This window comes from Pimephales promelas, chromosome 2 (assembly GCF_988280905.1).
Source record: "Pimephales promelas chromosome 2, fPimPro1.hap1.1, whole genome shotgun sequence".
Classification (NCBI taxonomy): Eukaryota; Metazoa; Chordata; class Actinopteri; order Cypriniformes; family Leuciscidae; genus Pimephales; species Pimephales promelas.
The window spans coordinates 30,885,847-30,946,794 of record NC_142770.1 but is presented as its reverse complement, the minus strand read 5'-3'; the positions used below and the strand labels follow the sequence as shown (position 1 = coordinate 30,946,794).

The 60,948-nt window shown below is 43.5% G+C and overlaps 3 protein-coding genes and 1 pseudogene across 3 annotated transcripts; 3 read left to right on the top strand and 1 right to left on the bottom strand.

The window, feature by feature from the left end:
* The first annotated feature begins 703 nt into the window (after positions 1–703).
* LOC120470112 (NLR family CARD domain-containing protein 3-like) lies at positions 704–33,442 on the top strand. The gene is made up of 4 exons (XM_089118647.1): positions 704–2,591; positions 5,422–5,592; positions 32,672–32,845; positions 33,278–33,442. The coding sequence occupies exons 1-4, from the start codon at positions 769–771 to the stop codon at positions 33,405–33,407; spliced, it is 2,298 nt and encodes a 765-aa protein (XP_088974773.1). The 5' UTR covers positions 704–768; the 3' UTR covers positions 33,408–33,442.
* Positions 20,539–21,382, bottom strand: LOC148997172 (uncharacterized; annotated as a pseudogene).
* A 12,455-nt stretch (positions 33,443–45,897) lies between the features above and the next one.
* On the top strand, positions 45,898–47,959 carry LOC148997171 (ribonuclease inhibitor-like). Its single transcript, XM_089119525.1, has 2 exons — positions 45,898–46,069; positions 47,830–47,959. Exons 1-2 carry the CDS (start codon positions 45,912–45,914, stop codon positions 47,957–47,959), a joined length of 288 nt encoding a protein of 95 aa, XP_088975651.1. The 5' UTR covers positions 45,898–45,911.
* A 98-nt stretch (positions 47,960–48,057) lies between these two features.
* LOC120492450 (ribonuclease inhibitor-like) lies at positions 48,058–53,838 on the top strand. The gene is made up of 3 exons (XM_089118648.1): positions 48,058–48,227; positions 48,464–48,625; positions 51,178–53,838. The coding sequence occupies exons 1-3, from the start codon at positions 48,070–48,072 to the stop codon at positions 51,182–51,184; spliced, it is 327 nt and encodes a 108-aa protein (XP_088974774.1). The 5' UTR covers positions 48,058–48,069; the 3' UTR covers positions 51,185–53,838.
* Positions 53,839–60,948: the final 7,110 nt, after the last annotated feature.

Below are 60,948 nucleotides of genomic sequence, written 5' to 3'. Positions count from 1 at the left end.
AATGAACAAAATCGGAAGGTAAAGTAATTATTTATGTTCCCTGTAAATTATTTTTCACTGCATTATGATTTCTTCTTAATGTTCGGGGAATTTGCCTGTTAAAAGTATAACATTTAAAAGCCCCTGAAATGACTAGAAAAAAGGTTAGTTAATTTTGATGAACGAGATTGATCAATAGAGTCAGTAAAATGATCCGAACTTTCCATCACGGGCGCGACATGTGGCGTGGCAGTATCGACGATGCCATTTTTTATTTCAATTTTTGAGATTGTGAATTAATTTTGATTGATTTCGATTTAATATCGAAATCGTGACACCCCTATTATTGAATAAATTGTGGTTACCAAACGTAGATGTACAATTTAGTTTAAATTGTGTTATTCTGTCTTTTCTATTACTTTTGTTTGTAGGATCTTGAGAGCAAAATAATCACATTTCTGAAGAATGAACTGGAGAAGTTAAAGAAAATATTACAAGATGAGAACACAAAACACTTTGTGAAGGACTTTAATGAGAACAGATCCAGTATCAGAGAAGCAGCTCTTGATCTCACACTACATTACCTGAGAGAGATGAAGCAAGATGAAGCTGCTGATGCTCTAGAAGGCAAGAGACTCGTCATCATCTGTCTGATTGTCTCTTATAAATGTAGGAGAGAAAATGAAGACTAAAACTATCTATTTTCTGTTCCTGTGTTTAGGTGAGCTGTTCTTCATTCCTCAGCTGAAATCTGGCCTAAAGAAGAAGTATCAATGTGTGTTTGAAGGAATGTCGAAGCAAGGTGACTCCACACTCCTGAATAACATCTACACAGATCTCTACATCACTCAGGGTGGCAGTGAACAGGTCAATACTGAACATGAGGTCAGACAGATTGAAGTTGCTTCCAGACGTCATGAAGCACAAGAGATACAGGTTAAATGCACACATTTGTTTGAAGCGCCTGAACAAGACGAGGAGATCCGAACTGTACTGACAAAAGGAGTCGCTGGCATCGGGAAATCAGTCTCTGTGCAAAAGTTTGTTCTGGACTGGGCTGAAGGAAAAGAAAATCAAGATATCAGCTTCATATTTCCTCTTCCATTCAGAGAGATGAACTTAAAGGAGAAAGAAAAACTAAGTTTGATGGACCTTATAACTCAGTTTTTCCCAGAGACAAAAGGACTGAACCTTACAAGAAGGAATCAGTTCAAAGTGCTGTTCATCCTTGATGGACTGGACGAATGTCGCCTTCCTCTGAAGTTTGACTGTAATGAGACGTGGCGTGATGTATCGTCACCAGCCTCTCTGGATGTTCTCCTAACGAACCTCATGAAGGGAAATCTGCTTCCTTCTGCTCTCGTCTGGATCACCAGCAGACCAGCAGCTGCCAGTAAGATTCCTCCTGACTGTATCGACCGGCTGACAGAGATACGAGGATTCAGCGACGCACAAAAGCAAGAGTACTTCAAAAAAAGATTCAAGGATGATATTCAAGCCAACACAATCATAGATCATGTTAAACAATCAAAGAGTCTCTTTATCATGTGCCACATCCCAGTCTTCTGCTGGATTTCAGCCACTGTTCTCCAGAACATTCTGGAGGAGAAGAGAAATAATGATGTGAGAAACACTGATGAGATCTCTAAAACACTGCAGGAATCAAACACTGAAGACACTCCCAAGACTCTGACACAAATGTACACACACTTTCTCCGCTTTCAGATCCAGCAGAGCCGCCGGAAATATGATGGAGAATACACACCAGATGTTTCCTGGGATAAAGACACCATCCTTTCACTGGGGAAACTGGCATTTCATCAGCTGGAAAGAAACAACCTGATCTTCTATGACACAGACCTGGAAGCCTGTGGTCTTGACGTCTATAAGGCATCAGTGTACTCAGGCATGTGTACCCAGATCTTTAAGGAGGAAACAGGGATCGTTCTTGGTACCATGTACTGCTTTGTTCACTTGAGCATTCAAGAGTTTATTGCAGCCCTTTATGCACATCTGTTTCTAGACATCAACAAGACAAGTGTGTTTGATCATGAGTCTACAGAACAGGAAAACAGAAATGAAACCATGATTGATTTCCTCAAGACTGCAGTGGACAAGGCGCTGGAGAGTGACAATGGACACCTGGACCTTTTCCTTCGTTTCATCCTCGGTCTGTCACTCCAGTCCAATCGACGACTCTTACGAGGTCTGTTGACACAGCGAGACGGCACTGACCGGAGCAACGAGGAGATAGTTCAACGACTCTTACGAGGTCTGTTGACACAGCGAGACGACACTGACCGGAGCAACAAGGAAATAGTTCAGTACATTAAAAAGAAATTAGCAGATAATCTTCCTGCAGAGAGATCCATCAATCTGTTCTACTGTCTGAATGAACTGAACGACCAAACTCTGGTGAACGAGATTCAGACCCACCTTAGCAAAGGAAGTCTCTCATCTGGTCACCTTTCACCTGCCCAGTGGTCTGCTTTAGTCTTTGTGTTGTTGACATCAGAGGAAGAGCTGGAGGAGTTTGAGCTTCAGAAATTCAAGAAATCAGACGAGTGTCTCATTAGATTATTGGCAGTCATTAAAGCCTCCAGAAGAGCTCTGTAAGTCTTTATATATTTTGTCATGTTTTACTCTCATCTGAAAAATGCATTTATCCCTATAAACATGAAGCTATACCTTTAAAGCTGTTTGTGTGTGTGTGTGTGTGTGTGTGTGTGTGTGTGTGTGTGTGTGTGTGTGTGTGTGTGTGTGTGTGTGTGTGTGTGTGTGTGTGTGTGTGTGTGTGTGTGGAGACAGTTTATCACAACTTAATACAAAATATAAAATACCATATAAAATTGTTTGGATGTTTGTTTTGTATCATATGATACACCAGACTTGTATGACTCGTATATAATTATATATGCTATCACCTACTTATACTTGAGGAAGAAAAAAAATCCATATTTTATTTATATTACCCAAACTGGGGGAAAATAATGTAATTTGATACTAAAATAAAATACCTATATATCTCCACATCATATACTAGTTGTCCCTCAGTTTCTCCCAGTAATTATATATTTAAATGCTTATTTCTATGAGTACTTCTGTAGTTTAAAGGGTTAGTTCGGTATTTTACACTTAAAGCCCTGTTTTAAGATAGTTTCTGATGAAATAGAACGGTTAAGATTGAAATTTGGTCAAATGCTGCTGTGTCGAGAATTTTAGGTTTGTGTGTTAGCACCCTCCACCTACACAATGGTTGTCTATGTGCGCTGGAACAATCATTCATAAAACGCATTAAACTTTAGTTTACTAAGACATGAAACTCATCGAGGGGTCTGGGGTGTTCACTGATATGCTCACACAAAAATCACTGCAAAAGATGCTTTCCAACAGGTTTTATTGTAGTTTTTGCAAAAACAGTATTGCAGTAGACATACAATTTAAAAGAAAAGAAACACAACAAATTAAATGTATTTTGCTATTACATTATATCTTCATACAAAAATAAAAACTTTTGCAACTAAAAAGTGCAAAATGCCAAGCTTTGGCCCGCTTTCAGATACATTTAATTCAAGTTTAAAATAAAACTTAAAAAAACAGCTTTCATATTTAGCTTTAAAGTGCTCTAGTCAGATCAAACAATCATGCTAAATGAAGAACTTAACCACCAGTCAACCTGGTACTTCATACTCTTGTGGTGCGCGCACAGTCTTCACTCGGACGCACTCTTTAATCTATCGCCGTTGTGGAAACTCTTTATTCTTTCCAATGAAATCACAAAATAAAATGCACACAAAGGTGACCCTGCTTGATATAGACCAGGTGTGCCCAACCCTGCTCCTGCCAATCGACTGTCCTACACAGTAGGCGTTTCTCAATACCAAGTACGCAGACTTCGGACTTGCGTCCTTGGTAGTTCAGACTTGCCAAGTTCGACTCAGGAGAACGAACTCCCGAGGATGCGAGGACGCAAGTCCGGTTCTTCTGCAAAAAATGGAACAGAGCGTACTTGATCGCGTCACTCAGCACACTCTGGCTACTCCGGTTATCTCTTTATATAGCCTATATTTTAGGCAACAATAAAACGAAATTTGCTACAACTCTGCATCTTTTCGTCAACAATAAAACGAAATATGTTATAAAACACCACTCTGCCTCTTTTCATTTACAAAAAAACAACATTAGCCTAATGGCCATGTGGTTCAGGCAACGCGATTCTCTTCACTGCATATATTTATAACAAAATGAACATGATCTTTTTGTTTTCATTTTAAAAATATGAAACATTGATTTTTATTGACATTTATCATATAATATATCATATATATAACAGAGACAGGGTTATGTCATTTTATTTTATTGCTCATATAATGAAGATAATATAAAAAAATGTTGTTAAAGTTAAATAGCCATAACGTTATGAAACCTCCAAAACTATGGAACAAACTATAGTTTAATTAGACCAAAGATAGACTTATACACAAGACGAATTATAAGGTTTATCCACTATAGAGAGATCAGAGCCGGCGGCAAACGTCAGAAGCACTAGCCGAGGATAAGCTGTTCCAGTCGGGGTTGATCTCGCTGAGTGTCCGCTGAAGGCTTGGATGTCAGAACTCAGAGTCTGAAAACGTCTGATGCAGTTTTCAGATAGGCGCTATCTTTATAAATAAACTACAGATTTGAGATTTAAACAACCACATTCTCGCCTGAAACACTCTTAAAATTACATTTCATGACTCAATAACAGTAGTATTTTGATATTTCGCGAATTTTCTCCTCTCCTATTGACGCTTGTTGGTTGGTGCGAGGTGCAGTCTGGGTTACCTGGCTATCTCAAGTCCACACAAGTCACCTCTCGATGCATCCTCGGTAAACCGGGCGGATCAAGAACACATCCGGGGATTTGAAGTGGACTTGGCTAGATGTGAACTTTGAATTGGAACAGTACTTCGGCAGCGACTGATGACGTTTCACAAGTCCACAAGTATAGACAAGTACGCATATTGAGAAATGGCTAAGGAGCTGGCTGAAGTTCAGGAAGTAGTGCAGCTGGGCATAAAGCCAATTGCAATACAAATGTGAATCAATTTTTGTGCACACCCCTAATATTAAGTGTCCCCAATTAAGAAAGACAGAGGCAACACTGGCAAGAACCTAAACTCTATCAGGTGACATAAATAGAGAAAATATCATATAGATAACAGCTTTACACAAATATTTTTTCGAACATGCTTCATTTTGTCTTGGAAATTTGTCACTGTTTAAAAAACACTATTGTTGAGGAAATTGTAGTTTTTAAAGGTAAATGTTAGTTTAACTCAGCCTCTTTGCTGTATATGCTGTTTGTGTAAAAAATAAGTGGAACATTTCATTAATATTAGTATGTAGAAAATCTATTGTATGTGTTCAATCTAATTCTGTGTTGTGACTTTATTGTAGGTTAAATGGTTGTAACTTAACAGACAAAAGCTGTTCAGCTCTGGCTGCAGTTCTTGGATCAGACACCAATCTGAAAGAGCTGAACATGAACAATAATAATCTGCAGGATTCAGGAGTGAAGCTGCTCTGCACTGGACTGAAGAATATAAAGTGTAAATTGGAGATACTGAGGTAAGTTGAGCCACAGGAGTCACGTGACTAGAGTGAGGTGCGATGACTGACAGGACGATGCCGGAGGCAAAAGCTAAAGCAAGATAACTTTTGTGAAAAAGATCTTTTATTTATTTGTTACAAAGTGGGTATACCATATCAATCCTGTCATTGTGCTATTTTATTGTTGTTGTGTATAAAGAATTATTATGCTCTTAGGGCTAATTAATACCCGGTGGCAACCACCAAAGATTGTCAGATCAGCACAGTAAAGGATGCCCATTTAGGAGGAGCCAGATGCACACACCACTCACAGACCACCAGGGCTGGATTAACCATTAGGGCAACTGGGCTCTTGCCTCAGGGGCCCATGACATCTAAGGGGTCCTGGGCACCAGGGGCGGAGTGGCAATCGGGAGAGTCGGGAATTTCCCCTGTGGGCCGGTTGTGTTTTGAGGCCGCGAGGGCCGATCTGATCAAATTTATTTATTGCAAGTTGGCCATGCGCACTTGGGGCCCAAGCGAGGGGAAGAATTGGTTTTTTTTTTTTACTTTTTAGATAACGGAGCGTATATTTGCACTAAGTGCCTGTCTTTTTAGCAAAAGAAGCTTGTCACGAAATAGCTACGGTGGCGCAGGTCGTAGGTCTTGAAGCTTCTGATGCTCTCGACCCGAGTTCGAAACCGTCTTTTTCTGAACTCTCTCTTCTCCCTTTTCCCAACACATATGAGATGTAAAATGTATACCCTAACATAAAGGTCTCTAGCGCTATATTTTGCCAACAAACTAAAATCAAAACCATGATATGGCTTTGTGCCTTTATAAAACAGCACAACACTTTAAAGGAGTAGTTCACTTTAAAAAAAAAAACGTTTGCTGATAATTTACTCACCCCCATGTCATCCAAGATGTCCATGTCTTTCTTTCTTCAGTCGAAAAATTAAGGTTTTTGTTGAAAACATTCCTCCATATATTGGACTACAATGGGAACCAAACGGTTCAAGGTCCAAAAGACACTTTCAGTGCAAACTGTTCAAAGGGCTTTAAACGATTCCAGACGATGAATAAGGGTCTTAAAGGAGAACTCCGGCAAACAACGAACCTTTGGTCTAATAAAACATCGGTACCTAGTCGACCGTTCTCTGAGATTTGTTTTCATGATATCCAAATAAAGAGTTTTATCTCTAAAAACTGTTTAGCTTATAATGCTAGTAATGGGGGCATTGACTAAGTAAAAATAAATCGCTAGTTTATACCACTAACAAGGCTCAAAATAGCCCCACACTAACGCAGTAACATAATGAGGGTCCATACATGCAAAACGAAGCATTGAGAACTTTATAAGTGTACAGACCGTATAATAAGAAGATACTTTATACAGACAGTTCACTTCGCGTATACAGACAGGAGCCATCTTAGGAAATAGTCTCGATAAGTCAAACCACGAACGTTGTGCTGAGTGATCTGAACTGTATGAAGTTCAGCGAACTTCTCGACTTATCGAGACTATTTTTTAAGGTCTTTTACCCAGGTCTTTTACTGTAGCGGATAAAGTAACAGGACATCCGTGTATTAAAGTTGTATTGTAAGAGGCTTTGTGTGTAGTTTTTTGGACCAATAAGTAATACCTCCATTTTATCTAAATTTAATAGCAGGAAATTACGCGTCATCTAGCATTTTATATCTTTGAGGCACTGAGTGTTTTCATCTGGTTGTGATGAAATATATAATTAAGTGTCGTCAGCATAACAGTGTAAATTAATTCCATGTTTTCTTATAATATTACCAAGTGGCAGCATATATATTGAGAATAGCAGAGAGCCTAACACTGATCCTTGCGGTACTACTGATGTTATCTTCGATTTTACCCCATTTAAACAGACAAAATGATAACAGTCCGATAAGTACAATCTAAAACAGCTTAATGCCTGTCCCTTAACACCAGTGTAGTTTTGTAGTCGATCCAAGAGTATTTTATGATCTATAGTGTCGAATGCAGCGCTAAGATCAAGTAGAACTAGTATTGAAATACAGCCTTGGTCAGAAGCTAAAAGTAGATCATTTGTAATTTTAACTAGCGCAGTTTCTGTACTATGATGCGGTCTGAATCCTAGATATAATTTTCTTGCAAAAAAGAGCACATTAAGACGTGACAGCGCGATTGAGAAGAACCTCAAAGTATTCCTTCCACCATCCGACGACATCCCCAGCTGTAAACAGCATAGGTAGGGCACTGCTTCCCTCTTCTGAGGTGCCGAACAGTTTGCCAGAATCTCTTCCAGGCCAGCTGATAGTCCTTCTCCATGGCCTCACCGACCTCCTCCCAGGCCCGAGTTTTTGCCTCCACAACCACACGGGCTGCAGTCTGCCTTGGTCTGCCAGTACCAGTCAGCTGCATTTAGAAGTCCCAGAGGCCAACCAGGCACGATAGGACTCCTTCTTCAGCTTGACGGCATCCTTTACTTCCCGTGTCCACCACCGGGTTCGGGGATTGCCCCCTCGACAGGCACCAAGACCTTAGGTCCACAGCTCAGAGCAGCCGCTTCGACAATGGAGGTGGAGAACAAGGTCCACTCGGACTCAATATCTCCAGCCTCCCTCAGAATCCGGTTGAGGCTTTGCCGGAGGTGTGAGTTGAAGATCTCTCTGACAGGAGGCTCTGCCAAACATTCCCATCAGACCCTTACAGTACACTTGGGTCAGCTGAGTCTGTCCAGCTTCCTCCTCTGCCATCGGATTCAACTCACCACCAGGTGGTGATCAGTTGACAGCTCCGACTCTCTCTTCACCCGAGTGTCCAAGACATACGGCCGCTGGTAAGATGAAATAACCACAAAGTCGATCATCGACCTATGGCCTAGGGTGTCCTGGTGCTACGTGCATTGATGGACACCCTTATGCTTGAACATGGTGTTCGTTACGGACAAACTGTGACTAGCACAGAAGTCCAATAACTGAACACCACTCGGGTTCAGGTCAGGGGGGCCGTTCCTCCCAATTATGCCCCTCTAGGTGTCACTGTCGCTGCCCACGTGAGCATTGAAGTCCCCCAGTAGAACGATGGAGTCCCCAGTCGGAGCACTTTCCAGCACTCCTCTCAGAGACCCCAATAAGGCTGGGTATTCTGCACTGCTGTTTGGCCCATAGGCACACACGGCAGTGAGAGACCTATCCCCGACTTGTAGGGGCAGGGAAGCGACCCTCTTTTTCACCGGGGTAAACTCCAACACATGGCGGCTGAGATGGGAGCTATAAGCAAACCCAGACCTACCCGTCGCCTCTCACCATGGGCAACTCCAGGGTGGTGAAGAGTCCATCCTCTCTCAAGGAGTGTGGTACCATAGCCCAAGCCATGCGTAGAGGTGATCTCGACTATCTCTAGGTGGAACCTCTCAATCTCACGCACAATCTCAGGCTCCTTCCCTGCCAGCGAGGTGACGTTCCACATCCCGAGAGCTAGTTTCTGTGTCCAGGGATCGGGTTGTCGAGGCCCCCGCCTTCGACTGCTGCCAGATCCTCTCAGCACTGGCCCCTTATGGTTCCTCCTGCAGGTGGTGAGCCCACTGGAAGGCGGCCCCACATCGCTCCTTTGGGCTGAACTCAGCCGGACCCTGTGTGGGGGAGGACCGGCCACCAGGTACTCGCATACGAGCCCCAACCCCGGGCCTGGCTCCAGGGTGGGGCCCTGGCTGTGCCATACCGGGCGACGTCACGGTCCTTGTTTTTCTTAACTCATAAGGTTTTTTGAACCACTCTTAGTCTGACCCGTCGTCTAGGACCTGTTTGCCTTGGGTGACCCTACCAGGTAGAGGTCTTCTCGGGTCCTAAAAACTGTACCCGACCCGAATTGACCCGAATCACTACTTACCCGAACCCGACGTGCATAAATTATTTTTTTAAAAAGAAAGACCCCACAGACGCTAGGGGCTGCAGTCTTTAGCCTCCTTGCTAGAGCGCCCGACTCTCACGCCGGAGACCCGGGTTCGAGGCCCGCTCGGAGCGGGGCGTATAGGACCCGGGTGAAGGGGTTACATTGGTGCCGTGACCCGGGTGAGAGTGAGGTTTAGGGGGGTGAGTGTAACGGAGGCCAGCTAGTAGTTGCTGTGCGAGTAAACCTCACTCCTCTGATCTCAATAGGCGCTCTAGCGACAGATGCTAGAGGCTGCAGTCTTTGGCCTCCTTGTTAGAGTGCCTGACTCTCACGCCGGAGACCCGGGTACGAGACCCGCTCGGAGCGGGTCGAGTAGGACCCGCGTGTGAGGGGTTACGATGGTGCCGTGACCCGGATGAGAGTGAGGTTTAGGGGGGTGAGTGTAACGGAGGCCAGCTAGTAGTTGCTGTGCGAGTAAACCTCACTCCCCTGATCTCAATAGGCGCTCTAGCGACAGATGCTAGAGGCTGCAGTCTTTAGCCTCCTTGTTAGAGTGCCTGACTCTCACGCCGGAGACCCGGGTTCGAGGCCCGCTCGGAGCGGGTCGAGTTGGACCCGGGTGTGAGGGGTTACATTGGTGCCGTGACCCGGATGAGAGTGAGGTTTAGGGGGGTGAGTGTAACGGAGGCCAGCTAGTAGTTGCTGTGCGAGTAAACCTCACTCCCCGATCTCAATAAGCGCTCTAGCGACAGACGCTAGGGGCTGCAGTCTTTAGCCTCCTTGCTAGAGCGCCCGACTCTCACGCCGGAGACCCGGGTTCGAGGCCCGCTCGGAGCGGGGCGAGTAGGACCCGGGTGAAGGGGTTACATTGGTGCCGTGACCCGAGTGAGGTTTAGGGGGGTGAGTGTAACGGAGGCCAGCTAGTAGTTGCTGTGCGAGTAAACCTCACTCCCCTGATCTCAATAGGCGCTCTAGCGACAGATGCTAGAGGCTGCAGTCTTTAGCCTCCTTGTTAGAGTGCCTGACTCTCACGCCGGAGACCCGGGTACGAGACCCGCTCGGAGCGGGGCGAGTAGGACCCGGGTGTGAGGGGTTACACCTGGCTAAACGACAATTCAAATACTTGCATGTAGTCAAACATCCATCCACATGATGGCGCACTAGTTCTTCTTTGCAAACGGAGGGGTTGGTTGTGAAGCGAGCAACTGAGTAAATAAATGCGGAGGCAACCGTGCTTATGCTTATATCCCATTGCACGTAAAAGCGTGGATTCGCTCTCTCACTAAAAAAAAGTCAGAACGGTCATAGAGTTGTTTTAAATGCTTCAATTTTGTTAAATGCCCAACATTGTTTAAAATAATTCGGGTCTTCTCGGGTCCATTTGGAAAAGGCATATTTATTTTAAGTTACCCGAGACCCGAGGCCACTAATACCGAACCCGACCCGTGTCCGAGACACTCGTCGGAGTTTCGGACCCGAACCCGCTCGGGTCTCGGGTCGGATCTCGGGTTTTCGGATCCAAGTGGACCCGTGAAGACCTCTACTACCAGGTGCATATAACCCCGGACAACATAGCTCCTCGTTCGGGTACTCAAACCCCTTCACCAAGTTTTTTTTCTCAAAAGAAATTCCCTACTTAAATATTTAAATGCCTTTTTCTCAAAATGATTTTTTTGCCATTCTCCAGTATCTCAGCCTATGTAGCACCTATGTACACCAAACTTTTCAGTTATACACTTATGTATTCTGAAGATATTTTCAGAGGGATTTGTTAATAAATCATTACTGGCCTGATTTATGTGACATTTTAATCATATGGCGTAAATCGATTTTTTAAGGGAATGGACAGTATATTTTGACTTCCAGGTAATTAAACTTTTTTTTCATCTTGTGCATAAAAAAATGAAAAAAAAAAATTGCACCTTGCTTTATCAGATCTATTTACCGAAAATATATGCATGCACATATTTAATGAGATAATGCCTAATTTGCATAATTAAACATACAAATTTCAAAAATGTATAATACAATTTTTTATATACTTGTGTAAGTAATCAACTGAGGAAGTTTCATAGTGATGTCTATTATTTAAAAAGTTTACCCTATTCACCTAGTGTCTCTCCTTGAAAGTTGGTGTTTTGCAAATATATATACATAAAAAAGGCAGTGAGCCTCCAATATATATTTGCTCTGACCCTTGACTATTGATCTAGAAACTTAATTTCCTCATCTTGATTGCCTACTTACAAAAAAAAAACTAAGGGAAAATGATCCAACGACTGCAAGATAGGCAAATTGTCAACCATTTTGATATGCAAATTAGAAGGTAAAAAACTCAATTTCGCTTGGGTACCATTTTTGTATTTTTTATTTTTTTTTGGACTCAGCACCCTTGAAATATGTAATAAAGGGTGGTTCCCGACTTGTACCCATACATGCTCCTCACTTTCACTTTTTGGGTACATCCCATCTAGACTATGATCCAAACGCAGACTTTATTAAGAGGAGAATCCAGAGACAGGTACAGGGAAACATGCAGTGGTCAAAACCAGGTAAGCAGTCCAGATCAGCAATAATACAATGCAGGGATAAGGCAAACGGGAAGACCAGAGACAGGCAGGGGGTCCAGGAACTGTGAAACTAAAACACTCGGAACAAGAAACCAGGAAAACGCTCAAAGCAGTCAGAAACTTACAATACTGAGCCCTGAATAAAGGGAAAACTCAGGCTTAAAGAGACCCTATCATGGATTTTGGAAAATGACTGTTCATATGGTGTGGAATATAGCTCTAAGGGAATGAAAACATCCTGCAAAGAATTATATCTGAAAGTGCACCGTATATAAAGTTATTGTCTTTCAAAAGTGAGAGTTGACTCTGAGTCTATGAAATGAATTGTTTTTGAAACGAGTCATTAGCTGGTTTGTCGTTAAGTACACTCACCGGCCACTTTATTAGGTACCCCATGCTAGTAACGGGTTGGACCCCCTTTTGCCTTCAGAACTGCCTCAATTCTTCGTGGCATAGATTCAACAAGGTGCTGGAAGCATTCCTCAGGGAGTTTGGTCCATATTGACATGATGGCATCACACAGTTGCCGCAGATTTGTCGGCTGCACATCCATGATGCGAATCTCCCGTTCCACCACATCCCAAAGATGCTCTATTGGATTGAGATCTGGTGACTGTGGAGGCCATTTGAGTACAGCGAACTCATTGTCATGTTCAAGAAACCAGTCTGAGATGATTCCAGCTTTATGACATGGCGCATTATCCTGCTGAAAGTAGCCATCAGAAGTTGGGTACATTGTGGTCATAAAGGGATGGACATGGTCAGCAACAATACTCAGGTAGGCTGTGGCGTTGCAACGATGCTCAATTGGTACCAAGGGGCCCAAAGAGTGCCAAGAAAATATTCCCCACACCATGACACCACCACCACCAGCCTGAACCGTTGATACAAGGCAGGATGGATCCATGCTTTCATGTTGTAGACGCCAAATTCTGACCCTACCATCCGAATGTCGCAGCAGAAATCGAGACTCATCAGACCAGGCAACGTTTTTCCAATCTTCTATTGTCCAATTTCGATGAGCTTGTGCAAATTGTAGCCTCAGTTTCCTGTTCTTAGCTGAAAGGAGTGGCACCCGGTGTGGTCTTCTGCTGCTGTAACCCATCTGCCTCAAAGTTCGACGTACTGTGCGTTCAGAGATGCTCTTCTGCCCACCTTGGTTGTAACGGGTGGTTATTTGAGTCACTGTTGCCCTTCTATCAGCTCGAACCAGTCTGGCCATTCTCCTCTGACCTCTGGCATCAACAAGGCATTTCCGCCCACAGAACTGCCGCTCACTGGATGTTTTTTCTTTTTCGGACCATTCTCTGTAAACCCTAGAGATGGTTGTGCGTGAAAATCCCAGTAGATTAGCAGTTTCTGAAATACTCAGACCAGCCCTTCTGGCACCAACAATCATGCCACGTTCAAAGTCACTCAAATTACCTTTCTTCCCCATACTGATGCTCGGTTTGAACTGCAGGAGATTGTCTTGACCATGTCTACATGCCTAAATGCACTGAGTTGCCGCCATGTGATTGGCTGCTTAGAAATTAAGTGTTAATGAGCAGTTGGACAGGTGTACCTAATAAAGTGGCCGGTGAGTGTAGATACATATTGGCCGCGCCCAGTTACTGCGCGCGCAGACGGAAGTGTAAACTTAGTCTACACATTCAAAAACTTCATCAAAGCATCATGTCGAGAAGACGCTGTGTTCTACAATGCAAAGATATTTCAGCCACTTTGTTTTCATTTACCAGGGACGAGCACGTGAAGAATCGGTAGTTAGAGTTCATATTGCAACGATACCACAACAGTATAACTAGCCCGATTGTGTTCTCATCATTTTAATTACGAATCGTTCAAAAACATAAATGAATTCAAATGTGGATTTGCAAGCGGTTGTTCCTGAAGGAGGGCTCAGTAACTTACTTACCCAGTGTATATGGATCATCTTCCTCCTCCGAATCACAACCTGTAAGTATTATTAATAATTGTTGCTTTTATGGGTTTTGAACGGTTTTGTAGCGTCAGGGCGCGAGGAGGGAAGGCGCAATAACTATGTGTGTGTGTGTAAATTACGCTCAGCGCAGCTTCTAGGTCTCCAATGTCAATTTTTTTTTTTAAATATGTGAAATGTTTGTTGCTGTTATTGGAGTTGTCATAAAGAATAGAGTGTCTTGTAGTACTGCAGTGCTTTATCAATATGTTTATGCGTTATGCTAATAAACAATAACTGACTGGGTCTGTCGTCTGACCAATCACTGCCGATTAGCATCACGCAAAAGAGTGGATTGGAAAAATGAGTCGTTGTAGGAATCATTTGGGAGTCGGTGAGCAAATCAGTTAAAAATAAATGCATATTATGAGACAAATAAAGTGTTTTTTTATTCTTGCATCCATGTTAAACTGTTTTTGGGAACTCCTAAAACAAAAATAGGAACATTTCAAATGCTATGATAGGGGCTCTTTAAATCAGGGACGCTCAATCTCCAACAGGTGCAACAAATAAACCATAATCAGTCCAGGGTAAAACAATAAAGTAGGAAGGAGTGCCCCCTAGAGGCTCAAGCGGGCACTCCAGATGCAGATCGTCACAGCGGCAAAACTCCTCCGAAGGAAACCTAGAGATGCGGTAAGCGATGGAGAAATCAACAGTTTTCTGCTCAAGAATACGGGTCAAATCGCGTCAAATATTGATTTAGGGACAGATGTTCTTTATGAAGCAAATAAGAGACATAACTATTTAAAATTTAACAGCCACTGAATACTTAGTTTTGAAATATTTTACTTTGAAAAACATTTGTCTGAATTTATTTGCTCTGAATTCACCCTTTTGAAATTAGTTTACTTTGGAAACTATGTGTCTGAATTTATTTGTTTCAAATTTACCTCTGAAATGTAAATAGGCCTATGAAAATTCTTGATTTCTATTTCGAAAACCTGAATTTCGATTAATATGTTTTCAAAGCTCACAAATTCAGATAAAAAAAAAACAACTTACAGATTTTCAGATAAAATACATTCAGGTTGATTAAATTCGACTGCTCAAATTCAGATTGAAAAAATTACGTTAAATATTCACATTGTAACATCCGGGCTACCCAGGATAGGCCACGCCCCCACCAGGGGAGAAAAACAATCCAACCGTCTCCATTGATTTGCATTGCGAGAGGCTGCCTCCTTGTCATTTATGACTTATAACAAAAAACAAAACAATGTTTAAGTAAGGGTTAATGCCCTCCGAGGTGTCCATTGTCAGGTTTTAATGGACGACGGCGAGGCGTGAACCGGCCGACGCGCAGCGGAGTCCATTAAAACCATTAAGTCCATTAAAACCTGACAATGGACACCTCGAAGGGCATTAACCCGCTTATACCATGGTCACTTGCCAAATAAAATTTTTTTTAAATATTAGTTTATATTTTAATTAGGCTAAATCTAGTTTTTACAAATAATAACTTGCCTGACGGTTTATTTAGCAACCTGAGATATTTATAGTCCGCTCAGCTTGTTGAACCTTTCAGTTTCAAAAATGCATTTTTTTTCATGAAACACAAAGGTAGGCATAGTTATTTTTTTTTTATTACACATAAAACAATTAATCAAACAAAAACAAAAAACCCAATTAGTTCTGAGCACCAGCGATTTGCGCTTATAGAGGGCAATAAATTAATCAGAGCAAAGAGAGGGTCATTTGTCTACATGCTAGCTTTTTTATTTACAATTAATTTCAACGTTTCCATTTATAGTGCAATTTGAAAAAGTCGGCCAGTCAGGAGGATCCACAAAAGCTGGGTAACGTTACTGCTGCCCATGATGGGCACTTGATGCAGACAGTACATTGCTCCAGCTTCGTCTCTCACGGACAGACTGTCTGTCCGTGAGAGACGAAGCTGGAGCAACGTACTGTCTGCACCAGTAAGCCCGCAGACTGCTCTCGCATCGATGGCCTGTCACCGACATTATTTGACGGCTCTCCAGTCCAGCATCGGAGAGTCGACCTACAGCATACCAGTCGTCAACGTTGCCAAATTCTCCATATATGTTAAAAGAAATAACGAAGTCGCTCATTGTTGTATTAGGCTGTTTTTTTTAATAGAGCGTTTGACTGCCCGTTGCTATGGTTACTCACAGCTGTTGTAGGCAGCGCATTCATTTATAAATTTCGAATGGTAAACAGACAGTTTCACCAGAACTACTTTACTAGGTGTCCTCTATCACTTTTTAACGGACACCCTGCAGCCAATCAGAATCGAGTATTCACTCAGACCATGGTATAAAAGCTGTTGTGAGACAAGGAGTACAGCAAACAAGCCAAATAACCCAGAAATTGTTTTTTTAAGCTGATGGCTACTACTAGCACGCCCATAATTCATAATTTTAGTCGAATTTGATCAACCTGAATCTATTTTATCTGAAATTCTGTAAGTTGATTTTATTTTATTTTTTGTATCTGAATTTGTGAGCATTGAAAAATATTAATCGAAATTTTAAAGGTGCAGTGTGTGATTTTTAGCGACATCTAGCGGTTCGGTTGCGAGTTTGCACCAGGTTTGAACTAAGGGCTCAGCCCACTGCTCACCCCTCCCTTTCGAAGAAGCTACGGTTGCTAAAACGGGACAAACATCTCGTCGGCTGAGACAGCAGAGAATAGCCAGAGCCATAATACAGCGAGGGAGAAGAACCACATGAAACTATGCAGCTATATATTTTTTCTAACAGGGTAGTAAAAGTTTAGCTGGCTAATATGAGCTGTTACTGTGGCTGAACTGGTTAAAGCATAAAGCCTTGTTTAAACTCGCGTCCGCATGAGCCCAAAGGTGCGCGCGGCAAAAATTACATGATTGTAACAGCGTGCGCATTTCCGCATCCCATAGACACCATAAACTACACACAATAGGCTTTTTCTCTGATTTTGAAAACTCTTCGCGATCGACTTAGATCTCTTACAAGATCGACGGGTTAATGATTCCTGTAACATACCGTTTTACGATCAATGACATGAGTACTAATCAGCTGTCTTACGAACATAACAGCACATTTATCCCCACATAACAAACCCATAACACAGCGAGGGAGAACTAAGTTACATGAAACAATCCCAACTACATATTTTACACTACTCACAAGTAGGGATGGGTATCGTTAAGGTTTTATCGGTATTACTACTCTTACCGATACCGCTTATCGATCCGGTACTTTAACGGTATTCTTATCGGTTCTTTTTGGTGTTTTTTTTTTTTTTTTAAGAATTAAGATCATAATTAAACTCTATATTTTGAAATGTAAAATAGAAAAAGCAAAACGAAGAAAAATATATTTTTGTTATGTGCAGGCTTTTTTTTATATACAAAAAGGACACATAAGAAAAAAAACAAGTACAAACACAAGAATACAATTAATCAAAGATACAAATTATATACAAAGTGCTTTAATTTCAGGAAGGTGTACTAACATATCTTTTCAGGTAATTGTTTCTGTCTGAAAAGAAACCTAATTTAGTAATCAAATATAAAATAGCACTGTATAGTTTATCATAGATAGATTAATGCTTATTAAATAAAGTTACTCATTCAAAAGCTGTGAGTGATTTTCTCTGCCTTTTGTTGTTTGATTTGCATTAATGGCTGAATCGTCAGCACGTTTAGGCTATTAGACTGCTGCCCCTTTAAGACCGAGAGCAAATCTAATAGGTGAACCATCAACTGAAGCACCATCATTTTCTCCCTATTATTTACGTCCATTTAAGACATAATTGTGTTTAAGTGAATGAACTGTGTTTAAGTGAATCTCAGAGCTGGTCATTTTGACATTTTTATGTATATTTGATAGTTAAGGACACACGAAGCCCAAAGTATAGGCTACTTTTCTTGTCTCGTTGCAGTCCGTTTAGGAGCGCGCATCGCCTTGTGAACAGCGTCTCTTGCGCAGGCTTTTGTGTTTTTAATAGCCATTTTTTGATCTTGCAACAGTAGAAGACAGCATTTTGCAACAAGCGCCGATCGTGCTGATTCTGACGGTATGTTTGGGTTTTAGGAAGAACTGACAGCGCTCCGCAGTGCTGTGAAGTAGGCTAAAGGACGTTAAGCTGGACAGATCATGCGTCTTGATTTTTAACGGTTTTATCTCAAATATCTTCTTTCTTTAATCTTTGGAAGCCGAAATACAAAATATATTAGAATAATATCCCACATCTAAAGTGTAACCACATTGAATGTTTAGTTCTGTCCTCATTGTCACTCATTAGGCAAAGGCTGTCGTGTTGCGCGTGCTGTGGCTTTGCGTGAGAGATCGCTCTCTCTCTCTTCTGAACTGCGAATTTCAAATTTGCATCACAGACAAATGGTTTAATTAAAATACAGTTTATATATAGAAAAGGCTGGCGATATAAACATGTTCAAGATAACGTCTTTATAGGAATGATAAATAATTTCTCCAGTACCGACAGCAGAACCGATAACGTCCGAGCTTATCGATACAGCGGTCTTTCAAAATTCAGTACCGGGGCCCGTTTAATACCGGGTTTCGGTACCCATCCCTACTCACAAGGGAAAAGTCACTACTCACAGAGTTTATGGCTAGTTTCTAGCTTTCTGCTGCTTCTCTTTCAAGGTAGTGGCGAAACGCGTTTTGTAGCGCTGTGTGTTCGCGTTCGGCTACGGTAGAAAGATGACGTCACGATATGGCGACCTTCATAGAAGGGGATTCCCGCGGTTATGGAGATATAAATGTCTCATTCTAAGGTAATAAAAACATTACGGTTAATTAAGTAAGTTCTTTATACACCACTGAACACATAGTTATGGATGTCATATTGCATTTCTGTTACAGTTTTTCTCAATTGTTTGCACACAAATTCTGGTACTTGAGACACAATGGCCACAACATGTAACTCATTCACCAACCCCCTGAACCAATTCTGATGAACAACAAGCACAATTCCTGCTTTACACTCAAATTGCAGCTTTAAAACACACTTTTTTCAAAACACTACACACAAATTCTCTGCATTTGGCACAATTTTCATGCAGAAAATCTCTTCTTTTCACGAGGAACACACTACCATTCAAATATTCACACTGACTCGTCACATGGACAAACACACGTCTCACAGTTTTACAATTGGCAATCAGAGCTTTAGCATAAAATACCAAAACCGAAGAGAGGATGCAGCATAGATTTTTACTGTAACAGCATAAACATTTTTTTCTGTAGTTTTGTATGTAGACCACTGTGTGTGCAACTTTGTGTTGAATGATGTGTATGAAATGTGCGATCTATTTCCCATTGTTTTTGTGGGAAAAATACAAAATAACATTTTGAGAATATATAACATTGTTTTGAATGTAAAGTTTCATTTTGCACTAGAATTGAGGGGTTTTGCCGATTGTGTGAGTGTTTTTAGATTTGTGTGTAGAGTTCTGAGAGTATGAGGCATACTTGCAGGAAATGTGTGTAAACAATCGAGAAAAATTAATAGATACTCAACTTTTTGACATTGCACATTGCACCTTTAAATTTCAGAGGTAAATTCGAAACAAATAAATTCAGACAAATGTTTTTCAAAATAAAATTGAATACAAAACTAGTATTCAAAACTAGTAAAAGTATTCAGTGGCTGTTAAATTTCAAATAGTTATGTCTCTCATTTGCTTCCATACTTTTACAATACTGTATGACAATCGCGGGATAAGAGGAAAAGATAATCGTTAGTGTGTGTGTGTGTGAGAGAGAGAGAGAGAAAGAGAGTGTGTTAGTGTGAGAGAGTGTGTTAGTGTGAGAGAGTGTGTTAGTGTGTGTGTGTGTGTGAGAGAGAGAGAGAGAGAGTGTGTTAGTGTGAGAGTGTGTTAGTGTGTGTGTGAGAGAGAGAGAGAGAGAGAGAGAGAGAGAGAGAGAGAGAGAGAGACTGTTTTTGACACTTAAAGCAATTTATTCCATCATTAAAGTTTAAAAAAATAAATTAAATTTAGTATTCCGTCATAGTGACTATAACAAACAATTCACTCTGTCTCAGTGTAAAACAGCTGTTCCCTTTCGTAGTCACTTCGAGTTACGTCAGAAGTGACGGAGATTGGGGGATTTCGCATAGAAAGCCAAACCCTATTCGAGTATTTAATCATGAGCCAATGGCATGCAATGCCTTGGGGCTGCGGAAATTTGCATAGCGTACTCCGCCCTACTCCGTGAGTATAAAAGGAGGAAGTGAACGCAACCGCAGTATGTTTTCGCTTCGGAGCCAAGAGACCTCTTCACTCCTAAGCCATTCTCACTGACAAGACTCTTCGAGACGAGCTCCTCTTCAGTGTTGGTGTGACGGCGATACCCAGCGAGATTCTGCATTGCCTGCGATCTGAGCAGTGGTCTGCCAGACTGTGCGTTTCTCCCTGGACGCCTCGGCGCTGAAAGAGTGAATTTCCTCCTCTCTTTGTGAAAGAGCTACACGTGGCACGTCTTTTTAAAGATGTCTCGCCCGTGTTCTTCTGGGTGCGGTCGATTCATGTCATCCTCTGATGGTCACGATCGCTGCTTTGTATGCCTGGGCATTCAGCATGCAGCAGCAGCGTTCGTGGATGACTCATGTTCCTTTTGTGGGAACATGACCATCTCTACACTGCGATCGAGACTCAATGATCTAACTAAAGTGAGAGTCCCCGCGTCCGTTACTCGATCCGCTTCTTCTTCGAGAAGCGCTTCGACTCGCGGACAGGGTGATCTGACGGTGTGGAATAAAAAGAACCCGACGAGAGAACCTCGGGCCACACCCCCCGCCTCAGTGTCAGAGCCAGCGAGCGCTGCTTCGATTCAGGCGTCTGCCTCTTCGCAGGTACCGTCTGTTTCGTTTGGCGCTCCAGAGGATGATGCGATGTCGATCGCGGCATCACAGGGCGGGCTTGAATCTTCGGGAAGTGAGGATGCGGCTGCGCTGCCTCCCTCGGGAGTGCCGGCGTTGCCCGTGTCTGATCCCGAGATGACGGCCATGCTATCTCGGGCCGCCGTGAGTATCGGGTTAGAGTGGAACCCTCCGCCCTGCCCCGATCTCTCACGGATGGACAATTGGTTTTTGGGGAAAGCCGCCGCCGCAAGGCCACAGCCGAACCCAATTCCCTTTTTTCCCGAGCTGCATGTGGAGCTGACGCGCACTTGGAAGGCTCCTTTGACCTCCCGAGAGCGCGCTCCAGCCTCCCCCGCCTTTCCTCCCCTCGATGGTGCGGCTGCCCGTGGGTATGCTGGGATCCCTCCGGTGGAGCGCTCTGTCGCGATGCAGCTGTGTCCGTAGAGCGCCTCCTCCCGTGGGGTTCCCAAGCACCCATCCAAAGCCTGTAGGTTCTCGTCGTCTATGGCGGCGCGATCCTATAGAGCGGCGGGACAGGCAGCCGCTGCTTTGCATGCCATGAGCACTCTACAGGTGTTTCAAGCCAAACTGCTCAGGGACATGCACGAGGGCGGGACTGACCCAGCGGCTTTTAATGAGCTGCGAGCGGCCACTGACCTCGCTCTCCGGGCGACGAAAGTGGCTGCTCGCTCCGTTGGGCAGGTGATGGCCACTAGCGTGGTCCAGGAGCGCCACCTATGGCTCAACCTGGCTGACACAAAGGACGCTGAGCGGTCACGGCTGCTCGACGCCCCTCTCTCCCAGGTTGGCCTGTTCGGCGGTGCGGTTGAAGACTTCGCCCAGCAGTTTTCGACCGCCCAGAAGCAGACGGAGGCCATTAAACATATTCTGCCCCGACGGTCAGCTGCTGCCTCCACCCAGCCGTCGGCCCAGGTGCCTCCCCCTGCTCGCCGCCGTGGACGCACCCCTGCGGCTCCCCTCCCTCCCACGCGTCCCCAGCAGCAGGCTTCACCCGGGACGCGGCGTGGAGGAGGCCGCAGGCATGCGTCGCAGCCCCCTCAGGCCGCGCGCCCCGCTAAGCGCCAGGCGAAGCGGCGTTCCTGAGACGGGCTGCTCAGTGATGAAGTTGAGTGTTTCTCAGGAGGAGGTAGCAGGCCCCCTCCTTCCCCCGGTGGAGGGCCGGGGGAGAATCTTTTGTTCAATACGGCTCCCCGCTGCTCACCCACGGGTGGGCAGCACCCTGAGTTTGTTAAAGAAAGACTTAACATCATCACTGAGCACACATACTGGAATGAGTACGCTCGTCGCCCCAGTGCGGCGACCCTCTCATTCCTTTCTGTCTCTGAGGGTGCGGAGGGAAGCGTGTGTCGTCCCTCGACTACGCACCTCCCCTCCCCCTCTCTCGCCAGACCCCCAACAGAACAGACCCCAGTGGAACGCTGGTCCTTCCCTGGTCTCTTCTGTCGGGGAGCGGGGCTCGACTGTACATCCGCACGGGGTAACACCCGAACGCATGCCAGTCTCCCCGCCCCGCTGCCCCTCCGGGGGGACGTCTGTGGTTCGCATGACCCCGCTGGTTCACTTCCTGGGAGCTTGGCTAGAGCTCCCCGGGCTGTCCCGCTGGGTCATCAGAAAGATCAGATTCGGCTACGCGATTCAGTTCGCTCCACTGTGGTCGGTGGCAATGCCCCAGTCTTGAGAGCGGAGATTGCGGCCCTGCTGGCAAAGGGTGCAATCGAGACTGTCCCTCCAGCCGAGGTGAAGTCCGGGTTTTACAGCCCCTACTTCATTGTCCCCAAGAAGACCGGCGGGTTACGACCGATCCTGGATCTGTGCTTTTTGAACCGTACTCTTTATCGGCTTCCGTTCAAAATGCTCACAGCCAAACACATTTTCGAATGCATACGGCCTCAGGATTGGTTTGCAGCGATCGACCTGAAGGACGCGTACTTTCATGTCTCCATATTGCCTCGACACAGACTGTTTCTTCGGTTTGTCTTCGAAGGCCAGGCATATCAGTACACGGTTCTCCCATTCGGGTTAGCTCTGTCTCCTCGCGTCTTCACGAAGATCGTCGAGGCAGCCCTTGTTCCCCTTCGCGAACAAGGGGTTCGCATCCTGAACTATCTCGACGATTGGCTGATTCTAGCTCACTCTCGAGAACAGGTCTGCGAGCACAGAGACCTGGTGCTCCACTTGGGCTCTCTGGGCCTTCGGGTCAACCAGGAGAAGAGCAAACTTTGCCCCGTGCAGAGGATCTCTTTTCTCGGCATGGAGATAGACTCGGTCGCCATGTCCGCGCAGCTCACGAACGAGCGCGCGCACTCACTACTGACTTGTCTTCGTCAGTTCGAAGGCAAGAATGTGGTTCCACTGAAACTGTTTCAGAGGCTCCTGGGGCATATGGCATCCGCAGCCGCGGCAACGCCGCTCGGATTGCTTCATATGAGACCACTTCAGCTCTGGCTTCGCAATCGAGTCCCGAGGTGGGCATGGCATCGCGGCTCGCTGCGAGTCCCAGTGACTCCAGCGTGCCGCCGTACCTTCTCCCCGTGGTCAAACCTCAGCTTTTTGCGGGCCGGTGTCCCGCTCCTGCGAGCTTCCAGGCATCTCGTTGTCTCCACGGATGCGTCTACCACGGGCTGGGGTGCCATGTGCAATGGGCATGCAGCCGCGGGTTCCTGGACAGGACCCCAGCGCCTCATGCACATCAATTGCCTCGAGCTGTTGGCAGTACGCCTGGCCCTGCATCGCTTTCGAGCACTGCTCAGGGGCCAACATGTACTGGTCCGTTCGGACAACACCACTGCTGTAGCGTACATCAACCACCAGGGGGGTACGCTCGCGCCAGTTGTCGCAGCTCGCCCGCCACCTCTTGATATGGAGTCAGAAGCACCTAAGGTCCCTTCGTGCAGTGTACATTCCAGGAGACCGGAACCTGGCAGCCGACGAGTTGTCACGGATCCGCCCTATCTCCGGCGAATGGCAACTCCATCCCCAGATGGTCCAGCTGATTTGGGACCAGTTCGGGGAGGCTCAGATAGATCTGTTTGCCTCTCGGGACTCATCCCACTGCGCCCAGTTTTACTCCCTGTCCGAGGGCACGCTCGACACAGACGCACTGGCGCACAGCTGGCCTCGGGGTCCACGCAAGTATGCGTTTCCCCCAGTGAGCCTCCTTGCACGGGTGTTGTGCAAGATCAAGGAGGACGAGGAGCAGGTCTTGCTGGTAGCCCCTTATTGGCCCACCAAGACGTGGTTCTCCGAACTCATGCTCCTCGCGACAGCACCTCCTTGGCCTATTCCTCCGAGACAGGATCTACTCACTCAGAGACGGGGCACTCTATGGCACCCTCGTCCCGAACTGTGGAGGCTACACGTGTGGCTCCTGGACGGGACGAGGCAGGTCTGAGTTCGCTGCCACCTGCGGTGGTGGCGACCATCACTTCCGCTAGAGCGTCGTCCACGAGACACCTTTATGCGTTGAAGTGGAACCTCTTCGTCAACTGGTGCTCTTCTCGCGGAGAAGACCCCCGGAGATGTTCGATCGGTGTCGTGCTTTCCTTTCTGCAGGAAGGGTTGGAGCGTAGGCTGTCGCCCTCCACCCTCAAGGTTTATGTCGCGGCCATTGCCGCGTCTCATGATGCAGTTGAAGGTAAGTCCATTGGGAAGCACGACCTGGTCATCAGGTTCCTGAGGGGAGCGAGGAGGCTACATCCGCCTCGTCCTCCCCTCATACCCTCTTGGGACCTCTCAGTAGTCTTAAGTGCTCTGCAGAGGCCTCCCTTTTAGCCTTTGCAATCAGTAGAGTTAAAATTTCTGTCCATGAAGACAGCACTCCTGGTTGCATTGGCCTCCATCAAGAGGGTGGGGGACCTGCACGCATTCTCCGTTGACGAAGCGTGCCTGGAGTTCGGGCCGGCTTACTCTCACGTTGTCTTGAGACCCCGGCCGGGATATGTGCCCAAGGTTCCCACCACTCCCTTCCGGGACCAGGTGGTGAACCTGCAAGCGCTGCCCCTGGAGGAGGCAGACCCAGCCTTGGCACTGCTCTGTCCGGTACGTGCACTCCGCACCTACGTCGACAGAACGCGGTGTTTCAGGACCTCAGACCAGCTCTTTGTCTGTCATGGAGGGAGCCAGAAGGGAAGGGCTCTCTCAAAACAACGGCTGTCTCACTGGATAGTGGACGCTATTGTTTTGTCTTACCAGCAGCTAGGCCGTCCGTGCCCCCTCGGTGTGACGGCCCATTCCACTCGGAGTGTGGCCTCCTCTTGGGCTCTAGCGCATGGCGCCTCGCTAACAGACATCTGTAGAGCTGCAGGCTGGGCGACACCCAACACCTTCGCCAGATTCTATAATCTGCGAGTCGAACCGGTGTCCTCTCTCGTACTCGCTTCCGCCAGTACTGGACCCGCTTAGGTGTCTTCGCTTGCTCGCCATTCCACTCTCGACCGGATAAGTGTGATATTCCTCAGTAGTCTTCCTTGAAGCCTTGAGTCCTCCAGCACCCAAGATGTGGGCACCACTGCGTCGCTCTGGTTGCCGGCTAGGTGCCTCCATGTGCACGGTTCCCTATGGTAACGGTCTCATGTGTATGATCCACTGTAAGCCTCTCAGAGCATGTGTCTTCCCTTGGCAAGCCATCTGCCACCCCTGGAGCCTCTAGTAGACCACCTGCGGTTGGTGCTCCAGTGATCCCCATATGCGTCCCTTCGGGCCATGTGTGTTTTGTAAGTCCTCCCTACGGTAGGCATCTGGTGACATCTCCCTCTCGGGATATGTTTCCCAGTGTACCTTGGTATTCTTGTGTCAAAGTAGGGCTCCTGGTTAAGTAAGTCCAGTTCAGGGGTCCAGACTTTCGCAGGGCACTGGAAGACAGCTGTAAGATGGCGTGATGGCATTGACCCCCAATCTCCGTCACTTCTGACGTAACTCGAAGTGACTACGAAAGGGAACGTCTCGGTTACGGATGTAACCCTCGTTCCCTGAGTAGGGAACGGAGACGTTACGTCTCCCTGCCACTTCTGCTGTATCGCTGGGTAGACGCCGAGTTCAGTCTTGGCTCCTCAGCGAAGACATACTGCGGTTGCGTTCACTTCCTCCTTTTATACTCACGGAGTAGGGCGGAGTGCGCTATGCAAATTTCCGCAGCCCCAAGGCATTGCATGCCATTGGCTCGTGATTAAATACTCGAAGAGGATTGGCTTTCTATGCGAAACCCCCAATCTCCGTCACTTCTGACGTAACGTCTCCGTTCCCTACTCAGGGAACGAGGGTTACATCCGTAACCGAGACGTTTTACTATCAATGCCAACGGCGAGAGAATTTAGTTTTTCTGTGGACAAATCAAAATTAAGTCTCATAAGACACTTGAGTAAAGGCTCGTGTGTTTTGTGTCTTAATCAATCTTTCCCACACACATATAAATTATAACTCGTACTCATCGCTCTGTCCATTTCAGCAAATGACGTTTTGTGAAGGCCTCTCCTGTTGTTTTGTTTCAACATGCGCGTGCACCCCCTGCTGGTAAAGCCGTCTAACAGCAGAGAGAGAGTATGCTCAGTAATATATTGCTTTTCCTGCAGTTTCTGGATGTCACCGTTGAATTTACTGTCGAATTTGAACCACTGAATTTGTGGAAGCGAATTTTCAAGGTGGAATAAAATGGACAGAAAATTGCCTGTTGAATATTATAGGTTGTATTTTTAAACAGTTTGAAAATTTTGGAAGTGAAATATCCAAGGTGAATATGGATTATTGAATTTTTAATAATGAAAAATGTTTTTAATTGAAATATTCACAGCTTAAATATTCAGCCATGTTGAATTTCAGCCCATAAAAATGTAAGCCTTAAAAATACAATGGATTAAAATGCAAGCAGGGTTAACACAATGCTTTTTTTGGTGCAATTCAACATACTTTTTGTTTCAAAAACATTAGACATTATTTTACTTCCTTACACTTCCACCTCACATTCAGCCAATCACACGCTCCGAAAGCACACTTCCACCTCACATTCAGCCAATCACACGCTCCGAAAGCACACTTCTACCTCAGATATTGTATATCATGCATACAAGAATCAAAAGTTTAAACTAAAACACTCAATATTCATTTATTCACTCAATATATCAGTATTTATTTATACGCAATATCTCACAGAGTCTAATTTCACAATAAATTTCTACAAACATTTTCACTTTAGTATTTTGTGATCTGATGAAGATGAAGATCTCTCCTCTGTTTTATTTGCTGATGAAGATGATGTGACTTTACAGAATAAAGAGTCTCTTATTTTCTTCATTCTCTCTCTCTCTCTCTCTCTCTCTCTGTGCGCATGCGTGAGCGTCTGAGCTGAACGAGTGTGGAGTGCGAGAGCGCTGGCCTGCGGGCTGTGTGAGTTTTCTAACTTTTCTTCTTTCTTTGGCAAAGTTGTTGGTGTATTTGTGGAGGTTTTTTTGGAGTCAGGGAGAGTAGGTCGCTGTTGCTCAGCGTGTGCTGTCCGAGATGGCAGCAGCATCGGAGAGCGTACAGTCTGACAAGCTAACGCGGAGGAATGGCATTAAAATCACGCCCGCGGAACGCTGTTCTATAGAAGACTGCAGCATAGCAGTTGCTCAAGTTGTGGGGTATAAGAGTATTTTGTCAGCATCTAGGATGAACAGTGCATTTGTTTTTTTCCTAGATGACGTGAACAAAGTAAATGAAATAGTCGCGAGTGGAATTGTGTTGAATGAGTCGTACACACCAGTGATGCCTTTGATGCAACCGGCGAAAAAGATTTTGTTGTCGAATGTTCCACCTTTTATAAAGGACGAAGTGATCCAAAGGGAATTGGTCAGGCACGGAAAAATTGTTTCACAGTTTAAAAAAATCGCATTAAATTGCAAATCGGCACAGTTAAAGCATGTTGTTTCTTTCTGGCGGCAGGTGTACATGATTCTGAACAATGAGAGTGCGGAGCTGAATCTCGCGATGAAGTTTAGAATTGATGATTTTGACTATGTCATTTACGCTACATCAGAGACAATGAAATGATTTAAATGTGGACAAGGAGGACATCTTGCGTGTTCGTGTCCTGAGAATGTGGAACATGATCCAGGACAGAATAACATTGAAAGTGAGGGACAGAAAGATAATGTGGAGGATGAAAATCAGGAAAAAGGTGGAGAAGTGCTAGAGAATGAACAAACTAATCAAACAAAAATTGTAAGCAGGAGTAATGAGGAAACAGTAGGAGAAAGGGAGTTTGAAAGAGCAAATGATGCTGCTGGCCCTGTAGATGTCTCAAGAGATATTGATATGACGGAGGATGACAGTCTGTTTAAAACACCGACTTTAAAGAGAAAAACAAGTGGAAAAAGTAGAGGGAAAAAAGCTAAGAAGGAGCAGGTTCAGGAAGAACAGACAGAGGAAAAGATGGTTCAAGAAACAATGCCTAACACTGAATACAGTAACTCAGATGATTCAGTATCAGGAAGTGAGTGTGAATCTGTAAGTTCAGTTGACTCAGTGTCTCTGAGAAGATCTGTGAGGAGTGCTTACACCCTTGAAAAAATTAAAGCTTTTTTGCAGAGTACAAAAGGCATGAAGGGAGTTCAAGTACTAGAGTTTTTTCCAGATCGTGAGTTGTTTATAGAGTCTGCAAAGATGTCAATGAAAGAAATTGGGTTGGGGGGTCTCACAGAGCAAGAAGTATACAGGTTAAAGAAAATAGTTCATAAAGTGAGATCCAATATGGTAAATGATGAAAAGGAGGTGTTTTAATTTTTCCTTTTTCTTTGTTAAGTTCTTGTTTTTGTTTTGCTCAGTCTCTTTTTTTTCTCATTTATTTATGAGTAATTTAAGGATGGGCAGCCTGAATGTGAATGGTGCAAGGGATTTTAGGAAAAGAGCAATACTTTATGAATTGGTGAGACAGAAAAAAATTGATGTTATGTTTCTTCAAGAAGTACATAGTGATATAAAAAATGAAAGTGAATGGATGATGGAATGGGAAGGAAAGGTGATAATGAGCCATAAGACTACCACTAGTGGAGGTGTAGCAATCTTACTCAGAAATAATATCAATCCAGTCTCGTGTGAAGTAGAGCATGTAGTCGGGGGACAGTGTTTGAAAGTACGGCTTGAGTTTGAACAATTTTCTGTTGTATTTATAAATGTGTATGCACCAGTTTTGGGCCCTGAAAGAGTGTTGTTTTTAAACAAAGTTAGAGATACTGTAAGAAGTTGTAAACCTGAAGAGTTTTTATTTCTAGGGGGTGATTTTAATTGTACGGAAGATGATAAAATTGATAGAAATCACAAAGAACCACACATGCCTTCACAGTGTGTTTTAAAACAAATCCTGAAAGAATGTGAACAGTATGACATATGGAGGGTGTTGAATAAAACACAGAGACAGTACACATGGACACAAGTGAGGGAACGTTATGTGACAATGGCTAGACTAGACAGGTGGTATTGTTTTAAACATCATCTTAATATTATTAAACAATGTGCAATTTCTCCTGTAGGCTTTTCAGATCATGGTTTAGTCAGTTGTAATGTTTTTATCACTAATGTAAAGCCAAAAAGTGCTTATTGGCATTTTAATACGGTTCTTTTACAAGATAATTTTTTTCTTGAGGTGTTTGGTCATTTTTGGCAACAGTTTAGGAATAAGAGGTCATTATTTGATTCTTTGCAACAATGGTGGGATATTGCAAAAATAGAGATACAGCAACTGTGCCGTATGTATACTTTCAATGCTTCGAGAGACATTTCCCGATCTCTAAAGGATCTAGAGAAAGAGATAGTTGAAATGCAAAATTTAATTGAATCTGTTAGAGACAGAGAATGTGTCAAAGTTTTAAAAGATAAAAAGAAGATTTTAGATGATTTGTTGGGGGTTAAAGCACAGGGTGCTCTGGTACGCTCGCGTTTTCAGAGTGTAGTACAAATGGATGGCCCAACCAGTTTCTTTTTTGGACTTGAAAAGAAAAATGGCCAAAATAGAAGCATGCATTGCTTGTTATCTGAATCAGGCACAGAAATTATAGAGGCTAAGGAAATTAGAAAACGAGCGGTAGGTTTTTACTCAGAGTTATATAGCAGTGGTCACGTGGAGGAAAAGGATATAGCCAGTATGTTTTATGTGAGTCTGCCTAAAGTTTCGGATGAAGCAAACACTGAGCTGGAAAAACCTTTTACGAAAGGTGAGCTGTATAATGCCCTAAAGAGTATGGAGTGCGGGAAAGCTCCGGGGATCGACGGAATTCCTGTTGAGTTTTATAAGTCACTCTGGGCAGTTTTGGGTGATGATCTTCTGGAGGTCATTAATGACAGCGTGGCCAGAGGGTCACTGCCAACAAGCTGCCGGAGAGCAGTGATCACCCTGTTACCGAAAAAAGGAGACCTCACGAATATAAAAAACTGGCGACCAGTGTCACTCTTATGCTCTGATGTAAAAATCCTATCTAAAGCCTTAGCAATTAGGTTGAAGGAGGTGATTGGTGGGGTCATCCATATAGACCAGACATACTGTGTTCCTAATAGATCGATCTTTGACAACATTCATTTAATTAGAGATATTTTGGACGTCTCTAGATCATTGGGTTTAGATTTTGGCCTTATTTCCTTAGACCAGGAAAAGGCTTTTGACCGGGTTGAGCATAAGTACCTCTGGAGGACTCTGAGTGAGTTTGGTTTCAGTCAGGGTTTTATCAAAATGATCGGAGTGTTGTATGCAAACATTGAGAGTATACTCAAAATTAATGGAGGGTTGAGTGCTCCTTTTGAAATTACAAGAGGTATCAGACAAGGGTGTGCACTGTCTGGCATGTTATATGCTTTAGACATTGAACCGTTGCTGGTAAGAATTAGGGCAAACATTGATGGGTGGAGTATACCGCAATCTGAATGTAAAATTAAGTTATCAGCTTATGCTGACGATATTGTGGTTATGATTAAAAATCAAGAAGAAGTAAACACTTTACAGGTAATTATAGAAGAGTTTGGTAAATTGTCTTCTGCTAAGGTAAACTGGTTTAAGAGTGAAGCCATAGTTGGCGGAATATGGGAAGGTAGAGGTTTTCCTAAACTACCTGGTGGACTTGAGTGGAAGAAAGGTGGTTTTAAATATTTGGGTGTTTATCTTGGAGACGACTCAATGATGCAAAAAAACTGGGAAGGGGTTTTGGAAAAAACAAGGACGTCTAGAAAAATGGAGATGGTTGTGGTCAAAAATGTCTTTTAGAGGACGAGTGACAATTATTAATAATCTGGTGGTTTCAATGTTCTGGCATCGGTTGGCATGTATTGAGCCGCCAAGTGGACTTCTTGCAAAACTGCAGGCTGTAATTGTGGACTTTTTCTGGACTAAGCTTCACTGGATTCCCCAGAGTGTACTCTACCTTCCTAGAGAAGAAGGGGGACAAGGACTGATACACTTGGTCAGCAGAGGAGCAACTTTTCGCTTACAGTTCATTCAAAGACTTTTAACAGGTCCAGAGGATCTAGTTTGGAGAAATGTTGCTGGATCTATATTAAAACAAGCTGGAGGTCTGGGATTGGACTTTACTTTGTTTTTATTGGATTCTAACAAGATTCAACTGAATGGACTGACACCTTTTTATAAGGGGGTTTTTAGAGTGTGGAGTTTTTTTAAAAAGAGAAGAGGAGTTTCTGAGACATCTTTATTTTGGTTATTAGAAGAATCGACTGTGTTTGGAGCCAGGTTGGATGTATCTAATGAAATTGCATGTGGTTTTGAAAATGTATTGATTGTTTCAAAAAAGGTTAAATTGTGTGATCTGATTGCAGCTGGGGGTCCTGGTTTAAATAACTCACATAGGGTAGTAGCTGGTCTAAAATTAAAGTCAGAAAGATTGGCAAGTAAATTGCTGGAGGTTTTAAAACAGAGACTTACGATGGAAGAAAAGTTTCTACTTGAAAGTTACGGGGAAGGGAAGGTTTCTCCAAATAATAAAGATCCTTTTCCTGAAGTTTTCTTTTCTCCTGATCTTAAAGGAGCAAATGGGTTAATGTTAGAGGATTTGGAAGATGTAAGTATTCACAAGGCTGACCGTAAGAAACTGTATCAAAATTGTGTTAAAGTATTAAATAAGAAAGTTTTAAATGGAAGAGTAGACACTGTTTGGAGAGACAAGCTTCACTTGGATCATAGTATAAAGCCTGTGTGGAGAGTGTTGTATAAACCTCCTTTGGAAAAAAGAGTTGGGGATCTTCAATGGAGGATTTTACACGGGGCAGTTGCTGTCAATGCTTTTATAAGTGTTATTAATCCTAATGTGTCAAATGGGTGTCTTTTTGTAAAAAAAGGGAGACCATCTTTCATTGTTTCATGGAGTGTTCAAGGTTGGGTTATTTTTTTGATTTTCTTAAATTGTTGTTTAATAAGTTAAATGAGGTTTTTACTGTTCAGAGTTTTATTTTTGGTTTTCGGTATGTTGCAAAAAATAGAATAAAATGTCAACTTTTAAACTTCATCATAGGTGAAGCAAAAATGGCAATATACCTGAGTAGAAAGAATAAAATTGAAGGATCAGAAGGTTGTGAAGCTGTTTCTATTTTAAAAAACAGGATAAAATCAAGAGTATGGATTGATTTCAAATTTTATAAAATGATGAAGGACTTGACGTTTTTTTCAAATCAGTGGTGTTATAATGATGCAGTTTGTCTTGTTGTAGATGAATTTTTATTTTTTTCTTGTGTGTTACAATAAGTATTACTACATGTGATGTGTGTTGTGGTGACATTTATATTGGAATTGTTTTTAATGTCTAAAGAATTGTAAAATAAACGTTTTGTTAAAATTCAAAATTCCCTCTGCTAATGTAGGTTAAGATGCTGTTATATGACAGATGAAGGTTGTTCTGATGTGACTTCAGCTCTGAAATCAAACCCGTCACACCTGAGAGAGCTGAACCTGAGCGTGAATGAACTAGGAGACTCTGGAGTGAAAAACCTCAGTGATCTACTGATGAACCCACAATTCAAGCTGGAGAAACTACAGTTAGTGTCATTATACTGTACAGTAATTACAGTGTGACTGAAGTTTATTTATTTGAAGACAGCAGGGCTTATTTCATTGGTTATAGCACTTTTTGTGGGTTTACTTATTGCTCACATTTTTTTTTTATAGTTCTTTATCTTTTCACAGTTTTTTATCTAGTTAGTACATTGTAGTTTGTATTTTTTTTTATTCCCAGCATCTGATACAATGCACTGATTGTGTACACACAGAAATCTGCCTTTTCAACAGAGAATAAAGAAGAGAGACGTCAAATAAATAGTTAGAAATGAAAGAGAAGAAACAGTGTCTTCCAGCGCACAGAACTAGTGTGACTGGGTTTTAAAACAGACTATTGGAAACTAAATGCTGCTGTAGCTCTTCAATAAGATGATCATCATAGATGTGAACTATTGTTATTTCTCTGTCTTCAGTCTGAGTGACTGCAGTATTACAGAGAAACAGAGTCTCATCCTGACTTCAGCTCTGAATTCAAACCCGTCACACCTGAGAGAGCTGGACCTGAGTGGGAATAAACTAGAAAACACAGGAGTGATGGAATAAAGAGTCTCTTATTTTCTTCTCTCTCTCTCTCTCTCTCTCTCTCTCTCTCTTTCTTTCTCTCTGTGTGTGCGCATGCGTGAGCGTCTGAGCTGAGCGAGTGTGGAGTGCGAGAGCGCTGGCCCGCGGGCTGTTGTGTGAGAGTGTGGTGAGTGAATTTGTTTTTCTGTTTTTCTCTTTCCGTTTTTTTGTTTTCTTTTTGTGTCTGTTTTTGCTTTAGTTTGGGGTAGTTCTGTGTGGTTTTGGGCCGCATGCTGCCGGGCTTTACCGGGGAAAGCATGACGACCCCAGCTACACAGGTGTTGTCCACGCTCACGCGGCGTAATGCGGTGAAAGTGGCGTTTGCGGCGAGTATAGAAGATATTTGTTTGGCGATCGGCGAAGTTGTGGGACATGGATCTATCTTATCCGCATCGAGGATGAATAACGCTACTGTGATTTTTCTTAGTAACGTTGAAAAAGTGAATCAAGCAGTTGAGAGTGGAATTGTGATTGGTGGCGATTTTGTTCAGGTTCTTCCCCTCACATTACCATCAAAGAGGGTCACCTTATCTAACGTCCCCCCCTTTCTCAGTGACCAGATAATAACAGAAGCTTTATCGCGTTATGGAAAATTGGTATCCCCAATAAAGAAAATCCCGATCAGCACGGGCTCTCCCCTGTTGAAACATATCGTGTCTTTCAGGAGATTTGCATACATGATTATTAAGGATGATGAGGAATTGGATCTTTTGCTTAGTTTTAGAGTTGATGATTTTGATTACATCATTTTTGTTACAACTGCGAGGACGAAGTGCTTTGGTTGTGGAAAAGCAGGACATCTGATTCGTAACTGCCCAGAAAAGAAAGCTACGGAGAAAGAGGATACGGTTTCCAATCCAAGTACGAGTGGAGAAACTGGTGGGCCTGTAGTTTCACTGAGTTCAGAGTTGCAGAGTAATATTCATAGTGAGACTGAAGTGGATATTTGTAGGGAGGTAGCTGGAACAAAATCTGTTGTTGGGACAGGTATAGATACAGAAAAAAAAGACCAAACTGATATCGTATCTGCTGTAAAACAATCAAAACATCCTGAGAAAGAAAGTGTAACACAGGTTGAACAGAAGAAGAGTGGGTTTGATTGTGTGGACATGGAAATGGAGGCACAAATAGAAATGTTCAAAGCACCGCTAAAAAGGAAAAAAAATGATGATAAGTCTCAAAATAAAAAAACTGGAAAGAAAGCTGACCTGGACCTAGCAATGATGATGAAATTGAAAGTGAAAGTGATTCATCAGATTCCAGTGTGGCGTTGTCTTTGAGTGACTTCTCTGTTCGGAGCTATGATAGTGAAGAGATAAAATTGTTCCTTAAGTCAACGAAGAATAAGAGAGGGGTATGTGTACAAGACTATTTCCCCAATATAACACAGTTTGTTGAGAAAACAAGGAATTTTATGGCTGAAGGATGCTTCACAAATAAAGAAGTTTATCGTTTAAAAAAATTGGTGAGGAACGTAGAGAAACTTAAGGATGATGTATAATAAGTTAAGCTCATTTTCCACATTGAGTGTGTTTTTTTTTGGGTGGGTTTTTTTCCTATTGGCCATGAGTGAAGTTAATCTAGCAACCCTGAATGTAAATGGTGCTAGAGATATTAAGAAAAGAGGAATGTTAAATGTATTAATGAAACGTCTCGGTTACGTATGTAACCCTCGTTCCCTGAGTAGGGAACGGAGACGTTACGTCAGAAGTGACGGAGATTGGGGGTTTCGCATAGAAAGCCAATCCTCTTCGAGTATTAAAACACGAGCCAATGGCATGCAATGCCTTGGGGCTGCGGAAATTTGCATAGCGTACTCCGCCCTACTCCGTGAGTATAAAAGGAGGAAGTGAACGCAACCGCAGTATGTCTTCGCTGAGGAGCCAAGACTGAACTCGGCCTCTACCCAGCGATACAGCAGAAGTGGCAGGGAGACGTAACGTCTCCGTTCCCTACTCAGGGAACGAGGGTTACATACGTAACCGAGACGTTCCCTATCGTAGTCACTTCGAGTTACGTCAGAAGTGACGGAGATTGGGGGTCTGTGCCATCACGCCATCTTCAAGCCCTGCGAAAGACTGAACCCCCGAGCCTTACCTCTTTTTTTTTTTTTTTTTTTTTTTTGGGGATCCGACTTTGACACAGGATTACCAAGGTACACTGGGAAACATATCCCGAAGGGGACATGCTACCAGCTGCCTACCGAAGGGAGGACTTAAGAATACACATATGGCCACATAGGAACGCATATGGAACACTGGAGTACCAACCGCAGGTGGCTACTGATTTAAACTCCAGGGGTGGCAGATGGCTTGCCAAGGGAAGACACATGCTCAGAGAGGCTTACAGTGGATAATACACATGAGACGGTTACCATGGGGAACCGTGCGCATGGAGGCACCTAGCTAGCATCCAGAGCAACGCAGTGGTGCCCGCATCGTCGGTGCTGGAGGACTCAAGACTTCAATGGAAGAACTGAGGAAATATCGCACTTATCCAGTCCGGGGAGTGGAGTGGCGAGCAAGCGAAGACACCTGAGCGGATCCAGAACTGGCCGAAACGAGTACGTGAGAGGATACCGGCTCAATTCGCAGATTATAGAATCTGGCGAAGGTGTTGGGTGTCGCCCAGCCTGCAGCTCTGCAGATGTCTGTTAGCGAGGCGCCGTGCGCTAAGCCCAAGAGGAGGCTACACTCCGAGTGGAATGGGCCGTCACACCAAGGGGGCACGGAAGGCCTTGCTGCTGGTAAGACAAAGCAATGGCATCCACTATTCAGTGGGACAGCCGTTGCTTTGAGAGAGCCCTCCCTTCTGGCTCCCCCCATGACAGACAAAGAGCTGGTCTGAGGTCCTGAAACACTGCGTTCTGTCGACATAGGTGCGGAGAGCACGTACCGGACAGAGCAGTGCCAAGGCTGGGTCTGCCTCCTCCAGGGGCAGCGCTTGCAGGTTCACCACCAGGTCCCGGAGGGGAGTGGTAGGAACCTTGGGCATATATCCAGGCCGGGGTCTCAGGAATACGTGAGAGTAAGCCGGCCCGAACTCCAGGCACACTTCGTCAACAGAGAGTGCGTGCAGGTCCCTTACTCTCCTGATGGATACCAATGCAATCAGGAGTGCTGTCACATAGGACAGGACAAAAACTCTACCGACTGCAAAGGCTCCAGGGGAGGCCTCTGCAGAGCACCCAGGTCTACTGAGAGGTCCCCAGAGGGCAGGAGGGGAGGGAGGCGGATTTAACCCCCTCACTCCCCTCAGGAACCTGATGACCAGGTCATGCTTCCCATAGACTTACCTTTCACTGCATCATGAGACGCGGCAATGGCCGCGACATAATCCAAAGGGTGGAGGGCGACAGCCTGCGCTCCAACCCCTCTTGCAGGAAGGAAGCATGACTCCGATCGAACATCTCCGGGGGTCTTCTCAGCGAGAAGAACACCAATTGACGAAGAGGTTTCACTTCAACGCATAAAGGTGTCACGTGGACGACGCTCTTGCGGAAGTGATGGTTGCCGCCACCGCAGGTGGCAGCGAACTCAAACCTGCCTCGTCCCGTCCTGGAGCCACACGTGCAGCCTCCAAGATCGGGACGAGGGTGCCACAGAGTGCCCCGTCTCTGAGAGAGTAGGTCCGGTCTCAGAGGAATAGGCCAAGGAGGTGCTGTCGCGAGGAGCAAGAGTTCGGAGAACCACGTCTTGGTGGGCCAGTAGGGGGCTACCAGCAAGACCTGCTCCTCGTCCTCCTTGATCTTGCACAACACCCGTGCAAGGAGGCTCACTGGGGGAACGCACACTTGCGTGGGCCCCGTGGCCAGCTGTGCGCCAGCGCATCCGAGCCGAGAGAGCCGCGGGTCAGAGAATAACTGGGCGCAGTGGGACGAGTCCCGAGAGGCGAACAGGTCTAACTGTGCCTCCCCGAACTGGTCCCAAATCAGCTGGACCGACTGGGGATGGAGTCGCCATTCGCCGGAGATGGGACGGGCCCGGGACAGCTCGCGGCTGCCCGGTTCCGGTCTCCAGGAATGTAACTGCACGAAGGGACCTCAGGTGCTTCTGACTCCATATCAAGAGGTGGCGGGCGAGCTGCGACAACCGGCGCGAGCGTAGACCCCCCCTGGTGGTTGATGTACGCTACTGCCGTAGTGTTGTCTGAGCGGACAAGCACATGCTGGCCCTAGAGCACGCTCGGAAGCGGTGCCGGGCGAGCCGTACTGCCAACAGCTCGAGGCAATTGATGTGCATGAGGCGCTGGGCTCCTGTCCAGGAACCGGCGGCTGCATGCCCATTGCACATGGCACCCCAACCCGTGGTAGACGCATCCGTGGAGACAACGAGATGCCTGGAAACTCGCTGAATAGGGACCCTGTCCGTAAAAAGCTGAGGTTCGACCACGGGAAGAAGGATCGGCGGCACGTCGGAGTCACTGGAACTCGGAGCGAGCCGCGATGCCATGCCCACCTCGGGACTCGATCGCGAAGCCACAGCTGAAGCGGTCTCATATGAAGCAAACCGAGCGGCGTTGCCGCGGCCGCGGATGCCATATGCCCCAGGAGCCTCTGAAATAGTTTCAGTGGAACCGCACTCTTGCCCTCGAACTGTCGAAGACAAGCCAGCAGTGAGTGCGCGCGCTCGTTCGTGAGCTGCGCGGACATGGCGACCGAGTCTATCTCCATGCCGAGAAAAGAGATCCTCTGCACGGGGCAAAGTTTGCTCTTTTCCCGGTTGACCCGAAGGCCCAGACGGGCTAGGTGCCGTAGCACCAGGTCTCTGTGTTCGCAAACCTGAGCTCGAGAGTGTGCTAGTAACAGCCAGTCGTCGAGATAGTTCAGGATGCGAACCCCGTGTTCGCGAAGGGGAACAAGGGCTGCCTCGACGATCTTCGTGAAGACGCGAGGGGACAGAGCTAACCCGAATGGGAGAACGGCGTACTGGTATGTCTGGCCCTCGAAGGCAAACCGAAGAAACGGTCTGTGTCGAGGGAGAATGGAGACATGGAAGTACGCGTCCTTCAGGTCGATCGCTGCAAACCAATCCTGATACCGAACACATTCGAAAATGCGTTTGGCCGTGAGCATTTTGAACGGTAGTCGATGGAGAGAACGGTTCAAAATGCGCAGGTCCAGGATCGGTCGTAACCCACCGGTCTTTCTTGGGGACAATGAAGTAGGGGCTGTAAAGCCCGGACCTCACCTCGGCTGGAGGGACCGTCTCGATTGCACCCTTCGCCAGCAGGGTCGCAATCTCCGCTCTCAAGACTGGGGCATTGCCACCAACCATCGTGGAGCGAACTCCCCTGAAGCGGGGAAGAGACCGTGCGAACTGAATCGCGTAGCCGAATCCGATCGTTCTGATGACCCAGCGGGAACCCCGGGAAGCGCTAGCCAGGCTTCCAGGAAGTGAGCCAACGGGGTCATGCGAACCACAGACGTCCCCCCGGAGGGGCAGCGAGGCGGGTCGACCGGCATGCGTGCAGGAGTTACCCCGTCCGGATGCACCGTCGAAACCCGCTCCCCGACAGAAGAGACCAGGGAAGGCAGAGCGTTCCACGGGGGTCTGTTCTGCCGGGGGTCTGGCGACAGAGGGGGAAGGGATTGGCGTAGCCCGGGGACGACACACGCACCCTTCCGCGCCCTCCGAGACAGAGAGGAATGAACGGGGCGACGCACTGGACGTCGTGCGCGCTCATTCCAGTCTGTGTGCTCAATGACAGTGTCAGCTTTTCCTCAACCAGCTCAGGGAGCTAGCTAGAACAAAAGATTCTCCACCGGCCCTCCACCGGGGAAGGAGGGGCCCTGCCACCGCCTCCTGAGAAAAACCCTGACACTATCACTGAGCGGCCCGCCTCAGGAACATCGCTTCGCCTGGCATCTAGCGGGGCACGCGGCCTGAGGGGGGGCTCTTTTCTTGGGACGCTTACCTGTGGCCTCCTCCGCGACGCGAACCGGCTGAAGGCTGCTGCTGGGGCCGCGTGGGAGGGAAGGGAGCCGCAGGGGGGCGTCCTCGGCGGCGAGCTGGCGGAGGCGTCCGAGCCGACGGCTGGTTGGAGGCAGCAGCTGGCCGTCGGGGCAGAGAAACCGCCTTCGTCTGCTCCTAGGCGGTCGAGAAGTGCTGGGCAAAGTCCTGGACCGCACCGCCGAACATTATGATGCTCCTGGACCACAGCGGTGGGCATCACCTGACCAAGGGAGCGAGCGACCGCCTCCGTGACCCGTTTAAGGACAAGGTAGGCGACAGGCTCGCAGCTCGCTTGGTCCGTCACCTCCTCGTGCACATTCCTGAGCAGCTAGCTTTGTAGGTGCTCATCATATGCAGGGCGGAGGCTGCCTGTCCCGCCGCTCTACAGAATCGCGCCGCCATAGACGACGAGAACCCATAGGCTTTGGAGGGGCATCTTAGAGCAACCGCCGGTTGACCGGGGGAGCCCCAGCGTACCCACAGACAGCCGCATCGCCGAGGGGAGGAAGGGCGGGGAACTAAGCACGCTTTTTTTTTTTTTTTTTTTTTAGTGCGTGTCAGTTCCGCATGCAACTCGGGGAAAAAAGGAAATTGGGGTTGGCCGTGGCCGTAAGGCGGCAGCGTTACCCAAAAACCAATTATTCAGCCGCGAGAGATCGGGGAGGGGCGGAGTTCCACCCCCACCCGATGCTCACGGACGCCCGAGATAGCACGGCCATCATCGCGGGATCAGACACGGCGGCGCTGACGCTCCCGAGGGAGGCAACGCGGCCGCATCCTCACTTCCCGAGGAGTCAAGCCCGCCTAGTGATGCTGTGATCGACATCGCATCATCATCTGGAGCGCTGCCCGAAGCAGCCGGTGCCACCGAAGAAGCAACCGACTGAATCGAACTAACGCTCGCTGGCTCTCGCACTGAGGCGGGAGGTGTGGCCCGAGGAATCGTCGGGGCTTATCCCACACCATCACCGTAAATCACCAGGTCCCCGGGTCGACGGGCCCCCTATGGAGGAAACCGATCGAGCGGGGGGGACCGGGACTCTCACTCAAGTGAGATCATTGAGTCTCGACCTCAGTGTAGAGATGGTCATGTTCCCACAGAAGGAAAATGAGTCATCCACGAACGCTGCTGCTGCATGCTGAAATGCCCAGGCATACAAAGCAGCGATCGTGACCATCAGATGACGACAGAAATCAATCACACCCAGAAGAGCACGGGCGAACCGTCTTTAAAAAGACGTGCGCGTGCAGCTCTTTCAATGAGAGGAGGAAATTCACTCTTTCAGCGCTGAAGCGACCAGGGAGAAGCGCAAAGTCTGGCAGACCACTGCTCAGATCGCAGGCGATGCAGAATCTCGCTGGGTACCGCCGTCACACCAACACTGAAGAGGACGCTCGTCTCGAAGAGTCTTGAACAGTGCTTTCAGGAGTGAAGAGGTTCTCTTGGCTCCGAAGCGAAAACATACTGCGGTTGCGTTCACTTCCTCCTTTTATACTCACGGAGTAGGGCGGAGTACGCTATGCAAATTTCCGCAGCCCCAAGGCATTGCATGCCATTGGCTCGTGTTTTAATACTCGAAGAGGATTGGCTTTCTATGCGAAACCCCCAATCTCCGTCACTTCTGACGTAACTCGAAGTGACTACGATAGGGAACAGAAGAATCTTGATATTTTAATGTTACAAGAAACGCATAGTGATGGGGGGAATGCAGCAGACTGGGAAAGAGATTTTGAGGGGTTAACAGTTCTAAGCCATAACACTTCAATAAGTGCAGGAGTTGCAGTGTTATTTTCTAAGAATTTTAGTCCAATTTCTTACATAGTTGATGAAGTTGTGAAAGGAAGATTATTAAAAATCAGGGCTGTTTATGAAAACTATGTTTTGGTTTTTATTTGTATTTATGCTCCAACGATCCCTATGGAGAGATTGCTTTTTCTAGATGTATTAAGTACGACTGTACAAAGTTGCTCAGAGGAGGAATATTTGTTTTTGGGGGGTGATTTTAATTGCACAGAAAGTATGATTGATAGGAACCATGTTGAACCCCATTTACCGTCTCAGAAACGTCTTATTCATTTCATTAAAAAATTTTAAATGTGTGATATTTGGAGACAATTAAATGGAAATGTAAAACAATATACATGGGTTCATATGAGGGAAAACAGGACATCCTTTGCCAGATTGGACAGATTGTATGGGTTTTCACATCAGTTTAATATTTTCAAAAAATGCTCTATAATTCCAATAGGTTTCTCTGATCATAGTATGGTACAATGCAGTTTTATTTTAAGTTCCAGTAAAACGAGCAGTGCCTATTGGCATTTTAATATTTCTTTACTGAGTGATAGTTTTTTTAGAGACTCTTTTAAGTATTTTTGGCAGAATTTTAGAAAATCAAAGTCTAATTTTAGATCAATACAGCAGTGGTGGGACATTGGTAAAGTACAAATAAGACAATTTTGTCAACAATATACTCGCAATGTCACTATGGAGTTTAAAAAATCTATGGAAATTTTGGAGAATGAATTAAGTGAGTGTCAAAAAATAGCTGAATCAACTGGGACAAGTAATAATTTTGAACTATTTTTCAAAAAGAAAGCTCAGTTAGCGGATCTGCTAGATTACAGAACACAGGGCGCATTGGTCAGATCAAGATTTCAAAATATAAATCATATGGATGCACCATCAAAATTTTTTTTCTGTTTAGAGAAAAAAAATGGGCAGAAGAGATTGATTAAAGCCTTGCAAGCAGAAGATGGTCAGTTTTTGCTGAACCCCAGCGATATTCGAAAGAGAGCAGTTGGTTTTTACAAAAATCTGTTTAGAAGTGAGTATGAAATGGAGGGTGAGACTGACGGCCCTTTTTTGAGCTCCCTACCAAAGATGTCAGAAGAGGGTAATGTGGCACTTTCAGGTGCGCTAAGCCTGGGGGAGCTATGTAAGGCCCTGCATGACATTGAATCGGGAAAAGCTCCTGGGATTGACGGCCTCCCAGTTGACTTTTACAAGTCTTTCTGGGCTGAGTTGGGTGCGGACTTGTTACAAGTGATGAGTGTCAGTCTGTCAGAAGGTATGTTGCCGTTGAGCTGCAGAAGGGCAGTGATAACGCTTATACCAAAGAAAGGAGATTTGACTGACATAAGGAACTGGCGCCCTGTATCACTTCTTTGTTGTGATTACAAACTGCTCTCTAAAGTGCTGGCAAACAGATTGGCTGAAGTAATAAGGCAAGTAATACACCCAGATCAGTCCTACTGTATTCCTCGCAGATCCATTTTTGATAACATCTCTTTAGTTCGGGATGCTTTAGAAGTGTCAAAGTTGCTTGATTTGGATTTTGGATTGATCTCACTGGACCAGGAGAAGGCATTTGATAGGGTTGAGCACCCCTATTTGTGGAAAACTCTAGCAGCGTTTGGTTTTAAAAAAGATTTTATTATGATGGTCCAAGTACTCTATAGTGATATTGAAAGTGTATTGAAGGTTAATGGCGGTTTATGTGCTCCATTTAAGGTTGAAAGAGGTGTAAGGCAAGGGTGCTCTCTTTCTGGAATGTTGTATGCCCTAGCCATTGAGCCTTTATTACAAAAAATAAGGGAAAAAATTGATGGGTGTTACGTCCCCAGAGAACTGGGTTCGTATAATAGTGATTTTTATTTCTGGCATTGCTTGTGGTTCTTGTGTTTTTTTCTTCTTACAGGTAAGATAGCTTCAATAACCATTCCAGCAGCTGATTGGTGGATCAACGGCTGATTTGATCTTGGAACTCCTCCTACTCGTCAGTGGCTGCAGCTGGCTGGGCTCTTTAAAAAGCCTAGTTTTGGATCTGTTCACTCTCTGCTCTGGGCTTTGCACTCTGCTCTGGGCTTTGCACTCGGTTCCTGCTGTTGATGTGGTTGGTATCCCTTTTTGGGAAACATTGTGAGTTGTAGATAACTTTATTGTTGTCTATTTTGAGATTAGGATTGGAACATTTGACAATGCTTTTGATAATGTTGTAATCTGATTTGTTAGCTAGTAACACTAGCTTTGTGTTCCACTTTTGGAACTTGAGCAGCAGGACTGAGTTTGTTCTTTGTGAATTATTATTATTATCATTATTATTTGTGTTAACTTCTCTTTTCTTGTTCTTTGTTTTATAGGGAGTTGGGGGAGTAGATTTAGAGCTACCCCGGGGTATACATCACCCGTAGGCATACTTCTCTGTCTATAAACACCAGTTAGACCTGGGCGGACCACCATCTGTAATTTTGGTTAGGGCGCCTTGATCGTGTGCCAGATAGGTGATGTGTATAATTAGTGTAGGTTAGGGGTGGGGTATTTTTGTTTATTTCTTTTCTTTGGTTCGTCCAGCTCTCCCCTTTCTCCCTTAAATTTGTTTATCATTTACATTATTACCGTGACAAAAATAAAAACACAGTTTGTACGGTATTTGGAATTTGTCTCCTTTTCTCGCACCACGACTCCATTCCTCTTTTGCTGGCATTTGTGGGTCTGAGCAGGGGGTTATCAGGTTCCCCTCCCTTTTTGGGGGCTGGAACGTAACAATGGGTTACATTTGCCTAATTGTACAAAAAAGATATGTTTATCTGCTTATGCAGATGATGTAATGGTGTTTGTAAGTGGACAAAAAGATGTGCAAAGTTTATTTGATGTAATTAATGATTTTACTTTCATATCTTCTGCAAAAGTGAATTGGAAGAAATGTGAAACACTCTTGGTTGGAAAATGGAAAGACGGTAATCCAAAAATTCCTGAAGGTTTGGTCTGGGGGAAAGGTGGGTTAAAATATTTGGGAGTTTTTTTAGGTGATGATGCAAATCAACAAAAGAATTGGGAAGGAGTTATTGAAAAAATTAAAGGACGATTAGAAAAATGGAAGTGGCTGCTTCCTAAAATGTCATATAGAGGACGCATTCTTGTCATCAACAACCTGGTCGCGTCTTCACTGTGGCATAAGCTTGCGTGCATTGATCCTCCTCCTCAACTACTTACGAAAATACAAGCAATTCTTGTTGACTTTTTTTGGGACAAATTGCACTGGATTAGACAGAGTGTTCTTTATTTGCCGAAAGAAGGAGGACAAGGCTTGGTCCATTTACAGAGCAGAACTGCTGCTTTTCGCTTACAGTTCCTGCAGAGACTTTTAGACGGTGCATCGGACGTCAGTTGGAGGGCAATGGCCCATGTTGTTTTGCAAAACTTTGGAGGATTCGGACTGGACAAACATCTGTTCTTACTAAACCCTTCAAAAATGGACTTGTCTGTTTTACCACCCTTTTATAAGAGTCTGTTTAAAGTTTGGAGTTTGTTTCACATCCAGAAATCTGAAAATCCTTATTCACTTTACTGGCTTCTTGAAGAGCCTTTAATTCTTGGGTCTCGTTTGGATGTAAATGAAAGTAACAGTTTTTTTAATTGTGGTCTTAAGTTGCAAGAATCAAAAGTGTTTATTTTTAGACAATTGTTGGACATTGCTGGGGAAAACTTGGATAATTCTGTAAAAGTAGCTGAATTTTTAGGCACTAGATCCATTCGATTGGTTGCTCTCTTTTTAGCCAAGTTAAAGTCTACCCTCACAACAGAGGAGAATATAATGGTAAAAGAATATTTTGCTAAAGTAACTGTTCCTAATGAAAATGATTTTTTCCCTTGTTTGATGCTTTCACCAAAACTGGATGGTTTTAGAGGTTTTCCATTTAAAACTTGGGACTCCCAGTGGTTGGATGTAATATCTACTAAAGGGAAAATATTGTATGGAGCTTGTGTGATGGGTTTTAATAAGAATAATTTGGCAAATAAACCTGATACACCGTGGAGGAATTTTTTTGCCTTAAAGGAAAATGTAAAACCAGAATGGAGAGTTCTATATAAACCGCCATTAGCAAAAAAGGTTGGGGATTTGCAATGGAGAATTCTTCATGGTATTTTAGCTGTTAATTCATTTGTTTCTGTGTTAAATGTGGAAGTTAACGATGTCTGTCCTTTTTGTTTGCAAAGAGAAACAATTTTCCATGCATTTGTACAATGTACAAGATTGAAATCGTTGTTTGATTTTTTAGAAAAATGTTTTTGTGGTTTTGATGAAGCATTTAATGAAATTGTATTTATTTTGGGTTTTAAGTATAGTCAAAAAAAGAAATATATTTGTCAGTTATTGAATTTTATGATTGGTCAAGCAAAAATGGCAGTATATATTAGTAGAAGGGATAAAGTTGAACAGAAACCTGATCAAAACATCATTGAGACTTTTTTAACATTGGTGAAATCAAGAGTAATGATTGATTATGTGTATTATAAAACTATGGATAATTTGGTTACTTTTGAGAAGATTTGGTGTTGTAAGGGAGTGTGTTGTGTCATTTTTGAAGATAAATTAATTTTTTTTCCTTAATTTGTTTTTTTGTGGTTTAGTTTGTTAATTTGTTGTCATTAAGGTGATTGTAAAATAAAGTTCTTTTTCAAATTCAAAATTCTCTTTCTCTCTCTCTCTCTCTCTCTCTCTGCTAATGTAGGTTAAGCTGCTGTCATATGACAGATGAAGGTTGTTCTGATGTGACTTCAGCTCTGAAATCAAACCCGTCACACCTGAGAGAGCTGGACCTGAGCGGGAATAAACTAGGAGACTCTGGAGTGAAAAACCTCAGTGATCTACTGATGAACCCACAATTCAAGCTGGAGAAACTACAGTTAGTGTCATTATACTGTACAGCAATTACAGCAGTGGCGGGCCGTGCATTTCACACTTAGGCCATCTGTCCTACCTGAATTAATAACTTTTAATAGTGTATCAGCGCAAAGCCTCTCTATAATTGTTGTTTTTATTTTGCACCGGCAGTTATTGGGTTATGTGGTGAGTTCGGGAGAGGCCGGTAGAGAGAAACGAGCGCGTGAGTTCGGCTGGTGCGTTTGTAAAGTGGTTCTTGCGTTCCGAATCCGATTATAAGTTCAGAAACGAAGCCTCACTTATCTTGTCGTTCAAGGGTTACAATAGTCCCTTTTCAGACGTTACAATAGTATGAATGTTTGAAAAAAACAAGTTTCGATCATAAATTTATACAAAAAATTAAGAAGAAAATCATATTCACCACGGGGGAAAAAAGCATATACTCACCAAAACTACAGATTATTTTTTTACACAAAATCCATCCTTATTTCTTTCCTCAAGAAGACTTCAATTACTGTTGTACAGGTTCTAACTGCGTTTCAGTTCCAATAATGTCGTGTCTGTCTCGTCACATTTCTAGCATAAATTTTAATTTGCTTTATGGCTGAGAGTGCCTGTTCGACAGAAGCACACAGTCACCGCAAAACATGATGATGTGTGCAGCTGCCCCATGCTCTCACACAGAGTTTTGACCGAAATCAACGAGATCAGCGGGATTTTTGCCTTCAAAATCATTCGTTTCATAACTTACATTAGTCAGTTCTGTTTTTACCCGGAGAGATCGATAGTCCCGTTACTCTGCGTTTAGCTCAGGCTGAATAAGGGATTTTTTCTGCTGGGGGTCGAGGAGGGAAAGAAACATTAATTTGTGGGTTGAAATCTATTACATCTACAGGAATATATTTTAGTTTATGCAGTTCGCTACAGATGCGGATACTACCAGTAATAATACGCGCGTCCAATCAAAGAACGAGAAAATACAGATGTTATTATACGCCTGCTAGATGGCCCCACTGCAGTCAAAGCGAAATCTGATTGGCTGATTAAATCTGACGGATTATCTGATTGGTTAAAGAAACAGTTTCATTGCCTTTCATTTTAAGCTACAGGCGCCGTAGCTTGGATACAAGCTCTAACATAAAAACACAATACTGGAAGAAGCGCAACCAAGAGAAAAGCTATGAAATTAAGAGAATGAACTATTGGGAATAATTTAATATTCATGCAAAAAATATATTAAAGTGCAAGTAAGTGATTCTGATAGTGTTCAGAGAAGGCCTTGCTGGCCCTGACGGCCCACCACTGAAGTTTATTTATTTGAAGACAGCAGGGCTTATGTTTCATTGGTTATAGCAGTGCACTTTCTGGGTTTCCCTATACACATTTGTGTGCTTTTTTTCTAGTTAGCTTATACAGTGTATTGTAATTGATTTCACTGCTTTAAAATTGAATCAATATTTTTGAGTGTGAACATTTTTCACCAAAAAAAAATGTTGTAAATCATATAAAACTTTTTAGAGTGTAGATAGTAATTGTTTAATTCCCAATAACTGATACAATGCACTGATTGTGTACACACAGAAATCTGCTTTTTAAACAGAGAATAAAGAAGAGAGACATCAAATAAATAGTTAGAAATGAAAGAGAAGAAACAGTGTCTTCCAGCGCACAGAACTAGTGTGACTGGGTTTTAAAACAGACTATTGGAAACTAAATGCTGCTGTAGCTCTTCAATAAGATGATCATCATAGATGTGAACTATTGTTATTTCTCTGTCTTCAGTCTGTTAGGGTGCAGTATTACAGAGAATCAGAGTCTCATCCTGACTTCAGCTCTGAATTCAAACCCGTCACACCTGAGAGAGCTGGACCTGAGTGGGAATAAACTAGAAAACACAGGAGTGATGGAATAAAGAGTCTCTTATTTTCTTCATTCTCTCTCTCTCTCTCTCTCTCTCTCTCTCTCTCTCTCTCTCTCTCTCTCTCTCTCTCCCTCTGCTAATGTAGGTTAAGCTGGTGTGATATGACAGATGAAGGTTGTTCTGATGTGACTTCAGCTCTGAAATCAAACCCGTCACACGTGAGAGAGCTGAACCTGAGCGTGAATGAACTAGGAGACTCTGGAGTGAAAAACCTCAGTGATCTACTGATGAACCCACAATTCAAGCTGGAGAAACTACAGTTAGTGTCATTATACTGTACAGCGATTACAGTGTGACTGAAGTTTATTTATTTGAAGACAGCAGGGCTTATGTTTCATTGGTTATAGCAGTGCACTTTCTGGGTTTATTAAACTAAACCACTTTATTCTCAATATCTGACAGTGAGTCTGAGTTCACATTATATCTGTGTAAAATTCTTCACATTCTTGATTTGTTTGTAAGATAATCTCTCTTCCTCTGTTTGTGTCTCTCTAGTCTATATCACTGTGGCATTACAGATGTTTCTTCTTTAACTCAGTCTTTGACGAACTCAAAAGCTCTGCAGTTTTTAAAAGAGCTTGATCTGAGAGAGAATGAGATAGGAGACTCAAAGCAGCGGCTCAGAGACGAGCTACGAGACTCAAACTGTGTCCTGAGGTGAGGAAACATCACTGAGATATTAAAGACATCTTCATTTACCTCTGATATGTGAACAATCCTTTCAGATATTCGTGAAAGGAAATTATTAATAAGATTTGTTGCAACAAAGGGTTTGTGTGAGAACAAAATGTGAAGTTATTGAAATGTTGAACACAAAGGAGGAAAGAGAAGAAAAGCTCACTGTCACAGCTTTATACATCAGTTAGTTAGTTAGTTAAGCTTTATTTGCCATTTGTACCGGTACAGCTATACCGGTGCACAGTGGCGCAAAAAGTGGGTATGCGCTATATGCGGCGCATAGGGGCGCAGCACAATGGGGGGCGCCAAAGCGATGGTAAAAAAAAAAAAAAAAAAATTATATATATGCTATATTGTATTTCTATATGTAGCTGCCGTTGTGCGTTTCTAAATCATTTCTGCACTCCTTCAATGTTATATAAAATTTTAGAGGACTAACAGCCAGGCTAGAGTAGGCGCTGTCGGTACACGATCCGTTCCACCTGCACGGGGGGCGGGTAATATCGCGAGCGGGCGGGGGCGCCGTGAGCGCTGAGCGAGCAGGTACAAGTAGTGAGTTGTCGTCGAAAAAGATGGATAAAACAAAATGCTGTGGGGCTAAAAATAGAAAAAGAAAGAGAGAAAAGGAGATGGCATGTCAATTGATGCGACAGCAGCTAAATAACTGCATGCATTGCTGAAAGCCAACAGGTAGGATTTAAAATGTGACATCCAGGCATGTAGGCTATCTATATCTCGGTGGCCATCGGGACTACCGGGAGATTCCCGCTGGGCCGACGTGCTTTTCAGCCAATACATTTCATCCTTTTTTAATTTATTTGTCTTAACGGCCCACAAAACTCATACATTTGTTTGTTGTTTGTTTTGTTTTTTGCTTAATTGGCGGCGCTGTGCTGGTGTAATGCATTGGTCAAAAAAAGTCAGCTTTAGTTTTTTTTTCTGACACACTGGCCCATGAAACATGTCATTATGCGCTTATCAAGTATAGAAATTAGTGCAAAACTAATTATGAAAGTTTCCTTTATTTTTCTGTGCATTTGTTTTACAATAGCCTTTATGGCTATTACTATCATGGGATTAATATTATAACTATTATTATGTAGTAGTGTAATGTAGACAGACACTAAAGAGGTTCAAATTTTTCTCTGTTTAATTTGCACCCTGATTATGGGTTGGAGCTTTTAATTTTGAACTCTCAAAGTGCACCAGACTGCTGAATTTAACATTACAGAACACAAAATTTTCTTACGGGGGACCATGCCCCCGAACCCCCCTAGAGAAACAGAGGTCCACCTCCCACAGTTTTACCTAAAATCCTGTGAGAAACACTGGTATTGCTGTTCCAATGGACCTTATAGTTTTCTTAGGGGGGATCATCAAGGTGGAGTAGCTAAAGTTTAATTGTGTTAATAAGCGACAATTTTGCACTTATTTTTTTATGTTAGCTCTTATTTCTTCCTACTCACTTATTACTCAGCACACTTACATTTATTTTTCCTTTTTTTTTTGGGGGGGGGGGGGGGGGGGCGCTAAAATTGTTGCTGCATACCCCTCTGAAACTGGGTAGTTGCGCCCCTGCCGGTGCATAGGAATTTTTGTAGCAGAGCTCGTTGAATCAAACATAAAAGATAAACATTAAAACAGCTAACAAGCTACACAGCACACACAATGGACTTTAAGAAATCAAGACTTAAAAAATACGTTCAACGTCAACGACGAGCATCTTAATCCCATGTTAAGCAACCCCCCACCCCTACAATTGTTACTTTAAGATTACATTTAAGATTGCTCCACGCTAAACAAAAAGAATATTGCACTGTCCCAAGATACTACATAATATAAATATTTAAAAACAAACTTACTATAATAAGTCTTATCTATAATAAATATACTCTTACCCTTATCTATACTCTTACTATAATAAATAACACCTGTCATTTTACAAAAAACACCTGCTTTATGAACTGTGTCAGTAGAAGTGAATCATTTGAGTGTGAAACAGACTTGGTCAGATTGTAGGAAACGCTGCACTCCTGCTAAAATCAGTGCAGTTCCAGCTTCAGCTCACAGCGTCCAGCTCACATGAGCAATGTCTCTGTCTCTAGTGTGTTTTTACTGTGACAAGCAACACGTCACACTACTCGACACTTACTTTACTCTCAGTTATTTACTAAGAGCCTACAAACATGTTTAAACTAGAGGACAAACGGCTTTAACTAAAGGTTTGTGTTTAACTCAAAATAACATTAGTATTTGCTCGCTGTGGTTTATTCCATACGCCGTACACTCATTAGTTTCTCCTTTACAGAGACTCAATAGGAGTCGCACCGACACACACAGACACACACATATGAACATGATTCAGGCTTTACATCTATTATATTTAAAAACACAAATATCTCTATCCAAGATCATGTAAAGTCAGTCATTAATCTGATTACAGGAATTCAATTTAACTTACTTTTACTAAAGAAAAACAGCACTTTGTTCCACTGAACACTGATTGTTTTCTCTTCTGTTCCACTTTACAGTATATGAATGTAGATGAAGATCGATCACCAAATGTCAGTGGATTTCCATCAAGGTTTAAATCTGTGAAACGGAGATGAGAGGAGCAGAAACCATCAGGTGATCCACAGAAGAGTCTCACTGCTGTCTATGAGGAGAAATACATGTGTAAATGTGTTTCATACAGGTGGAAGAGACTCAGACTTCACTATTAAATAAAGCAGCGTGTGTGTTAGCATGCGTATTAGAAACATGTGATATTGAATGATAAATGTTGGTTTATTATTCAGCCAAATGATGGTTTAGTTGTAATTAAAGGTGGAACAGAGGAAGAAGCTCAGATGAGTGTCAGCAGAAATCTTCACTATCAGGCCTGCAAATATAATAATGTTTAGACTAAACTCATCCAGAATTATTTAGATATTTCTAATCATCAACGTGATTGTCAAGTATAGCATATAAATGTTTCAAAAGATGTAAAGTTTACATGTAACTTTTGAACACTTTTATATTATCTCTCTAACATTTTTTACACAGAATATGTTTGTTATTGCTTTATTGTGTATATAGTTAGTTATGTGTGTGTGTGTGTGTGTTGCTGATGCACAGATGTACAGTATATTGTGTAATGCAAATATGGCCCAAATATCTTAAATCACATGTGGGCCTTTTTATGCAAAGATGCGGCACTCATGGCAATGTGTAATCTGAATGTGGGCCTAAAGTGGCCCATATGATGAATAATTAATATAAGACCCAAATATCACACACCAAATGTGGGCCACCTATGGCAAAAATGTGGCACAATCGACAATGACTAATCTGGGTGTAAACCAAATATGACACATATGTTGCAGCAAATGTGACCCAGTTATCTTAAAACAAATCAGGGCCAGTTTTATCAAAGATGAGGGACAGTAATCACTGTGAATCTGAATGTGAACCCATGGGCGTCAGTGAGGTCTGAAATGTGCTGGGACAGAGACACATTCATTTATTTCTCTCTTTCACGCAGGTCATGTTTTGAAAGATGATGTCATGTAGCTTACTAATGTAAATAAATAAGTAAAAAATAAATAAAAAAAATATGAAGAAGAAAGCCTTAGGTTTTTAAAAAATCATTAGACATATGTGACGAGTGAATGTTGTTACACTAGATTATTGACATAATTTAATCAAGAACAGTATTATTTTACGGGACTCTTATTTTGAAAACCTTTGTTTTGGAAACTCCACAGTTGTTAATGGTTAGGTGTTCATAAATTTAATAATTTGCGTTGTTTTCAATTCTTCATACATATTGTTATTTTTTTTTTGTATTACTTTTGGTTTCACTCTTGATAAATATTTTTACACTAAATTAAGGAAGTACTATTACGTAAGCTGCGTCATGCGTGAGGGTAAAGGCCAATTTATACTTCTGCGTAGGGTGCGCGCAGTAGGTACGGCGTAGCATACGCACAGACGCGTCCCATACCGCGTACCCTTCGCCGTCGCCTGACGCGCACCTCCTCAAAAATGTAACTACACGTCGCGACGACGCGGACCGCAAGATCGGTGATTGGTCGGCTTGGTAGCATCGCATTTCCTCCTACGCATTTCCGCACGTACCTTCTCACGCATTTCCACCACTGTCTATGATTTCCACAAGTTTCATCTCCTCCGAAGTCTTCTCTCATTTCTGCCTTTCAGTTTTAGTAATTTCACTAAAGTGAACTGTTTTTCCACCTCAATAAGCTCCAACTCCAACATGATCAGCTCTCTTTCACTCGTAGTAACCTAGCCGCGAGGAATCTAAACACAGTGGAACATTAAAACTCTCCGCCGCCAACTAGCGTTTCGGAGCAGTACTGCAGAGCAACCAAGACCTGAACGCAGAAGTATAAATGCTCACAACGGCGTCGCCTACGTGCGTAGCCAACGCCGTACACTACGGCGTACCCTCGACGCAGAAGTATAAATTGGCCTTAATGCTGATGCAATTTGCGTGCGCGCTCTCTCTTTCGCTGGATGTTGTGGCGAGAGGTACGTTTTTATCTGCTCCCCGGAGAAGTGTATAAATATGTTTTATTGAGTGTTGTATAAGGATTTTCTGTAGGTAATGAGTTTAATCGTTGTCTTTTCTGTACTGAGCAATTAATAAGATGGGTTATAAATGTGATAAGAGTATGTTTGATCGAAGTATATTCGATTAATGACCGCAGTTACACGTGCGGTATGCTTGTGAGTTTAGAACAATATATTTTTCGTTAACCTGTACAGTTGAATTTAATTTGAGTTATATATTCGTAATTGTGTAAAGTTATATTTGTTTATTTTGAAGGATCCATGCGATGTTCAAATGTATTTTCTGTATATGAATTTACATTGTAGTGTGTTGATTGACAGGCACGGCTAGACCGGAAATGTCCAAAATGTGCTTGACTGTGATCGTGTCTGTTATTTCTTTTGACACAGGTATGTAAATGGATCATTTACTTTTGTCAGTTTTCTATATTTCTTATTTTTCTTTCTTTTTATTACTTCATTTATTTCTATGATTGTTAAGCTCTCTTTCGCTGGATGTTGTGGCGAGAGGCACGGCTAGACCGGAAATGTCCAAAATGTGCTTGACTGTGATCGTGTCTGTTATTTCTTTTGACACAGACACAGCAAGGCTGAGAGTAAAGAAAAACTAAAGTACATCACTGTGTGGGATCTCTTTCTTTAAAAATCAAACACAACGCAGAAGAAAACCCACTACAAATATATGGCCCACTATTCTGCTTCAAGTAGCCGGCCATGTTGACAATATGACAACGGTCAAAAAAAATCAAACCCAAAGTACAATTATTATGGACGTTATCTGATATTAAGCGTTTCTGCTTCACATTTTCAGCAGGGCAGCGGAGACCCATTACATTGCTAAATAATGACTGTAATTAATATAATCAAATCTGCTGTCAGGACATAACTCTTGAGGAGATTATTTGGGGAATAACTCAATTAAAGAACAATAAATCCCCAGGCTGTGATGGTCTGAGCTCTGAGATGTAGAAATGTTTTTCTGAGGTAAATTTCTTCTGGCTGTCTTCAGAGAATATCTTGACAGAGGGATCTTCCTCCTCCTCTGAGGCGACACACACTTCATCCAAAACCTCACACACACTCGCTGTTCATTGACAATCGGCGACCCAAACATTGCTAAATAATGACCGTGAGATTTTAGCATCTATCTTAGCAAAACGCCTCAAATCTAAATTACACACTTTAATTGATGAATGCCGATCTGGTTTCATGTAAGATCGTCACATAACCAATAACATTCACTTAGTTTTGGATCTGATTGAAGACAAAGACTTTCTAGATGATGAACAACACCTTATTTTATTCTTAGACTTTCAAAAAGCCTTTGACACGGTGAGCCACAAGTTTATTATTGAAACCTTAAACTGTTTTAGTTTTGGTAAGAATTGTATTAATGCTGTATAAACTCTGTACATGAGGAAACAGTTGTGTAAGATTGGCTAATGGAAACTCATCTAGATTTCACACACACAAAGGTCTCCGCCAAGACTGCCCCACCTCGCCTCTTCTATTGGGGATTGAAGCTCAAACTCTCTGTCATTTAATTCACAAGAGTTCATTCAAAGGAATTACATTAAATGAAAGAGAAATACAAATCTGACCGCTGGCTGATGACACAACCCTGTTTCTAATAAAAATAATAATTCCAAAGAGGAGTTGCACTAAATGTTGTAAACCAATTTTCTGAAAGCTCAGGCTTGAATCTAAATCTTTCAAAATGTGAGCAGTTTTCTGTTAAAAATAAGCATTTGGGTCAAATATGTGAAATATTAAAATATCAAATATAAAGAATTTAGTAACTTTGGAATAAAATCAATCCTAATCAAAAGTTGATGATAGAGAGTAATATCTCTTTACTACACGACTATATTGTCACAGCCCTTCGTCTGCACCAGTCTGTCTCGTCATCTGCACTACACTTCCCAGGATCCTTTTGTCTCTACTCCCGGACTCACTCCCTATCAGCCACCTGTTCCTCGTCCTGTCATCATTATTTTCACCTGTTTGCACCCCGTTTAGTCTGATTCCTCTGTGTATTTAGTTCCTCCTTAGTCAGTCTGTCATTGTCGGTCGATGTTGTTCTTACGTTGTATGTTCCCCGGTGAAACCCTGTCTTCCTGCCTGTATTTTTGAATAAATTAAGTATCTTCATGTTTATCCGGACTCCTCCTGTTGCTTCAGCCTGCACTCCGGCACCACACCCCGTGACATATATTCATTAAAGTTTGACTCTTGGATCAAGAGATATATCTTTGTATGGCAGGGTTCTTCTTTCTAAAGCAGAAGGTCTCTCACGAGCTGCAGATTTATTTACATCAATAGAAATTCATAAGTTACAATGTGCCAATCTAGACAAACTATTATATAACTTTATATGGAGGAAGAAGCCTCATAAAATCAGGAAAAACATCTTGACTAATAAAATTGAGGAGGCGGGTTTATCGGTCATTGACTTCTCACTTTTCAATGAGATATTAAAAATCAACTGGATTAAAATATTTGTGGAAAATCCAAACAGTTTCTGGAACATTGATCCAAACTTCATCTTTGGAAAAACTGCTTTAAACATGATATTCTACTGCTCCTCCAGGTGGTGTACCTATGTGTTTCAGACATCTATCTATTCGATTCCCTTTAGCACCACCAGCTTTTCAAAAAGTTTGGGTTTAAGACGTCGTCTGTGTGGCCTATTGATTAAACGGTAACACTTTATTTGAAGGGGTGTGCATAAGACTGAAATGACACTGTCATAAACATGACACTTTTAATGCAAAGTTGACATTGTTTAAAATGTCTTTGTTATGAAAACTTGACATTAACCAAGAAATCATAACCTGTCACAAATGTCATAACAGGTCTAATTATCAAACTTAAAGAAGTTATTTAGCTTTGCGTTACCATTACATTACTGTCATATGTGGTTGGTTTTGACTTTGGCCGTCATGACACCATTATAACTGTGACATGAATATTTTACTTGTCCTCAAGTAAAGTGGAACACATTGTACTAGTTATAAAGATGTCATTAAGGGTTATTACACTGTCAAATGTTTTAACAACAGTGTCATTAACATTTCCCTTTACCTCAAGTAAAGTGGAACACGTTGGACTGGGTATAAATATGGCAGGTTGACAGGTTATGATTTCTTGGTTAATGTCAAGTTGTCATAACAAAGACATTTTTTGTCTTTGTTAATGTCAAGTTGTCATAACAAAGACATTTCTGTCTTTGTTATTGTCAAGTTGTCATAATCAAGACATTTTTTGTCTTTGTTAATGTCAAGTTGTCATAACAAAGACATTTTAAACAATGTCAACTTTGCATTAAAATTGTCATAATTTACCGAATGACACTTAATGACAAAAGTCATAAACATTCATAAAGACTCCTTCATGTTCATGACAGGTGTTATGTCATGTTTATGACAGTGTCATGTCAGTCTTATGCACACCCCTTCAAATAAAATGTACCGATTAGACCCGCAAAGGAAAACTGTTACGGGTGTGTGGTGCCCAGGAAGCACAAGGAGACAAGGAGAACCGGTCAACAGGAATTTAATCAAATAATCCAGGGAAACAGTAACCACACTATACATCAACGAGAACGGACCAGGAGTGAGGAGAACACAGGGTTTAAATACACTAGAACAGACTAGGGGAACAAGGCACAGCTGGGGCAAAATTAACCAAACACAGGTGAAGGGACTGAATACAAACGAGGAGCGGGAAACTAGAAACAGGACTCAACCAAATACACAAAGAATGGGGGACCACAGGACACACATGTAACATTACGCCCCCTCCCGAAAAGGCGCGACCTCGCACCGTAGAACTTTAATGGGGTGGGGGGGTGGGCGCCCTGGAGGCTGACCAGGGCGAGGCCTAACCAGAGCAGGAAGCCTCCAGGGCGGAGCAGGACGTGGACGTGGCCAGGGCGGAGCAGGCTGAGGGCGTGGCCAGGGCGGAGCAGGCTGAGGGCGTGGCCAGGGCGGAGCAGGCTGAGGGCGTGGCCAGGGCGGAGCAGGCTGAGGGCATGGCCAGGGCGGAGCTGGTAGCGCAGGGGCCCAGGGTGGATTATTCTTTCCAGGTGGCCATGGCGGAGTTCTATATCCCCCCCCAAAATTTTCTTGGGGAGAGTAACCGGCTCAGGAACATGCTCTGGGATAGGCTCGGGACTGGACGGGACCAGCGGAGTAGGCTCGGGATCGGTGCTGGACGGGACCAGCGGAGTAGGCTTGGGATCGCTGGCATGGAGCTCAGGCTCGGCAGGGCTGGCGTGGGGCTCAGGCTCGGCAGGGCTGGCGTGGGGCTCAGGCTCGGCAGGGCTGGCGTGGGGCTCAGGCGCTGGCGGGCAGGCAACGGGCTCAGGCGCTGGCGGGCAGGCAACGGGCTCAGGCGCTGGCGGGCAGGCAACGGGCTCAGGCTGGACGCTCTCGGGTTGGGCGGTCTCTGCAGGATGAGGCTCTGGACCCTGGGCAGTCTCGGTGGGACGAGACTCTGGGACTATGGCCTTCCTGCTAGCACGTGCTGATGTCAGCGGTGGATCAGCCATGCAGGAAATTAATCCTGGACAGCCATAAACTGAACTGGTAGTTGGTTTGATGGTAGGCGCGGTGGAGATGGTTGGAGATAGTGGTTGAGTGGCGACTTCATCTACCTCACCTACGGTGAAGGGTGAGCCACTCAACCACAGCACATGATCCAGGTACTGGGCAAATGATCCTGGAATTGCCGCTGCTGGTGCTTGATGATAAAGGGGACCTCCTGGACCTCTTCTGCCCAGCTTATCCCTTTGGAGAGCTCCAGGAATTCAGCAACATACTCCTCGATGTGCCGGCCATTCTGGAAACAGATTAGCTTCGATTTGTTGACTTTGGCAGGGGTGAGGAAAATACCCATCTTGTTGCTTTCTTTTTTGGGTCCGTTCTTCTGTTACGGGTGTGTGTGGTGCCCAGGAAGCACAAGGAGACAAGGAGAACCGGTCAACAGGAATTTAATCAAATAATCCAGGGAAACAGTAACCACACTATACATCAACGAGAACGGACCAGGAGTGAGGAGAACACAGGGTTTAAATACACTAGAACAGACTAGGGGAACAAGGCACAGCTGGGGCAAAATTAACCAAACACAGGTGAAGGGACTGAATACAAACAAGGAGCGGGAAACTAGAAACAGGACTCAACCAAATACACAAAGAATGGGGGACCACAGGACACACATGTAACAAAAACAAGCGCTCTACAGGAGCTGAAGAGGGAATGATTGTGTTGAACCTCACAAACAGCTGTCTAATAAGTGGATACTGGTTCAAGATGTCCAAATCCTTCCTCTGATCTTCTAGGATTCTGGCTCAAAGTATTTTGAGTATTTTGAAAATACAAAAATACTCATCCTAAATGTATTTAAATACAAATTACATTTGATTTTTTCCAAAGGCTTTAAAATACAAAATAGTATTTTGTATTTTGTATTTCAAATACGTATTTTAAATGCATGTATCTGAAATACTGCCCATCCCTGAAGGTTAACAGAAATGAGATAATTAACAGCAGTGTAATGCACACAATTCACCACAGGAGGGCGTTTAGACGTGAGTCTTTAAATTGATATTACAGATATAAGAATATATTTCCATTAAACAAAAGCGAACTTTTCTAGATTTTTTTTACTATGTCGCTTTAAATTAATAATTGATCAAACAATGTGAAATAAATGCAAAGTAAGTGCAGAGTTTAGTGCAGTTTTCCTCTGGCGCTCTGAATACGGTTCAGCAGTGTAATTCACACAGTTCACCACAGGAGGGCGATTAAACTCCATTTTCAACAGAATATCGCAGACAGGGGCGGCGCTAGGGGTGGGCTAAGGGGGCTGTTTTCAGTAAAGCCCCGAATGTTTTTATTTCCTTGCATTGTACACACCATCACTGAGAGAATTTAATTAATTAAATGTATATTTCTCGACTCTCGCATCACAGCGTCCGTCAACATACGCATTGTCATTCACAACCGACAAGAACCGCCCACTCAGGCTAGTGCTTCTGACTGACATGTAAACTGGCCAACCATCGATGAGAAGCTCGGCGGTCTTGTACGATCCAGCCAATGAAATTAAATATTTTGAAGCCAGGTGTTTGTTGATGTGCAAGAAGTTAGTAATGAACGAGTAAAATGGATGCTATCAAAGTTAGCTATCAAAAAAAAAAAAAAGGAATTAAAACACCCCCAGCCATTACTAAAACAAGATACAACAGCTTCAGCAGGTATCTGTAACTTTTAATCGTAGTATTAGATTTCTTTCTTTAGATTGTCAGATATACATTTTGATCGTCAAACACTTTGTGCAGCAGACTTAGGTAAAGTTGGTTTTATATTCGCATATTCGCACATTCGCGGACTTCCGCGTTCAATAACTCGTGAACTAAACGTTGTTGCTAGACACAACACATATCACAGATAACTACAGATAAAACACCACAAGCTACAACTTACATTTCATCAAAACGATCTTTCCTTCGGACAGGACAAAATACATTGATCTCTATGCGCAGGCTGTTAAAAAGGGACCATCTACAAAGTGCAAACCCGAAGGAAAAGTTGTTTTGTGGAGATAAAAAATGTTATTTGTGTAGTAACAATATTCAACTCACGAGATATTGAACGCGGAACTCCGAAAATATGCAAAGCGAATATAAAACACAAAACAAAACAAAAAAATCTACACAAGTTGCAGACTTGATCATGTTGGACCTTCAGGACCACATAGTTCGTGGACAGCACCATGAACATAGTCAAGTAAAAAACAAAAAAACAAACAAAAAAAAAAACAGGGTGAAAATAGTTTCATGTTTTATATTTGCCGAGTATTCACCTAGATCACGACTGCTTTAGTGCACTTTTGCGTAGGCTATTGTACATAGGCTACAGTACACAAAAAGTGTTAAAACTTAGAGTAATTCACCAAACACATTTTTTATGTTCCAAAAGTTGTAGTATGTACCTACTGACCAGACTGAGGTGGAATTTTGACAGTAGGCTACCTCCCTTACTGTAGGCCTATGTACTGAAGGGTTGGGGTCAGAATCCTGTCTCTTCAATTTAATTATATATCCTTTTATAAATATTTATCCTTTGGAATGATTAATTTATTATTAAAAAAAAAAAAACAACAATCAAGTATTTATTGTAATCATTTCTTTATTCATTTTCTTTTAGGTGCATTCCAGTGTGTGCCCTTGGGTTGTATTCACATGCAAGGCGCCTTTTGATTATAATTGTCTTGGGATTCAGAGAGCAGCGAGAGAGAGACATACATACATTCAGTTTTTTACAGCCAATTGGTCAAACACACAATCTTGAACTGTCATTATTTGTAGAAGAGCCCTTAGGACCTTTGCATATAAAAGTATACATCCCTTTGTCCTCTTTTTCTGGACCTTTTCATCATCACTGTATCTTCTGTATCTCGTCCGCAACATATAGACGGTAATGATGGCATTCTTCTCCTTTCTTTTACAAAGCTCTTTCTAATTAATGTTTAATTCCTCTCTACTCTGTCACCATCATCTGCTCAATAAATGCTTACAACATTCAGTGTGCTATGTTTTTCTTTATAAACCATTTTCATAATACAAATATTTAGAAAACAAGTTACAGTGTTTTCATTAATAAACCAGCATCATAATAAAAATCATTATAAAACAATAAAACTATTTTCTGGTTACAATG

Coding starts and splice junctions, on each gene's coding strand:
- LOC120492450 (XM_089118648.1), top strand. CDS start 48,070: ATGACAGATGAAGGTTGTTCTGATGTGACTTCAGCTCTGAAATCAAAC. Junction 48,228..48,463: donor TTCAAGCTGGAGAAACTACA/GTTAGTGTCATT, acceptor GTGTCTCTCTAG/TCTATATCACTGTGGCATTA.
- LOC120470112 (XM_089118647.1), top strand. CDS start 769: ATGTCGAAGCAAGGTGACTCCACACTCCTGAATAACATCTACACAGAT. Junction 5,593..32,671: donor TGTAAATTGGAGATACTGAG/GTAAGTTGAGCC, acceptor CTGCTAATGTAG/GTTAAGATGCTGTTATATGA. Junction 32,846..33,277: donor TTCAAGCTGGAGAAACTACA/GTTAGTGTCATT, acceptor CTCTGTCTTCAG/TCTGAGTGACTGCAGTATTA.
- LOC148997171 (XM_089119525.1), top strand. CDS start 45,912: ATGACAGATGAAGGTTGTTCTGATGTGACTTCAGCTCTGAAATCAAAC. Junction 46,070..47,829: donor TTCAAGCTGGAGAAACTACA/GTTAGTGTCATT, acceptor CTCTGTCTTCAG/TCTGTTAGGGTGCAGTATTA.